The following is a 72,089-nucleotide window of genomic DNA, read 5'->3' on the forward strand; positions in this document are numbered from 1 at the left end:
CGATTGTAAGCCAACTCTTTATCCATTTCTTATTCAGTACATGGGATTGTGTGAAGATTACCCCTCTTGCGACAAACCTACCATGCGGCTATGCCTCTAAGTCGTGCCCCGACACGTGGGAGATATAGCCGCATTGTGGGTGTTACATGCCAGTTCCTTACCTCCCATCATAGTTGAGGGATAGATCTTGGTTTTGCTATCTTTCAAATTCTTCATAGTGATCAATAGATATAAATCCCAAGTGACTCAAAGAATAGAGCTATGCTCCCCGACAACGACGCCAGAAAAAGGTCTTCATAACCCACAAGTATAGGGGATCACAACAGTTTTTGAGGGTAGAGTATTCAACCCAAAATTATTGATTCGACACAAGGGGAGCCCAATAATATTCTCAAGTATTAGCAGCTGAGTTGTCAATTCAACCACACCTGAAAGACTTAATATTTGCAGCAAAGTATTTAGTAGCAAAGTAGTATGGAAGTAACGGCAACGGTGGCAAAAGTAACAGTAGCAGTTTTGTAGCAATTGTAACAGTGGCAACGACAAAGTAACATAGAAAAGATCAATATGTGAAAAGCTCGTAGGTAATGGATCAATGATGGATAATTATGTCGGATTCCATTCATCATGCAACAGTTATAACCTAGGGTGACACGGAACTAGCTCCAATTCATCAATATAATGTAGGCATGTATTCCGAATATAGTCATACGTGCTTATGGAAATGAACTTGCATGACATCTTTTGTTCTACCCTCCCGTGGCAGCGGGGTCCTAATGAAACTAAGGGATATTAAGGCCTCTTTTTAATAGAGTACCAGACCAAAGCATTAGCACTTAGTGAATACATGAACTCCTCAAACTACGGTAATCACCGGAAAGAATCCCAATTATTGTCACCTTGGGGTATGCGGATCATAACTCGTAATAGGCGTCTACAACTTGCAAGATAGGATCAAGAACACAAATATATTCATGAAAACATAATAGGTTCAGATCCAAAATCATGGCACTCGGGCCCTAGTGACAAGCACTAAGCATAGCAAAGTCATAGCAACATCAATCTTAGAACATAGTGGATACTGGGGATCAAACCCTAACAAAACTAACTCGATTACATGATAAATATCATCCAGTCCATCACCGTCCAGTAAGCCTATGATGGAATTACTCACGCACAGCGGTGAGCATCATGAAATTGGTGATGGAGGAAGGTTGATGATGATGATGGCGATGATTACCCCTCTCCGGAGCCCTGAACAGACTCCAGATCTGCCCTCCCAATGAAGAACAGGAGGTGGCGGCGGCTTTGTATCATAAAACTCAATGAATCCTTCTCTCTGATTTTTTCTCTCCCCAAACGTGAATATATGGAGTTGGAGTTGAGGTCAGTGGAGGTCCTGGGGACCCACAAGGCAGGGGGCGCGCCCTGGGGGGGCGCCCTCCACCCTTGTGGACAGCAGGTGGGTCCCTCTCTGTTGATTCTTTCGCCAATATTTTTTATTTATTCCAAAAATATTCTCCGTGGATTTTCAAGTCATTTCGAGAACTTTTATTTCTGCACAAAAATAACACCAAGGCAAATCTGCTGAAAACAACATGAGTCTAGGTTAGTTTCATTCAAATCATGCAAATTAGAGTCCAAAACAAGGGCAAAAGAGTTTGGAAAAGTATATGCGGTGGAGACGTATCAATACTTCCCTCCGCGAGGGGGAAATCAAAGCCATCGTCATCACCAACGCTCCTCTCATCGAGGGAGGACTCATCTCCATCAACATCTTCAACAGCACCATCTCATCTCCAAACCCTAGTTAATCTCTTGTCTTCAATCTTTGTATCAAACCTCAGATTGATACCTCGGGGTGCAACTAGTGTTGGTTACATCTTGTAGTTGATGCTAGTTGCTTTACTTGGTGGAAGATTATATGTTCAGATTTTTAATCACGTATTTATATCCTCTGATCATGAACACAATTTTGATTTGTAAGAAGTTCTATTTGATCTTGAGGACATGGAGAAGTCTTGTTATTAGTAATCATGGGAAGTTGGTTTCCGTTCAATGTTTTCGATGATATGTTATGTTGTTCTTCCTCTAGTGGTGTCATGTGAACTTTGAATACATGACACTTCAGCATGTTTGGGCCTAGGGGAAGGCATTGTGGAATTAGTTTGTAGATGATGAGTTGTGGGAGTGGTTGAATCTTAAACCCCAGTTTATGAGTTGTTCCGTAAGGGGCTATTTTGGATCGTTATGTTTAATACGATGATTAGATTTATCTTAATTCTTCTCTTGTAGTTGCGGATGCTTGCGTGGAGGGGATAATCATAAGTAGGTTGTTTGTGCAAGTAAAAACAACACCTTAGCTCCGGTCCACTCACATAAGAATTTATCAAAGCAATGAAAGCGAGACAAAGAATCATGGTGAAGGTAACTAGACGAATTCCCATGTGTCCTCAAGAGCATTTTAATCACTATAAGATGTTACCCCGGCTTGTACTTGGCATAAATAAGGATTGGGCCACCTTGCTGCACCTTGTTACTTTGGTTAATTGTTACTTGCTATCAAAACTATCTTACATCACATGCAGGGAATATCTTACTGAAAACCGCTCATCGATTCCTTCTGTTCCTCGTTGGGTTCAACACTCTTACTTATTCTTTTATGAGCTGGCACAGGCTTTCTATGAGGGTTCTGCTGTGTTGGAAAATATAAATGGCTCATACATCACTCTTGTGCCCAAAAAACTAGCACCTAGGGAGGTGGGAGATTTTAGACCTATTTCACTAACTGGAATGGGTCTGAAGTTTCTTTCAAAAATGGCTGCCAACAGGTTCCAAGATGTGATCATGCAGTGTATCCACAAGAATCAATATGGTTTTATCAAGAGTAGAACAATTCAGGATTGCATTGGTTGGACATTTGAATACCTGCACCGGTGTCACCAATCAAAGAGGCCAATTGTAATTCCTAAACTTGACTTTGAGAAGGCTTTTGACTCCTTGGAGCATGAGGCCATAATTCAAATCTTGAGGCATAAAGGTTTCAATGGAAAATGGATACTTTGAATGAAGAAGCTGTTGTCCACTAGCACCTCTTCAGTCCTTCTCAGTGGGGTTCCTGGGAGAAAATTCATCTACAAAAAGGGAGTTAGACTGGGGATCCTATCTCTCCTCTCTTATTTGTTTTAGTTGCCGATCTCTTGTAGACTGTTATTAATGACATGTTTGGAAGAGGCATTCTACATCTACCTATCCCTTGTCATGATCAGGATTACCCAGTGATCTAGTATGCAGATGATACTTTGACCATTTTACCTGCTGACAACGCCCAGCTTATTGCTCCGAAGGACATGCTCAAGGTTTTCTCACAGTCCACTGGTCTTGATGTGAATTATCACAAATCCTTCATTGTCCCAATCAATGTTGATACTGGCTACTGCATTTTGCTTTTGCATTTTGCTGTCAAATTGGGAAAATGCCCTTCACTTATCTTGGCTTGCCAGTAGGAACCACAAGGCTAAAAATGGTTGATTTTATACCCCTAGTGGACTGCATGGAGAGGAGAATGACTGCTATCTCATCATTCCTAAATCAATGAGAAAGGCTACAATTTTTAAATTCTGCTTTGTCTTCTATGCCTATCTTCTTCCTATGTAGTCTGGTTGTCCCTGCTGGGATTTTGAATCAGCTTGAGAGAATACAGAGACAATGCCTTTGGAGAAAGCATAGAGATGAGCCAACTCCTTCCCTTGCTGATTGGGAGCTTATTTGTAGACCCAAAACAGGGGAGGGCTTGGTATTCTTAATATGGGGGTGCGGAATGTGGCTTTGCTCCTCAAGCATGCAAACAATTTCCTAACTAGGAAAGATCATCCTGGGGTGTCTTTAATTTGGGACTCATATTACCATGGTAGGGTACCCTAGGGAACCTCTGACTGTGGCTCTTTTTGGTGGAGAGAAATTTGCAAAGTAATGCACAACATCAAAGATTGTTCATGGGTCCAGATAAATGAAGGTGACACTGCACTTTTCTGGTCTGACAACTGGCAACTTGATCATGAGGTTTCTACCCTCCAGTCCAGATTTTCTAGGCTTTTCTCATATGCTAAGGACCCATGGATTTCTGTTAAGGAGATTTTTGACACACAAGACATCCACCAGCATTTCCATCTTCCTCTGTCAGCTCAGGCATATGATGACTTGGTTCTGTTGCAGTCTTTGATGGGAAGCCACAACAGAATACCTGGGACCAAGGATGTTTGGTTCTGGCAAGCATCCTCCAAAGAGTACAAGCCCAAGATGTTATATTCCCACACTTTTGCTACTGAAACCTTTAATCCATTGACCTCCTAGATATGGAAATCCTCTTGTGCTATGAAAATCAAGGTGTTTGATTGGATGCTCATTATGGACAGATTGAACACAAAGGATATGATGGAACAAAGGCATTGGCACATGGAGGATGGAGTTCATTGTGTGCTCTGCCCTTTGCAAGCAAGGGAAACCAGGGATCATCTGTTTTTCAATTGCAACTTCAGTGTGAGGGTGTGGAACTATCTGCAGATTGATTGGTCATCTGGAGACTCAATGACTGATTTGGTTATTCGGGCTAGGAGAAGCTTTGACAAACATTTCTTCACTGATGTGGTTTTTATTGCTTGTTGGAATATTTGGATCATCAGAAATGCCAAAGTATTCAGGAGTGAGAGGGCCAGTTTTAATAAATGGAGATGTGCTTTTAGGAATGATAGCAATCTTATGCAATACAGGGTAAAATCTGCCTACAAGGATGATCTCCTAAGATGGGTTTCTTTTTCGCCCCCTTGAGGCATAGTTTTGTAATCTTTTTATTTCTTTCTTTTAGACTAGTCATGTTTTGATTACCACTTGTAATCCTTGTATTGCTCATGTTCCCTTTTATTTTAATAAAGCTTTTGATATGATGTGGGTGTGTTGCCCCATAGTTTTCAGTCAAAAAAACACTCTTACTTATTTAAAGGACTATGATTGATCCCCTATATGTGTGGTTCATCAGTTGCCTAGTCCTCCCACAAATGCCAAGATGATAAACATGCGCTCAATACACAAGGCACACATGCTACCTTCAATGCTTTGAGTCCAAAAGGATTCAACTGTGTGAGTAATGTGGAATATGTTCAAAGTTTTGGCCCATTCTCCAGTAGATTCATGAAAACACATCTGCTATCATGAAATCCAAAATTGATCTTTGAAGAGCAAACTTGACCATTTCAAGATGTTGGATGGAAAAGAGGTGACCTGGCATATGAGTATACCACATAAGAGCATTGATACGTCTCCAACGTATCTACAATTTTTTCTTGTTCCATGCTATTATAGTATCAATCTTGGATGTTTATTATCCAACTATATGCAATTATATCATTTTTTGGACTAACCAATTAACCTAGTGCCCAGTGCCAGTTGTTGTTTTTTGCATGTTTTTGGCTTTTCAGGAAATCAATATCAAAAAGAGTCCAAACGGAGAAAAAACATTGGATTAAATTTTTCTGGACCAGAGGAGGCCCTAGAAGCTTCGGGAGAAGACCTAATGAGCCACGAGGGAGCAACAACCTTGGGAGGCGCGCCCCCAGGCTTGTGGGCCCCTTATGGCACCTCTTGACCTAATCCAGCACTATAAATTCTCAAATATTCCTCTTACATTAGAGAGCCACAAAAAATACTTTCTCCGCCGTCGCAAGTTTTTGTTCTCGCAAGATACCATGTAGAGGCCTTCCCCGGTGCTTTGCCGAAGGGGGGGGGGTTCAATCATGAAGGGCCTAAACATCAACCTTGTTGCCCTTCCAATGATGTGTGCGTAGTTTACCATAGACCTATCGCTCCATAGCTAGTAGTTATATGGCTTCTTCTCTCTTGACCTAATCAATACAATGTTCTCCTTGATGTTCTTGGAGGTCTATTCGATGTAATCACTTTTTGTGATATGTTTGTTGGGATCGATGAATTGTGAGTTTATGATCAGACTATCTATGAATATTATTTTAGTCTTCTCTAAACTCTTTTATGCATGATTATTATATCTTTGTATTTATTTCTGATCTATTGATTTGGTATGGCCAACTAGATTGATTTTTATTGCAATGGGAGAGGTGCTATGTAATGGGTTTGATCTTGCGGTGCTCAATCTCAGTGACGGAAGGGGACATGACACGTATTTGTATAGTTGCTATTAAGGATAAAAAGATTGGGCTTATTCATATTGATTGAGTTTACTTTGTCTACATCATGTCATCTTGCTTAAGGCGTTACTCTGTTCTTTATGAAATTAATACTCTAGATGGATGCTTGATAGCGGTCGATATGTGGAGTAATAGTGGTAGATGTAGGACGGATTCGGTCTACTTATATTGGACCTGATGCCTATATACATGATCATTGCCTTAGATATCGTCATGATTATTCGATTTTCTGTCAATTGCCCAACAGTAATTTGTTTACCCATCATATATTATCTTCAAGAGAGAAGCCTCTAGTGAAAACTATCCCCCCGGGTCTATCTAAATCATATATTAAAATCCAAAAATATATTGCTGCACTTTTATTTACTTTAATTTATTTTGTGTTTATTTATCTATTTATCACTACGACATTTAATCCTTGTAATTAACCGCCAAGGGATTGACAACCCCTTGTTTACGTTGGGTGCAAGTATTTGTTATTTTGTGTGTAGGTATTGCTAATGAGTTGTTGTGTGCCACCTGGATTGATAACCTTGGTTTCTAACTTAGGAAAATACTTATCTCTATTGTGCTGCATCATCCTCTCCTCTTCGGGGAAATCCTAACGCAGCTCACAAGTAGCAGGAAGAATTTCTGGCGCCATTGCCGGGGAGACATCACCAACATCTATCGGGTACCTACGCATAGACTTTCATCTACTTGCATTTAAATTATTTTCCATTTGCCTCTAGCTTTCATCTCCCCCACTTCTAAAACATTTCCACACAAAAAACACACAAAATTTGTTTGCCTTTTTGCCCGTTCACTTGCTTGTCTTGATATTATGACTAGCATAACTATCCCTCCTTTGTCACCGGATTTTGAAGTTCTCCACTTCAAGTAGAAACAAGGAGAAAATCTGAAAAATGCTTGGTATAGGTTAATGGAATCTTATCGTGTTTGCACTATAAAAGGGGATGGAAAATTTTGTTTCGCAATTTTTATATAGGTTTAACGCCCATAGACAACTCTTGGATTTTCTGCAAAAGGGGATTTTATTGAGAGTGACGACAATACCACTTATGAAATAATAGAGGGTATATTGGGAGATCCACCTCCACACAAAAATTAATTGTACTCAAGAGGGGATCCAAATCCTAGACAAACTAGGTGACATGCAGAAAATTTTGATTGAACTGCAAAATTCTAATGAACCTCTCAAAAATATTAGTGGAAACCTCAACCACATCAATACTTTAATTACCCTTTGCAATAAGCGGTTAGATATTTTAGATATTAAAATTGCTTCATTTTTTGAGAATAATGTGAAGCATAAAGAACCTCCTGGGTTTGAGAAGAATCCCACCAAAATAATGAAAACCAAAGATGACAACATTTGAAACTTTCCATTACGCCTAGCTAAGGCGTAAAACAATAGCGCTAGTTGGGAGGCAACCCAATAGTTATCTTTATTTGTCTTGTTTCTGTTTCTATTTTTTTGTGTGCACACAATTATGCTACTATTATGGTTGCGTATTTGTGTTTAATTTAGTGTTTGTGCCACGTAAAGCCTTTGAGATGATTTGGATGATAGTTGATTTGATTCTGTGAAAAGAACACAAACTTTTGCGCCAGTAGCAGAAGTGTTTAAATTCACTGGAACGTGCTTTTGATTTGAATGTTTTACACATGATTGATATACAGATTGAACACATTGTCCTAATGTTTAGAATTTTAAGAGTTACAGAAGTTTGGTCAATATTCAGATTACTACAGATTATTCTGTGTTTTGACAGATTCTATTTTCGCTGCATTGTTTGCTTGTTTTGATGAAACTATGGATTGTATTGGGGGTATAAGCCATGGAGAACTTAGAATACAGTAAGTATAATGCAGTAATAAAATATGAATGTGTTTAAAACATTACTAAAGTTGATAATTTGGTTGTTATACTAATGGATCTCATCAAGGTTCTTGTTGAGTTTTGTGTGCTAAAGTTTTCAAGTTTTGAGTGAGATCATGATGGATGAAGGAATAAGGAGTGGAAAGAGCCTAAGATTAGGGATGCCCTAGGCACCCCAAGGTAATATTCAAGGACACCCAAGCAACTAAGCTTGGGATGCCCCAGAAGGCATCCCCTCTTTCTTCTACCAATCATCGGTAATATTACTTGGAGCTATATTTTCATTCATGACATGATATGAGTTTTGCTTGGAGCATCATGTATTATATGAGTTTTTTCTTTGTTTTCCTTTTAGTTGTCACAATCATCTTTGTTGGACACACTTATTTGAGAGGGACACACATTTTTCATGATTTGTTAGAATACTCCATGTGCTTCACTTAGATCTTTTGAGCTAGGCATTTGCTCTAGTAATTCACTTATTTTTTTAGCACGGCGGTGATTATATTTTGAAGAAATAGTTGCACTCTCATGCTTCACTTATATCATTTTGAGATTTGATAATAGTAATGGTAATATGCACAAGTTGTGAATTTGGTCATAATATGATGGATATTCAAGAAGGATATAATAAAAACTTTCATGTAGATCACGGAATATGATAAGTTTGATTCCTTGCAATAGTTTTGTGATATGAAGATGATAATATGTGGGTTATACTAGTGAGTAATTGTGGTTTAGTAAGAATAATGGGGTTGAGGTTTGTGATTCCATTTGCATGCACATAAAGTCCATAATTATGTAACGAAATTATATCCTACTTATGGTGCATTATTCAGTGTTAGTTATTCTCAATGCATGTTTATGACCGTTTCCGTTTTCTGGTTGGTCGCTTCTCAATCTATTTGCTAGCCTTCATTTGTACTAAGAGGGAATGCTATTGCGCATCCAATTCCTTAAACCTAAAGTTGTGCCATATGAGTCCACCATACCTACCTATATGCGGTATTTACATGTCATTCCAAGTAAATTTGCATGTGTCGACTCTAATCATTCAAATAATTATCCGTTTTGTGTGCCCGTACCGCTCATGAAGCGACAAGGGGTGGTCAACATCTTTCATGCTAGATGGGTCATTCTCACGATGAGTGTTTATTCACTTGTCATTGCACGAGAAAGTGGTTGGTAATAGGGATGCCCAGTCCCGTAACGAATCAAAATTAAAAATATGAAATAAACTCCCCCCTTGAAAGTTCAAAGTTTGGAAGGTATCCGTGGATACGGCTATCCATGGATTGTGAAAGAATGGTGGAGGGAGAATAAAGTTTATTTGCTATTTGGGGACTGCCTATAATGTGTCTAGCATGGAGGATATTTGAAACTTTCGGTCGTGACATTGATAGGAAAAAGCATGCCTCCCAAAATAATTTATCTCTATTTTAAATCTTTGAGTTCTGACACCTCTCCAAATCTTTGCTTCCTCTGCAAAGGGCCTATCTATTTTTATTTTTATTTTGAGTCATCGACTTCTCTTATAAGCACCAACTGGAGAGCATTATTGTCATACATGTGCATTGGGTGTAGTTAATGCTGAGTGTGTTTCATAAATGGATCAATGATTGAGCATGATGGGCTAGCGATAACGTTCTTTAGCATTGATATTTTGAAAGACATGATTATTTGTTAGTATGCCTAAGTATTTATGTCTTTATGTCAAATTATAGACTATTGCTTTGAATCACTCGAATCTCAATGTTCATGCCACAAAAGAAAGATTACATGCTAAATATGTTAGGTAGCATTCCACATCAAAATTCTATTTTTATCATTTACCTACTCGAGGACTAGCAGGAATTAAGCTTGGGGATGCTTGGTACGTCTCCAACATATCTATAATTTTTGATTGTTCCATGCTATTATAGTATCAATCTTGCATGTTTATTATGCAGTTATATATTATTTTTTGGGACCCTATTAACCTAGTGCCCAGTGACAGTTGTTGTTTTTTGCATGTTTTGGGCTTTTTAGGAAATCAATATAAAAAAGAGTCCAAACGGAGAAAAAACTTTGGATTAATTTCTTCTGGACCAATGGAGACACTAGAAGCTTCTGGAGAAGACATGGCGAGCCACGAGGGAGCGACAAGCTCAGGAGGCGTGCCCCCCAGGATTGTGGGCCCGTCGTGGCACCTCTTGACCAAATTCCAGCACTATTAATTCTCAAATATCCCCTGTACATCACAGAGCCGCCCGAAATACTTTTTCCGCCGTCGCAAGTTTCTGTTCTTGCGAGATCCCATTTGCATTCCGCGGTACTCTGCCGAAGGGGGGATCGATCATGGAGGGGCTCTACATCAACCTTGTTGCCCTTCCGATGATGTGTGAGTAGTTACCATAGACGTATTGGTCCATAGCTAGTAGCTAGATGTCTTATTATCTCTCTTTGATCTTCAATACAATGTTCTCCTTGATGTTCTTGGAGATCTATTCAATGTAATCACCTTTTTCGGTGTATTTGTTGGGATCCTATGAATTGTGAGTTTATGATCAGATTATCAATGAATTTTATTTGTGTCTTCTTTTAACTATTTTATGCATGATTATTATGCTTTGTATTTCTCTCCGATATATTGATTTGGTTGGGCCAACTAGATTGATTTTTCCTGCAATGGGAGAGGTGCTTTGCAATGGGTTCGACCTTGCGGTGCTCAACCCCAGTGATAGAAGGGGACATTACACGTATTTGTATCATTGGCATTAAGGATAAAAAGATGTGGTTTATTCGTATTGACTGAGTTTACTTTGTCTACATCATATCGTCTTGCTTAAGGCGTTACTCCGTTCTTTATGAACTTAATACTCTAGATGCATGCTGGATAGCGCTCGATGTGTGGAGTAATAGTGGTAGATGCAGGTAGGAGTCAGTCTACTTATCTTCGATGTGATGCCTATATACACGATCGTTGCCTTAGATATCGTCATGATTATTCGCTTTTCTATAAATTGCCCAACAGTAATTTGTTTACCCACCATATGTTATCCTCAAGAGAGAAGCCTCTAGTGAAAACTGATATGTCTCCAACGTATCTATAATTTTTGATTGTTCCATGCTATTATATTATCTGTTTTGGATGTTTCATATGCATTAATATGCTATTTTATATGAGTTTTGGGACTAACCTATTAACCTAGAGCCCAGTGTCAGTTTCTGTTTTTTTCCTTGTTTTAGAGTTTCGAAGAAAAGGAATACCAAACGGAGTCCAAACGGAATGAAACTTTCGCGATGATTTTTCTTGGAGTAGAAGACATCCAGAGGGCTTGGAGTGCATGTCAGGAAAGTCACGAGGCGGCCACAAGGTCGGGAGGCGCGCCCAGGGGGTAGGGTGCGCCCCCACCCTTGTGGGCCCCTCATGACTCCACCGACCTATTTCTTCCACCTATATATTCTCAAATATCCCAAAAACTTCTAGGGTAGCCACAAAACCACTTTATCACCACCGCAACCTTATGTACCTGTGAGATCCCATCTAGGGGCCTTTTCCGGCATCCTGTCGGAGGGGGATTCGATCATGGAGGGCTTCTACATCAACACCATTGCCTCTCCGATGAAGCGTGAGTAGTTTACCACAGACCTACGGGTCCATAGCTAGTAGCTAGATGGCTTCTTCTCTCTCTTTGATTCTCAATACCATGTTCTCCTCAATGTTCTTGGAGATATATTCAATGAATACTCTTTTGCGGTGTGTTTGCCGAGATCCGATGAATTGTGGATTTATCATCAGCTTATCTATGAATATTATTTGAATCTCCTTTGAATTCTTATATGCATGATTTGATATCTTTGCAAGTCTCTTCGAACTATGAATTTGGTTTGGCCAACTAGATTGGTTTTTCTTGCAATGGGAGAAGTGCTTAGCTTTGGGTTCAATCTTGCGGTGCTCGATCCTAGTGATAGAAGGGGAACCGACACGTATTGTATTGTTGCCATCGAGGATAACAAGATGGGGCTTTCATCATATTTCTTGAGTTTATCCCGCTACATCATGTCATCTTACTTGATGTGTTACTCTGTTCTTATGAACTTAATGCTCTAGATGCAAGCAGGAGTCGGTCGATGTGTGGAGTAATAGTAGTAGATGCGGGCAGGAGTCGGTCTACTTGATACGGACGTGATGCCTATATTCATGATCATTGCCTTAGACATCGTCATAACTTTGCGCTTTTCTATCAATTACTCGACAGTAATTTTTTCACCCACCGTAATATTTTCTATCTTGGGAGAAGCCTCTAGTGAAATCTATGGCCCTCGGGTCTATTTTCTGATCTACAATTTTAGTTTCCTATTTACTTTCTTTGCAATCTTTTACTTTTGTTCCATAAACTAAAAATACCAAAAATATTACTTTACCGTTTATCCATCTGTATCAAATCTCACATTGCAAATAATCGTGAAGGGATTGACAACACCTTTATCGCATTGGGTGCAAGTTGGTGTTCGTTTGTGCATGTATTCGGTGGCTTGTTGCGTTGTCTCCTACTGGATTGATACCTTGGTTCTCAAAAGCTGAGGGAAATACTTACTCTACTTTGTCGCATCACCCTTTCCTCCTCAAGGGAAAAACCAACGCAAGCTCAAGAGGTAGCAAAAACTATGGGCCCTGGGTCTATCTAAATCATATATTAAAATCCAAAAATATATTTTTGCACTTTTATTTACTTTACTTTATTTTATGTTTTATTTAGCTATTTATCACTATGAGATTCAATCCTTGCAATTAACCGACAAGGGATTGACAACCCCTTGTTTGCGTTGGGTGCAAGTATTTGTTATTTTGTGTGTAGGTATTGCTAATGAGTTGTTGTGTGGTTCTTCTACTGGATTGATAACCTTGGTTTCTAACTGAGGGAAATACTTATTTCTACTATACTGCATCATCCTCTCCTCCTTGGGGAAATACCAACGCAGCTCACAAGTAGCAAGCATCTATAGTTGGGCGCCTCAAACCCCTCTCCACTGGTACAACGAGGTGCTATACAAATGGTTTTTAACCCCTTTTCGTGATGGCGTTATGAATCGTCGCCTAGTGATTGACTGTGATAGGGGGGTCCTTCCCACACGACCCCGAAACCGTCGGGGATAGGGAGCCTTGGTGCATACGGTTGTCCCTATAAAACCGTTTCTGATATCTCGAATATCCCAAATGCTTCATCCTTGCTACTCCTTTGTGCTTGCATTGCCATCGCGGTCGGAGTTCTGTGGTTTTACCTAAAACCAGGCACATTCCAGGCACGACAATTTTCCAGGCATGTACCAAACTGGCTCTATGTTTACGATGCCTGGCACATCACAAATAGTTCATGAATGTAAACCGTGTACGATAGGTAGATAATCACACACATTTAGTTTTCCCGCATCGTTTGTGATAGTGTCTGACATCACACATGCTTTGCAAATGGCAAATGTGTGCATTGTTACACACATTTCCTCTCCGTGAACCGTGTCGGATTATGATGTATATCGCACACACTGTGCTTTATAGAGCGTGTGAGCCGTAATGACCTGCACACCGCAATTTCACCCTAATTTAATTGCTCCTATTTAAAATTGTACCTAATTTGAACTTGAAAGTAGGATGTAGCTTTATTCATATCCATCAGGTTCAAACAACCAATGCATTATTCGATTCACAAGTACATATGTTTAAGAATTACATAAGCACCAAATAAAGAATGATGAACCAGGGTTCTATACTTGTACTATTACAGATGGTAAGGAAAGAGGCGACAAACATTCTGGTTGCTAAACAAGGTGAAGCGGAATGGCCCTATTGCGCTCTCCTAGATGCAGAAGGCACGCATGACTCTAGTCCAACCCCTTGTGATGGCCGGCCGCCAATCATGTAGTTTGAGAGGTAATCTTGAGTAAACTGCTTCAGGATCCACTACAAAGGAAAAAAGATTCAGACATTGTCATCTAACACAACTCATTACGGGCAGTAAAAAGAAGGCTACAGGGTTCTTACTTACCATCCTGCAGTTCACTATTGTCTTGCACAAAGTGTAAACAAATAGTTCGATTGACATCTTTTGACCCATTTTAATAACAATCTTTATCAGTTTCCTCACTTGATGCTGGTTCATGAATATCTCATTGCCCCATACGCAAAAAGGATTGAAGTGCGGATCTTTGGCAATGACATATGTACCTAAAATCACCAAGTTAATATTAGAAGCTAAACAACAATTGCAAAATGATGTAGCACAACACTCCCTCCATCCCATTATATAAGATTTTATTACATGTATATCTAGACATCATCAGAACATTAAGGTAACACTCTTCCTTGTTGCTATGTAGCCTGGGATTGCATATTTAGTCATTTAGTACAATGCATATTGCTATGTAGCCTCAGATATATTAAATATGGCCTTAGTTAACCCACTGATAAATGGGTTACAGATATATTTAGTGAAATCTCTGATTCGACGATTAATCCCTTCTCAGCCCCCAGGCTATATGGTACTAGCTACCGATATCCTAAACAGTAAGTACATATAAGCAATGCGATGAAACTAACCTCGATGGAAAACAACACTGTTCTCAATATTGTCCTGTATGAGTACGTATAAAGGCATGTTAAGCACAACAGGCTAAACATCAACCAAATATATCCATGGTAGACAACATAATCTACAAATGATAGCTTCAGTGTGCAGTTTTAAGCATGCTAGTTAAGCAAAACAAGAAGTGGAAAGGTGTGTTAACTGCATCGGGCATAAAATTTAAAAACAAGCAAATAGTCATTCAACTGGTATTGTGCAGGTCTAAAGTACACTAGTTACTGTTAAAAATGAAAAGGCTTGTTAACTGCAACATCCTTAATAGCAACCAAATATCATAATTCATAGTGGTATTGTTGAAATTGTTATTGATGAAATTGAACTGCACAACAAATAGTTGCACCTATAGAGCATCACATTGTGAAGAACTGAAATCAACAAGGCATAAGGCCATCCCTAGCTGATCCTTTAAAAGTTAATGGACTAAATGTTGGGGAACGTAGTAATTTCAAAATTTTCCTACACACACGCAAGATCATGGTGATGCATAGCAACGAGGCGAGAGTGTGATCTACATACCCTTGTAGACCGATAGCGGAAGCGTTATATTAACGCGGTTGATGTAGTCGTACGTCTTCACGATCCAACCGATCCAAGCATCGAAACTACGGCACCTCCGAGTTTCAGCACACGTTCAGCTCGATGACGATCCCCGGACTCCGATCCAGCAAAGTGTTGGGGAAGAGTTCCGTCAGCACGACTGCGTGGTGACGATCTTGATGTTCAATTGTCGCAGGGCTTCGCCTAAGCACCACTACAATATTATCGAGGATTATGGTGGAAGGGGGCACCGCACACGGCTAAGAAAATGATCACGTGGATCAACTTGTGTGTCTAGGGGTGCCCCCTGCCTCCGTATATAAAGGAGCCAAGGGGGGGTGCGGTCGGCCCTAGTAGGAGGCGCGCAGGAGGAGTCCTACTCCTACCGGGAGTAGGACTCCTCTCCCTTTCCTTGTCCAAGTAGGAGAGGGGGAAGGAAGGGAGAGAGGAGAGGAAGGAAAGGGGGGGCGCCGCCCCTCCCTCCTTGTCCAATTCGGACTAGGGGAGAGGGGGCGCGCGGCCTGCCCTGGCAGCCCCTCCTCTTCTCCACTTTAGGCCCATGAGGCCCATTAACCCCCCGGGGGCTTCCGGTAACCCCCCGGTACTCCAGTTTTATCCGAAACTTCCCCGGAACACTTCCGGTGTCCGAATATAGCCGTCCAATATATCAATCTTTATGTCTCGACCATCTCGAGACTCCTCGTTATGTCCGTGATCACATCCAGGACTCCGAACCAACTTCGGTACATCAAAACTTATAAACTCATAATATAACTGTCATCGAAACCTTAAGCATGCGGACCCTACGGGTTCGAGAACAATGTAGACATGACCGAGACACGTCTCCGGTCAATAACCAATAGCGGAACCTGGATGCTCATATTGGCTCCCACATATTCTACGAAGATCTTTATCGGTCAGATCGCATAACAACATACGTTGTTCCCTTTGTCATCGGTATGTTACTTGCCCGAGATTCGATCGTTGGTATATCAATACCTAGTTCAATCTCGTTGCCGGCAAGTCTCTTTTACTCGTTCCATAATACATCATCTCGCAACTAACTCATTTAGTTGCATTGCTTGCAAAGCTTAGGTGATGTGCATTACCGAGAGGGCCCAGAGATACCTCTCCGACAATCGGAGTGACAAATCCTAATCTCGAAATACGCCAACCCAACATGTACCTTTGGAGACACCTGTAGAGCTCCTTTATAATCACCCAGTTACATTGTGACGTTTGGTAGCACACAAAGTGTTCCTCCGGTAAACAGGAGTTGCATAATCTCATAGTCATAGGAACATGTATAAGTCATGAAGAAGGCAAAAGCAACATACTAAACGATCGAGTGCTAAGCTAACGGAATGGGTCAAGTCAATCACATCATTCTCCTAATGATGTGATCCCGTTAATCAAATAACAACTCTTTGTCTATGGTTAGGAAACATAACCATCTTTGATTAACGAGCTAGTCAAGTAGAGGCATACTAGTGACACTCTGTTTGTCTATGTATTCACACATGTATTATGTTTCCGGTTAATACAATTCTAGCATGAATAATAAACATTTATCATGAAATAAGGAAATAAATAATAACTTTATTATTGCCTCTAGGGCATATTTCCTTCACTAAAACCCTTAGTGGATCCCCTAAGCTTAACATTTAATATATACTCTAGCAATTTTTGGCCGTTTCTAGTTGATCCCCTAAACTTAACATTGTAAACTTCAATTTGATCAAGTTCAAAGCAGGTTCAACCGAAAGTAGCATGCATTCAAACATAAACATAGACAGTTTTGCATAATCGAACAAAAAACATAAATTTAGACTAAGCTAAACTATTTTCGGCCGAAGTAGAGGTTGAGCCAATCCTTCCTCGTCCGGTACGGTGTGCCGCGAGCCAGGTCCGGACTGGTGTCGTCGTCGGGGTCGTCGGGGAAGACACGCCTCCAGTCGTCGATGTTGATCTCCTCGTCCTCGCCGCCCACCTCGATGCCCTCCATGCCGTCGTCCTCGCCACCTTCGACCTCGTCATCGGAGGAGAGCACATAACCTCGCCGCCCTCCGCACCGGTAAAGATCAACCGCTCCACCTCCACGAGCTTCAGGTGCCGCCGACGGAGCTCTTGCATGTAGGCCTCGGCGACGGCCTCTGCCTCGAGGCGCTCCCACACCTCGCGATGCTCCTGCACCATAGCCGAGCTCACCACCCCTGGCTTCGGCGGAACAAGGTCGACCAGACGTGTGCCGAAGGGGAAATTGAGCCTAGCCACTGTGCCGTGGTAGCGGACCTGCCATCGGTCGTACTCCATGGCCGGAGCTCGGCCATGTGGAAGCTAGCGAGCCACCGGAGGGTGTGGGTCTCCCGATCCGTAATCTCGGTGACCCACATCCCCCACCACCGTTGCCGGACCCCGAGGTAGGACCTGTCGGTGGCCAGGCCCGAGGGAGGACGGGGAAGTCCTCGAACCAGCGTAGGGGCGCGGCGGCAGGCGTATCGGGCGACCGGCGACGGCGGATCGATAAAGAGCCCACGGAGGACGACGGGGACACCTCGGCGGCCACCTCGCCGGCGTCGGGCGAAGAGGCCGCGAGAAACCTCTTTTTGGTCATTGGCTCCTCGAGCTACCTGGCACACAGGCAGAGGTTGAGGATGGAGGCGATGGCGGCAGTGGCGATGGCGGCGACCTACCAATGGTTTCGAGCGATGGAGAGGTGGTGTGTGTCTGTGTGAGCGGAGGTTTTGGGGAGTGTGTGGTGTGTGTGGAGGGGGAGGGGCAAGGTGGTGTTTGAGGAAATACCGCGGCAACTGAAAATTTTACTAGGTGGGAGTAAAATGCCGGGCTACTGAAAATTTGAATCAAGGGAGAGCAGATATTTTTGATATTGCGAGGGATGTAGATGCAGGAGTAACAAGGTCGGGCTACTAAAAATTTGAATCAAGGATGAGCAGATATTTTTGAGATTGCAAGGGATCTAGATGCGGGAGTAAGGCTACTGAAAATTTGAATCAAGGGATTGCAGTAGAGCGGGAGTAACAGACATTGCACATGGTTCGCACATACTAATCATGTGCTATCAAACATTAAAACCTTCCAGGCGGTACATATTTTCGAGATTATGAGGCAGTAGATATTTTCGAGACCGGGAGGCAAGCCTCATGGAGCCCAATCTACTGTGCCGTTGTGAGTGACTATAGGGCACGAGCGTAGCACACGGGTAGTCTGACCGAACCGTGTCTATTGCGTACCCAATCGCAGACGGTTTCTACATCCAACTCGTGTACTGTTTATAAATTTGGCAAAAAGAATAACGCGGGAGAGGGTCATAACACAAACACACTTGCATGTGGACCAAATATATGTATGAAAAGGGTGGTTTGATATTCGAATACCCAATGCACAACTTTGATGTGGCACCTGTCGCACAAAAGCACAGTATTGCTAGTCAGCCACCCCCTACGAACCCTACTTTGTGTTGACGGTAAGGGAATCCTAGCTACGAATGCATGCCCCCAAATAGCTAGGTCTGAAATATCACCCTACCATAACACAAAACCTATAGGAGTCCATCATATATATATATATATATATGGTCAAACTTACCCTTTCGCTCCCCAACAAAGGTGGACCATGTGCCAACCCAAAAATGTGTGCTTGTGGCGCGAGATGGGTGAGACCACATACGAACCAAATGCGGGTGGCCCTACTATATGTATGAAAAGGGTGTGGTGTGATATTTAACTACCATTCACAACTTTGATGTGGCACGTGTGCCTCGCAAATTAACCGGACTTCCTTGACCCCATGGAGGTTCAGGTAGTACGAAGTAGCCCCCCCCCACACACACACAGGTCAGGGGAGGGCATCTCACCAAGACGTACTGTAACATGGACCAAGCAGAATCCAACTTGGTCGTACAACCTCTCCTGCTCGTTGTTGGTCAAAGTGATGGGCGTCCACACGGCCCTGCTAAATGGGCTAGCTTGTCGCCGATAACCTCGCGAGGGAGTACTGTATGAAGACAAACCCACTCTGTGCATGTGGCCCAAGTATGTATATGGAAGCGGTGTGTGTGGTGTTTGAATACCCAATGCGCAAATTTGATGTGGCACCATGCTTTGGAACCGTGAAATCCCCACACTGAGCGAGGGTTCACGACGCGTAGCATGCGCTCAAACTTAATTAGACTTGGAATGGTTGACCTACTATACGATAACTCAAAGCAAAGAACAAGAATCCACCCTGGTAACCTTTCTCCTTGTTGTCGAAATGATGGACGTCCACGCAGGCCCACGAATATATATAGGCTTGCCGCCCATAAATAGCGAGTGAGAGTGTGTCCAAAGACAACCATTGCATGTGTGTGTCCCAAACATATTTATGCAGGTGTGTGATGCATGCATATGTGTTGAATACACGACCCAATGCACAACATTGATATGGTGCATGCGTTGAAAATGGCAGAGGTCCCCACACAGAGCAAGACGTCGTTCATGACGTGTTGTGTGCTCCCCCCCTTCGATCCAGCGGGATGGATTCATGTGCACACATGCGCTATTATATATATGTAATCTCACACCATGATATGTATCATGAGACAAACAAAAAATTAATCCCCTCCTAAGTCAAATTAGTTAACCTCTCTCGATGTCGGTGAAAGTGATGGACCAAGCGGGCCGACAAATGGAAGCATCACCGATAACCGCGTGAGTGAGTTCCATATATAGGACAACAACCATCGCGCTTGCACGTGTGCCAGAACATATATATGGATAGGTGTGTGGTTGTGATGTTTTGAATACCTAATGCACAGCTTTGATGTGGCATTTGCCTCAAAAACCGCAAAGTCCCCACACAAAGTGAGGCTCATGTGACACTATTCTAATCCCAGGATTAGAATAGTTATTTGGATCACGATTGCCCTATAAGGGCGCAGGCAGGACCTCCCGAACTCCCGAACCGGTACGAGAGAAAAAAAACCATCCAACCCCTCCCACGATCCCCTCACCTCACCTCACCTCCCTCGATCCCCTGAACTGCATCGCGGTGCCAACGCCGCCTCCCACCCTGGCACACGCCACCGCCGAGCCCCGGCCACCCAATGCGCCGCCGCCAGGCCCAAGATCACCAACCGCTGAAGCCCCCATCCCCGGTGTTCCTGGACCTCCCCTGGCCTCGACGCCTCCTACCACATCCGGCAACCAGGAATGCTCCTGGTCAGGCGCAGGGGTTGCGCGACCTCCAGCCACCGCCCGTTCACCCACCTCGCTGCGCCGGGAACCACCTACCCCGCCCAGATCCGCCGGAGCGCTCGCCGGATCCTGCCTCATCGTCGGTTCTCGTGACATAGGCAGCCACCGGATCGGCTAAGCCGTTGCAACCCCTGCAAGAAAGCTCGACGGCGGCTTCCCCTGCTTCTTCCTGTGTGTCGCTGGAAGGCCCGCGTCCCCGCGCGACGCCACCGTCGGAGAACAACTCATGCAACAGCAGGTCGCCGAAGAAAGCTCGGGTTGCAATTGCTGGATCCCACTGCCATGGCCACTCACCTCGCGCCATCGATGAACTGCCAAGGCCAAAGCAATGTCCTGTCCGAGGCCAAAGCTCGACCTTCATGCTTGTGTCTTCTCCAAGTTGCTGCTACCTGCAATGGAGAGGGGGAGGCTGTAGTCCCGCACTATCACGGGAGGAAGTGCTCTTACTTTTTTCTGAAATCTGGTAAGTTAGACGCTGGTTGGTCTGCTTGATCGATCTTGGTTGTGTGCGCTGTATCTATCCATTGCATCCACCTTGTTTGAATTCTACTCATGCTTGTGCATCTCTGACTCTCTATTTCTGTTTCTTTTTCAATTTTCAGGTGTGGGTGGGGCTTGATGCTTGGCCATGTCTCCGTTTCCACCTACAACTATAGGGTACGTGAGGGCGATCGATCGATCTCCTTTGCTTCGATCGCCGGAGCTTCAGACTCGATGGAACGGTCAAGCCGCTTGATCGACCGCCAAGGCAGGAGCAGCAGCATTATTCTTTTTCCGATTAGTAAAGCTCGGCCACTGAGGCCAGGTGCTGGTGGGACTGGGCTTGGACATGTCTTGTTTTGCATATTGGATGTTTGTATTCTTATCATTGTTGCGTTTTTCTGAATTTTTTCTCTGTCCATTCATGTGTTCCCACTGAATCTGTATATTTCTCTGAACTCAGTGATATATAAAGTGTGAAATTTATTCTTACTAGTTCCTGGCCTTCATGTTTGCCATTTATATGCATGGTGTCTGCAGGAAAGGATCTGATGTTTGTGTTGGGCCGTCAAAAGAGATTGGAGCTATAGAATTGGCCCTTAGGAATTATTCAGGCAGATCAACAAATACATATTTTTCGGATGACCATATCTACCTGATTTGACTCGCTTGAGGAGGCATACGAGTTCTATAACCTGTAATCATGGGAATTGCTTTCGGGCATTTTTGGTACATGACCAGTTAAATGAACGGCGATCAGTACTGGTCATCTCAGGATCTAGGGTGCCAGATGGAGGTATGGATCGAGATGAATTTTACTTTTGTTGTTCTAAATTCTCGATTGGTTTGCTGCACACGCATGATACCATATCATTTTTTTTCTTCAGGGTGTTGACTCGAGGTGCTAGAATGACTTTGTGATATTTGGTTTCAAAGGCAGTGATCCAGCTTCACAAGTCCGACGACCATGGTTGCTTTGTGGCGCCGTCGCGTTCCCCGACATCTCCATGCCGCTGCCCCCGTCTCCCTTCTCGCAACGGCGGGGCTCATCAGATACTACCGAGTATCTCAGCAAGTTCAAATAATTTGAACATGCAAAAATGTTGTGTTCGAGAAGGTCAAGTGTGTTATGTGCATCACCTCGCCCCCACTAAATCTTCTGCATTTTTTGTGTATTCTTCAAAAGTTCAGGTCATCATGAGTTGCTTCGATTGAGCTACTACTATGAAAAAGTTCACCTCAGAGGCAGGTCTATGCGTGCAAACCGGGAAGGACGACGAACCACGCCTGGTGTCGCTACCATCATGAACAGATGGAGGAAGAAGGTCACCATAGAAGCAATGAGAAGGTCACCATAGAGGTAGGGAGAAGGTCACATAAGGTGCATGAATATTGTCAGAGTGCAGGAACGGGTGTGTGATCTTTGTGCTGTTTTGGGGGTGCAAATTAACATGGGTATGTGATCTCACATCCTGTGTATTCTTGAGATGGCCTACCTTAGCCTCAAAACCATATGGCCTATAAGTATTATAGTCCCAATGCTACGGTCACGTGTAAAGAAAATTAGATATATACATGTACAGAACCTACAACAACTTTATGGGGAGTTGATGGATTATTCAATGGTTGTTGCTGCCACTACTGATTTTTTCTTGAGATGGTCTTCATCACCGTTCAAAATAATACAAATGCTTCTTGGTTGCATCTAGTTCCATCGCTCCACCTCAACACTGATTCCTTTAGCTAGATCTTGCTTGTAATTTTGTATTCTTTCTTTTCTTTTCTGGAAAGCATTAGCTCTTGAAATCCAGATCCGATGATGTAGCTTTGGCTATTCTTGAAAATGCGTAGAAAAATGTACATGCTCTGTAGGTTAAAATTTTGGCTCTAATTTATGTTTTTGCGAAGGTCAAAATGTTGTGTTCGAGAAGGTCGAGTGTGTTATCTCAGCAAGCTCAAATAAAAATTAAACATGCAAGGTAAAACATCTGAGAGTTGCGATTTTTTAGAACTTCAAGTGACAAACAAATTTCACAAGAGAACAAAACAAAATTTAAGTCTAGAAAAACCACTTCAAAAAGAACGCAAAAGAATGTTCTCTTTGTTATCGATTGCAAAATGAAAAATTAATGAAAGGGGGAATTCAGTTTACGCATTTTCTAAAAGAACTAAGAAGTTCAAATTTTAAAAATAGAGAAGTTCAAAAATCATAAAAAATGACTTTCATTGTTTCTAAAATTAAAAAAACTCTGGAAGTGGAAATTGAAATAATGGACAATTCAATATTTATTACAAAACTATGATATTGTCTTTACTGAAAGAAATAAATCAAGAAGTACAAATTACAAAAATAGAGAAGTTTCATATTTATGACAAAACTCAGATTTTCCTTGTTACTAAAAAATAAAATGAAGAAGTTCAAATTAAAAAAAGGAGAAGTTCGATGGATATAGAAAAACTCAAATTCTTTCCGTTTCTTGGAAAAATAAAAGTATGAAATATAATTTAAAAAAATGTTTGATGCTTATTTAAAAACATATTTTTTTAAGAATAAGACTAAGAAGTTCAAATTAAAATAAAAGAGAAGTCCAAAGATTATGAAAAACTCAGATTTTCACATTACTAAAGTATAAAACAAAGAAGTTCAAATTTAAAAAAAGGACCAACTAAAAAAAGTTTAAAAATAGATTTTCTCCATTTCTAAAAAAACTAGAAGTTCAAACAAAAATAACGAAGTGGTTCGATGTTTAATTAGAAACTAAGATTTTACCATTATTAAAATACTCAAATATCCCATGGTATTGAAGAATCAACCGTGAAGTTCAAATTTCATAAAAAAGATTAAGAAATAAAACCAGGAAGTCCATATTAAAATGATAGAGAAGTTCGATGATTATAGAAAACTCATATTTTCCTCATTATTAAATAATAGAAACAAGAAGTTCAAAAATAAAATAACAAGAAGTTCAACTTTTAAAAATAGAGCGCTTCAAAATTTCATAAAAAGATTAAGAAATAAAACCAGAAAGTCCATATTAAAAAGATGGAGAAGTACGATGATTATAGAAAACTCAGATTTTCCTCGTTATTAAACAATGAAAACAAGAAGTTCAAAAATAAATAACAAGAGTTCAACTATTAAAAATAGAGAGCTTCAAAATTTCATAAAAAAGGATTAAGAAAATCAGATTAAAAATTCATAAAAAAACTCATATATTTTCATGTATCCGAGAGAAGATCAGATTGATAACTGCCAGAAGTTCACGTACTACACGGTGTGCATTTTGTATTAAAAAGAATAAAAAAGCAAAGACTAAAAGTTTGTTGATATAAGTTCAAGTCCTCCGTCGGAGAAATTTTAAAAAATATTGTGAGAGAGGTTTATACAAAAGAAATACCATTTGTGTAAAACTTGACGAATGGATGAGAAAATTACAATGAAAAATACGTCACAGAAGTTCAACGTAAAAACAACAGGAAGTTCACCTACTACACTGAATGAATATCAGATGAAAAACTTTTAAAATCGCCGCGAGTATGAAAAAATGATCAACACGGGAAAGTTACGTGTTTACAGCAGCTTTCCACTGGTATATCACTTGCTCAATTCCGGTGAGTGGATGGAGAGCTACGAGCAGTGGATTGAGAGCTACGAGCAAAAAAACACGTGAAAAACAGAGTGAAGTTCAAGTAGACATGCCGAGAAGTTCAGGTTCTTCACGCGGTGCATTTTCGAAGAATCTGTTTCGCGATAAAGGCAGAACGAATGATCTCGCCATTTTCGAAATTACTTGAAAATGGTCAGGATTCAGAGAAAACCATCAACATGAAAATGTTTCGCATTTTCCGTAGCTTTTCAGCGGTATATCATTTGCCCCATTCCGATAAATTTTGTAGAAATTACGGCAAAAATACGTTTTAAACCATTTTCAAAACTGACATAAAACCGTAATGAATTAGGAGAAACAATATATACAAAAAAGTTTCACATTTTTCAAGCTTTCCAACGCCATATCATTTGCTGCATTTGGACGTACGGTTCAAAAATTAGCTCGAAAATACGAACTCGGTGGAACTTGTACCATTTTCTAAATTACTTTTAAACCATTCAAAATTAGAAAAAACTTTTAACATAAAAAAAGTAGCGCATTTTCATAAGCTTTCCAACGCCATATTATTTGCCTCAATTGGATTAGCCGTTTAGAAATGGCATCGAAAATACGAACTCGGGTGTTCGGTTTGTGAAATTTTACGATTTTCTGAATTACTCTTTAACCGTAGGGAATTAGAGAAAACTTTCAACATGTGGAAGGAGCGGTTTTGCAGCAGCTTTCCAACGCCATATTATTTGCCTCATTTCGATAAACGGTTTAAAAATGCGATCGAAAATACGATTCACATTTTTTATATAAAGAAAAAACGGTTTTTAAAACTGCTCTTAAACCGCTTACATTTTGCCAAAAATTTAACTTGGGTCATGAAACTGATGTCCATAGCTATCCAACGGTATATCGCAAGCCCCATTTGGACACCTTTTAGCTGAAGTTCAACCTAGTACTCGGGGAAGGTCAGGCGCGTTACTCGGGAAGTTCATGTTGTGATCAGAATATTATTCTGATCCCGTGATCAGAATATTATATGTTGGTCGCCCCTGCCCCCTTCAACACGTACTATACACCTAGTAACACATCCCGAAAAGAATTAGTCCTCCTTGTTCGTCAAACGTACCTCTCTCTCTCACTGGGTCAAAGTGATGGACGATGAACTCGCGGGCCCAACACAGAAGCGAAGTGTACGTCGCACGCAAGTGATCATTCTATATAGGACTACGTACCAGCGTCCGCATGTGGCCCAAAGAGGTGTTTGTGTGATGTTTGAATACGCAATGCATAACTTTAATGTGGCACCACATATATAGGAAACCAAAAGGTCCCCACAGAGAGCGCGAGGTTCATGATGTGTGGTATGTGCTATATGTACACCCCCATTTGATGTGTGGTATATATGTACTTCTACTGTATAGCACAAACCAAAAAAATAAGCATTCCTCGATGGTCAAATTAACCTCTCTCTCGTTGGGTCAAAGTGATGGAGGACAACCTCACATGCCCACGGATGGAAGCGCCACGCGCGAGTGAATTCCTATAGGGCAACCACCGCCTACATGGTATTGCGTGATGTTTGAATACCAATATAATGTACAACTTTGATGTGGCACATGCCTCGGGAACCGGAAAGTCCCCACATGGAGCGAGGTTATGACACGCATATATATAGAGTATTCATGTTGCCCCCTCTTTGACATGTACATCCTCCTACCGTGCATATACGTAACACAAATCAAAAAACAACCATCCTTGTTGGTCAAATTAACCTCTCTCTCTCTCCCTCTCGTTGTACATTCAACTGGTCAACGACGACCTCGTTGGCCCACACAGAGAGTCACACGCGAGTGAGTGTCATAGGACAAAACCACCGCGTGCATGTGCCCGTGTGTTGTGTGATGTTTGAATACCCAATGCACAACTTTGATGTGGCACATGCTTCGCAAACCGTAAACGCACTACACCACTATATGTAGCCCCCTCACTTCAAGCCGGTGGCAGGGTGTGTACGCACATGCTCAAACTTTGATATGGAATCTCACCATGATCCAAACCACACACATGCCAAGATGAATCCACCTTTTGGTCAAATGCCTCTCGTTGTTGGTGGAAACTAAAAACCTTTGCGGGCTAACGAATGGGCACGTCGCTGATAACCGCACGGGGAAGAGTGTTCGAGAGGACCACCAATGCATGCATGTGGCCCGAACATGTATGTATGAAAGACTTGTGTAATGCTTTAAATAACAAATTCATGACTTTGATGTGGCATATATGACTCACAAATTGATCAATAATCCCACACAGAGGTTCACGACTCGTAGTGTACTACCGAACCCAACCCCCCCCCCCCCCCCCACACACACAGACGCACACATCCCGCACCACCACAGCCACTCTGAGGCATGTCAAACTTTTTTTGCAATGAACATGTAACCAAAGGAGTGTCATGTTAAAATTTAAAAAAAAACAGACGTCATTTGACCGTTTTTATACATTGATTGATTTCCTAGGGATTTAATGTGCAAAAATCAAATTTGAGCTAAGTGTGCACCAAAATGGATTGCAAAATCATATGTGTCCCTAGGTGCATGTTTCCCCGTGCAAGAGATTTCAAAACATTGAGAATATAGATATTTAAAATTCAGTAAATCCAAAACTTAGTTGAAATTCATGAAACTTATCGTGGTGTCATATATGGACACCAATAGACTGTGATATTGTTTTTTTCATCAAATTTGAGACCCATTTTGATATAATCTTATTACAAATGGGAGATTATTAAAAACTGGCAACCAATATCTCATATGGATTATTTGTTCGGACCTTGTGCGTTAGACTGTGCCGTGCTTCCGTTAAGTAGTAAAGCGGTACATTAATAAACCAAAAAATATATGTGCTGCCACGCGCCCCGTGTGACGTGCGAGCAGGCGTGAGTTGATAGGACGCATGCGAGTAGTCCGTCGTGCAGGCAGACCGGGAGGTGTGCGTGCAGGTGTGCGTATTGATGAGAGGCGTTTTCGCTGCGCAGTGTCACCGGGAGGCGTGCGAGTAGCTGTGTGAAATGATGGTAGGAATGGCAGAAGTCCACCGTGCAGGCTCACCGGGAGGCGAGACAGCCTTTGACCGCCGCCCACCTCGCTCCCATTGGTCCGTAATAATTGTGTGCCCAAGCCACCGGCCATAATAGGAGGCTGCACTCCCGGTCCACAGTGGTCACCAACGTCTGGACTCTGGAGTGTATGAGGATTTTGCCAAAGTGCACCATAGGATGGAGTGCCGACGCCGGGGCTGGTGAAGCACCCGTGCAACGCGTGAAGCTGGGCACAAAGGTTGCCATCGCCGTCGACGAGGTCTTGCGCGGGCAGTAGCACGACCTTGACTTCGTTGGCGCCGTCGTGCCCCCCAGCCAGAGCCGGAGGTCAACAGCAACTCTGGCAACGACTGTGACTCTGACGGAAAACCGGTTAGTCATCTATATACCCATTTGTATGGCAAACATATAATGTGTTTTCTCTGGTTACTCCCCCCCCTCTCTAATTTTTTTGGAATACAAATCCTATGGTTATGTTCTCTCAGTCCATGAAATCAGAGTAATTAAGATCCGTTAGATGCACGTAGTGTATTGATGCGGCAAACAAAGCTTCAGCCTGATAAGCTCAAACCCAAATCAGAGAAGTGCGTCTTCATAGGATACTCAAAAGAAACTATTGGGTACACCTTCTACCATATATCCGAAGGCAAGATCTTTGTTGCTAAGAATGGATCCTTTCTGAAGAAGGAGTTTCTCTCAAAAGAAGTGAGTGGGAGGAAAGTAGAACTTGATGAGGTAATTGTACCTTCTCTCGAATGGGAAAGTAGCTCATCACAGAAAACCGTTCCCGTGATCCCTACACCGACTAGAGAGGAAGCTAATGATAATGATCATGAAACTTCAGATCAAGTTACTACCGAACCTCGTAGGTCCACCAGAGCATGTTCCACACCAGAGTGGTACGGTAATCCTGTTCTGGAAGTCATGTTACTAGACCATGACAAACCTACGAACTATGAAGAAGCGATGATGAGCCTAGATTCCGATAAATGGCTTGAGGCCATGAAATCTGAGATAGGATCCATCTATGAGAACGAAGTGTGGACTTTGGTTGACTTGCCCGATGATCGGCAAGCCATAGAGAATAAATGGATCTTCAAGAAGAAGACTGACGCTGATGGTAATATTACTGTCTACAAATCTCGACTTGTCACAAAAGGTTTTTGACAAGTTCAAGGAGTTGATTGATGCGGCTTGAAGCTACGTCGGTATTTCCCCAAAGAGGAAGGGATGATGCAGCACAGCGGCGGTAGGTATTTCCCTCAGTGATGAGACCAAGGTTATCAAACCAGTAGAAGAACCACAACGTAAACAGCCCCTATACACAAATAACAAATACTCGCAACCCGACGTGTAAAAGGGGTTGTCAATCCCTTTCGGGTAGCAGCGCCTCAAGTTAGGCAAGCGGACGTGAAATAAACTGTACTAGATTGCTAGATCGAACGCCAAATAAAATAAATAAGAATAAAATGTAGTAAGGTATTTTTTGTATTTTTCTTTTAATAGTTCTGAAAATAAAAGCAAAGGAAAAGTAGATCGCAAAGGCAAATAATATGAGAAAGACACCCGAGGGCCGTAGGTTTCACTAGTGGCTTCTCTCGAGAAAAATAGCAAACAGTGGGTAAAAAAGTTACTGTTGGGCAATTGATAGAACTTCAAATAATCATGACGATATCCAGGCAATGATAATTACATAGGCATCATGTCCAAGATTAGTAGATGGACTCCTGCCTGCATCTACTACTATTACTCCACACATCGACCGCTATCCAGCATGCATCTAGTGTATTAAGTTCATGGGGAAATGGAGTAATGCAATAAGAACGATGACATGATGTAGACAAGATATATCTATGTAGAGATAGACCCCATCGTTTTATCCTTAGTAGCAACGATACATACGTGTCAGTTCCCCTTCTGTCATTGGGATCAAGCACCGTAAGATCGAACCCACTACAAAGCACCTCTTCCCACTGCAAGATAAATAGAACAAGTTGGACAAACAAAACCCAAATATCAGAGAAGAAATACGAGGCTATAAGAAATCATTCATATAAGAGATCAAAGAAACTCAAATAACTTTCATGGATATAAAAAGATAGATCTGATCATAAACTCAAAGTTCATCTGATCCCAACAAACACACCACAAAAAGAGTTACATCATATGGATCTCCAAGAGACCATTGTATTGAGAATCAAACGAGAGAGAGGAAGTCATCTAGCTACTAAGTTCGGACCTGAAGGTCTACAAAGAACTACTCACGCATCATCGGAGAGGCACCAATGGAAGTGGTGAACCCCTCCGTGATGATGTCTAGATTGGATTTGGTGGTTCTAGACTCGACGGTGGCTGGAATTGATTTTCGTCGACTCCCCTAGGGTTTCTGAAATATTGGGGTATTTGTAGAGCAAAGAGGCTGTCTGGGGGCATCCGAGGTGGCACAACCCACTAGGGCGCGCCTGGGCCTCCTGGCACGCCCTGGTGGGTTGTGCTCCCCTCAGAGCACCCCCGAGGCGCTGCCTTGGCCCATTGGGTGTCTTATGGTCCATAAAAAATCTTCGTGAAGTTTCGTTGCATTTGGACTCCGTTTGGTACCAATTTCCTGCGATGTAAAAAACATGCAAAAAATAGCAACTGGCACTTGGCACTATGTCAATAGGTTAGTGCCAAAAAATGATATAAAATGACTATAAAATGATTATAAAACATCCAAGATTGATAATATAATAACATGGAACAATCAAAATTATACATACGTGGAGACGTATCAGCATCCCCAAGCTTAACTCCTGCTCGTCCTTGAGTAGGTAAGTGATAAAAATAGAATTTTTTGATGTGGAATGCTGCCTAACATGTCATATCATATTATTTTATTTATAGCATGGACATTTGGACTTTTATATTGTTCAAAGCAATAGTCTAGTTCTGACATGATAACTTAAATACTCAAGCATATCAACAAGCAACCATGTCTTTCAAAATATCAACGCCAAAATAAGCTATCCCTAGCCCATCATGCTCAATCATTGATCCATTCATGAAACACACTCGCATATTAACTACACCCAATACTCAAGTACGATCATAGTGCCTCCTAGTTGGTGCTTTATAAGAGAAGATGGAAACTCAAATTCAAAATAAAAATTGCATAAAGAAAATAAAGGCCCTTCGCAGAGGGAAGTAGGGATTTGTAGAGGTGCTAGAGCTCAAAGCGAAAATTGAGAGATAAAAACATTTTGAGGGGCATACTTTTCCCACCAACGAAAATGACTTAGAGTTCCCAACACTTTCCATGCTAGATATATCATAGGCGGTTCCCAAACAAAAATTAAAGTTTATTTCTTTTTCCACCATACTTTCACTTTCCATGGCTAACCGTATCTGTAACATCCCAAATTTTAAATTTGAAATGTTATACATAGATCATTCTTGCATATCATATTTTATTTGCATTTCGTCTCGCGATCCTCGAAATCCTAAGCAACTCAAGGACCCTCGGAGAGAGTTGGGGATTTTCCCGGTTTACAAATTTGATTTTTATCAAATTTTGAAATTAGGATTTTGGTTTTAATTATTTTTCTCCCCGGAAATATTTCATACTAAAATATATGAGAGGAGATAATATGACCTCTCCAAGATAATTTAAATATTGGAGGAAAAATATTAAAATCAAATATTTGTTTTATTTGGACTTTATTGCAATTTTGTTTGCATTAGAAAAATTGAATGTTTTTCAAAGCCAAGAAAATGTTCATCTCATTCTAAATATTTTATTTAGGCGGTGAAAATTTATTTTGGCATTTTTAGATTTTTATTTATTTTTCTAGGATTTGATTTCCGTCGGCGGAATTATTTAAAAAAAAGTTCCCGCGCCCGACTGGGCCTAAGGCCCAACCAAGCCAGGCCGCCGCTGCTGCCGACTCAGACTTGGAGTCCGAGCCGGACTCCTCTCCGCCGTCGCGCCTTGCCCCCTCCTGCAAGACGCCGCCCCCGCCCCTTTATATACCGCCACCCCCGCCGACCAAACCCCCACACCGCCGCCGCCCGCAGCCGCCGTCGCCGCTTGCCGCCGCCACCGCCAAGCCCGCCGCCCCGCGAGCCGCCGCCGCCACCGCCTCGCCGGAGCCCTCGCCGGAGGTACCGTGCCGGTTCTGAGCTGCCGTTTTTTTTAAAAAAATCGTTTGGTTTTTTTAGAAAACCCTAGATTCATTTTTTTCGGATCGTCGGTTTTTTCGGTTCTTCTATTTAGCGGACGTTCATCCGTATGTTCATTTTAACGAACGGTTCTTCGCCCGTTAGTTACAGCTAACGAACGCTCGTTCGTTAGTCTGTTCGTCAGTTTTCTTTTATCGGATTTATCTGCAATTATTCTCGATCGCGATTTCTGATCCGATCTTAGTTTCTGTTTATCTGTACGCTCGTTAGTCGGAATCAGGCGATTCAAGCGCCTAGATCTTCGTCTCGAGACCCTCTTTCTGTTTAATCAACTTGAACAAGTTTTTGCTACTGTAAAATTTGATGTAGGTCCAGATTAGTAAACGGATCTTGTTTCTTTCGCCGTTTGAGTTTGGTTGCTTCGTTTGATTTGATTCTTTTTTCTAACCAAAGTTCTTAAAATTGAACTTTCTGGTCGACCTCTTTTATTTGAGTTTTGCTTGCGCATTCCTTGCTTGTTGCTTATGTATGTTATTGTTTGTTTGCGATAGAACACCCGGAGTGCGAAGCGTGCTACTACGAGTCTCTAGGTTTTGCAGATCGTCAGCAAGGCAAGTAACACTTTGATCATATCCCTTTATCACCCAGTTTTTCTGCATTAGTACCAATCCTCAAACATTGCATGATTAGTTGTCATTAACTTGTGGGTTGGGAAGTAGTTGATGAGGTAGAACCTATTGCCATGTTACATTCAAACCCTTGGGAGTTACTTCTACGCGTTGCTTATATTGCTATGCTATGCTCGTAGACGTGGTTTGGGTGAGTGAAATCCATGATAGATGTGAGATTGATAATTAATGGTTCAACTTAAGGTGGCAACTTAAATACACATTTGGGTGGATTGAGGCACCTGGAGTACCTAGTGTTGCCTGTATTTTTGGAAATCCCGGAGTAACTGTGTGATCTTCCTATGGACTGCCACCCAGGCTCAAAGGGAACTGAGATTATTCATGCTAGAAACTTCCGTGTGTAGCTACAAGCTATTATGGGCTCTAGCATAGTTGAGTAAGTTACGTGAAGCTCTTGAAGAGGCAGATCAGCAGGTAGTGGGATGTAGGTTTGGTATGGTCTGTCCGGAGTAGAGAGTTAATGTTTCTGAAAGACTGTGTCTCGGTCATCCGTTTCTCAAACACCATGTAGTGCGAGAAATCCAACGGAGGAGATCGATTCTTGTGGGGAAAAGTGCGCAAACCTCTGCAGAGTGTATAAACTAATCATGGTTAGCCGTGTCCCCGGTTATGGACAAATCTTGAGTATCTAGTACTTGGGTTATCACATGTATCTCATCACTCTTAATTAATACTGTTGGGTTGTTAACCACTTTAATTGGGATTGAGTTGGAGGAACCTTCTCAATGTTTGTTCAACTACCATGATAGTTAAATTAAAATATATTCCTTTGTTGTAGGGAAAAATTGGCTTTTCGCAAAAACTATAACCATAGAGCTTTCCACCAGCCAAATATGCATGTAGTGATAGCATTATTCTGTTCTTGCTCTACTATGTTACTTTGCCAGCATATTCCATGTGCTGAACCATTTTCGGGCTGCAACGTATTATGTTGCAGACTTTTCAGACAAGGAGTAAGGTTCGTTAGGCCGTTGCCGTGCAGCTCAGCTATGCCGTTGGAGTTGATGGACTCACTTTATCTTCCAAGCCTTCCGCTGTTATCGCATTAGATGGCCTTAAGCCATATTATTGTAATAAGTTCTCTCTTGAGACATTCGATGTAATAAGTGTGTGATTGCCACTCTGTTATAAATCCTTTGAATACTGTGTGTGTCAGCATTACCGATCCAGGGATGACACTGAAGCATAGAGACTTGACCATCTGAGGTCGGGTCGCTACAAGATGGTATCAGAGCCCATGCTGAGTGTAGGACATGACCACTAAGCTAAACCATAGGCCACACTTCTCTACTCATTTCTGACTCCTCTCCATTTTCTACTACTTAGGATGGCGGAGATGAAGCACAAGTTTGCACAACCGGATGAAGACACACCATTTGGACGCCACCTGAAGGAAGTCACTAGGTATTTGAACATTGGAATACCAAGTTTCACCGGGACGTACAATGCCATTTTACCTGAAGAGGAGTGTTAGATGATTCAAGTACAAGTTCCAGGAAGGACGTTCTCGCCAACTTCTAAACCCATAGAATTCTCTTTCGAAGCACTGCTACGTCTTGAGCTTGCGTTGGTTTTCCCCGAAGAGGAAGGGATGATGCAACAGAGTAGCGTAAGTATTTCCCTCAGTTTTTGAGAACCAAGGTATCAATCCAGTAGGAGCCCACGCTCAAGTCCCTCGTACCTGCACAAAGCGATAGCTACTCGCAACCAATGCGATTAGGGGTTGTCAAGCCCTTCACGGTCACTTACGAGAGTGAGATCTGATAGATAGAATATTTTTGGTATTTTTGATATAAAGATGCAAAGTAAAAAAGTAAAAGCAAAGTAAATAGCAAAACAATATAAAAGTGATGGAGATTGATATGATGAGAATAGAACCGGGGGCCATAGGTTTCACTAGTGGCTTCTCTCAAGAGCATAAGTATTCTACGGTGGGTGAACAAATTACTATTGAGAAATTGATAGAATTGAGAATAATTATGAGAATATCTAGGCATGATCATGTATATAGGCATCACGTCTGTGACAAGTAGATCGAAACGATTCTGCATCTACTACTATTACTCCACTCATCGACCGCTATCCAGCATGCATCTAGAGTATTAAGTTAAAAACAGAGTAACGCCTTAAGCAAGATGACATGATGTAGAGAGATAAATTCATGCAATATGAAATAAACCCCATCTTGTTGTCCTCGATGGCAACGATACAATACGTGCCTTGCTGCCCCTTCTGTCACTGGGTAAGGACACCGCAAGATCGAACCCAAAGCTAAGCACTTCTCCCATGGCAAGAACTACCAATCTAGTTGGCCAAACCAAATGGATAATTCAAAGAGACTTGCAAAGATAACCAATCATGCATAAAAGAATTCAGAGAAGATTGAAATATTATTCATAGATAGACTTGATCATAAACCCACAATTCATCAGTCTCAACAAACACACCGCAAAAAGAAGATTACATCGAATAGATCTCCACAAGAGAGGGGGAGAACTTTGTATTGAGATTCAAAGAGAGAGAAGAAGCCATCTAGCTACTAACTATGGACCTGAAGGTCTGAGGTAAACTACTCACACTTCATCGGAGGGGCTAGGTTGATGTAGAAGCCCTCCGTGATGACGGCCCTCTTCCGGCGGAGCTCCGGGACAGGCCCCAAGATGGGATCTCGTGGATACAGAAAGTTGCGGTGGTGGAATTAGGTCTTTGGCTCCTGTTCTGATCGTTTGGGGGTACGTGTGTATATATAGGAGGAAGGAGTACGTCAGTGGAGCACCGAGGGGCCCACGAGGCAGGGGGCACGCCCTAGGGGGGGCGCCCCCACCCTCGTGACCACCTCTTTGATCCCTTGCAGTAGGCTCCAAGTTTCCTGGATCACGTTCGGTGAGAAAATCACGTTTCCGAAGATTTTATTCCATTTGGACTCCGTTTGATATTCCGTTTATCCGAAACACTGAAATAGGAAAAAAAACAGCAATTCTGGATTGGGCCTCCAGTTAATAGGTTAGTCCCAAAAATAATATAAAAGTGGAAAATAAAGCCCAATATAGTCCAAAACAGTAGATAATATAGCATGGAGCAATCAAAAATTATAGATACGTTGGAGACATATCAGGCATCCCCAAGCTTAATTCCTGCTCGTCCTCGAGTAGGTAAATGATAAAAAGAGAATTTCTGATGCGGAGTGCTACTTGGCGTAATTTCAATGCAAATCTTCTTAATTGTGGTATGAATATTCAGATTAGAAAGATTCAAGATAAAAGTTTCTATTGACATAGAAAATAATAATACTTGAAGCATACTAACAAAGCAATTATGTCTTATCAAAATAACATGGCCAAAGAAAGTTATCCCTACAAAATCATATAGTCTGGCTATGCTCCATCTTCCCCACACAAGTATTTAAATCATGCACAACCCCCATGACAAGCCAAGCAATTGTTTCATACTCTAACTTTTTCAAATCTTTTTCAATCTTCACGCAATACATGAGCGTGAGCCATGGATATAGCACTATAGGTGGAATAGAATGGTGGTTGTGGAGAAGACAAAAAGGAGAAGATAGTCTCACATCAACTAGCCGTATCAACGGGCTATGGAGATGCCCATCAATAGATATCAATGTGAGTGAGTAGGGATTGCCATGCAACGGATGCACTAGAGCTATAAGTATATGAAAGCTCAAAAAGAAACTAAGTTGGTGTGCATCCAACTTGCTTGCTCGTGAAGACCTAGGGCAATTTGAGGAAGCCCATCATTGGAATATACAAGCCAAGTTCTATAATGAAAAATTCCCACTAGTATATGAAAGTGATAACATGAGAGACTCTCTACTATGAAGATCATGGTGCTACTTTGAAGCACAAGTATGGTAAAAGGATAGTAACATTGTCCCTTCTCTCTTTTTATCTCATCATTTTTTTTGTTTGGGCCTTTTCTCCTCTCTTTTTTATGGCCTCTGTTTTTTCGTCCGGAGTCTCATCCCGACTTATGGGGGAATCATAGTCTCCATCATTATATCCTCACTGGGACAATGCTCTAATAATGATGATCATAACACTTTTATTTTTCTTATAACTCAACAATTACAACTCGATACTTAGAACAAAATATGACTATGCGAATGCATCCGACGGTGTGCCGGGATATGCAATATGACAATGATGAAGTGTGTCATGATGAACTAGATGGTGGAAAGTTGCATGGCAATATATCTCGGAATGGCTATGGAAATGCCATAATAGGTAGGTATGGTGGCTTTTTTGAGGAAGGTATATGGTAGGTGTATGATACCGGCGAAAGTTGTGCGGTATTAGAGAGGCTAGCAAAGGTGGAAGGGTGAGAGTGCGTATAATCCATGGACTCAACATTAGTCATAAAGAACTCATATAATTATTGCAAAAATCTAGAAGTTATCAAAGAAAAGTATTACGTGCATGCTCCTAGGGGGATAGATTGGTAGGAAAAGACCATCGCTCATCCCCGACCGCCACTCATAAGGAAGACAATCAATAAATAAATAAACCATGCTCCGACTTCATCACATAACGGTTCACCATACGTGCATGCTACGGGAATCACAAACTTCAACACAAGTATTCTTTAAATTCACAACTACTCAACTAGCATGACTTTAATATTATCACCTCCATAACTCAAAACAATTATCATGCTTCAATCTTTTCTTAGTATTCAACACACTCAAAAGAGAGTTTCACAAATCTTGAATACCAAGCATATTATTATTAGGCAAATTACCATGCTATTAAGAGACTCTCAAATTAATTTAAGTGAAGCATGAGAGATCAATAGTTTCTTTAAAACATATCCACCACCGTGCTCTAAAAGATCTAAGTGAAGCACATAGAGCAAAATTATAACGCTCAAAAGATATAAGTGAAGCACATAGAGCAAAATTATCTAGCTCAAAGGATATAAGTGAAGCACATAGAGCAAAATTATCTAGCTCGAAAGATATAAGTGAAGCACATAGAGTATTCTATCAAATTTTAATTCATGTATGGCTCTCTCAAAAGGTGTGTACAGCAAGGATTATTGTGGCATACTAGCAAACAAATACACAAATAATACAAGACGCTCCAAGCAAAACACATATCATGTTGGTGAATAAAAATATAGCTCCAAGTGAATTACCGATGGAAGTGGACGAAAGAGGGGATGCCTTCCGGGGGCATCCCCAAGCTTTGAATTTTTGGTGTCCTTGGATTATCTTGTGGGTGCCATGGGCATACCCAATCTTAGGCTCTTGCCACTCCTTATTCCATGATCCATCAAAAGAATTCACCCAAAACTTGAAAACTTCACAACACAAAACTCAAAATAGAAAACTCGTGAGCTCCGTTAGCGAAAGAAAACAAAAGACCACTTCATGGTACTGTAATTAACTCATTATTTATTTATATTGGTATTAAACCTACTGTATTCCAACTTCCCTATGGATTATAAACTATTTTACTAGCCATAGATTCATCAAAATAAGCAAACAACACACGAAAAACAGAATCTGTCAAAAACAGAACAGTCTGTAGTAATCTGTAGCTAGCGCAAGATATGGAACCCCAAAAATTCTAAAATAAATTGCTGGACGTGAGGAAATTATCTATTAATCATATGCAAAAAGAATTAACTAAATATCACTCTTAAAATAAAAATGACAGCAGTTCTAGTGAGCGCTAAAGTTTCTGTTTTTTACAGCAAGTTCAACAAGACTTTCCCCAAGTCTTCCCAACAGTTCTACTTGGCACAAACACTAATTAAATACAAAAAACACAACCAAAACAGAGGCTAAATAATTTATTTATTACTAAACAGGATTAAAAATCAAGGAATAAAAATAAAATTGGGTTGCCTCCCAACAAGCGCTATCGTTTAACGCCCCTAGCTAGGCATAACGAGCAAGAATAGATCTAGGTATTGCCATCTTTGGTAGGCAATCCATAAGTGGCTCTCATGATAGTTTCATATGGTAATTTTATTTTCTTTCTTGGAAAGTGTTCCGTGCCCTTTTTTAATGGAAATTGAAATCTAATATTCCCTTCCTTCATATCAATTATCGCACCAACCGTTCTAAGGAAAGGTCTACCAAGAATAATAGGGCAAGAAGGATTGCAATCTATATCAAGAACAATGAAATCTACGGGCACATAATTCCTATTTTCAACAATAAGAACATCATTAATCCTTCCCATAGGTTTCTTAATAGTGGAATCCGCAAGATGCAAGTTTAGAGAGCAATCATCAAAGTTACGGAAATCTAGTAAATCACACAAAGTCTTGGGAATAGTAGAGACACTAGCACCCAAATCACACAAAGCATAAAACTCATGATCTTTAATTTTAATTTTAATAGTTGGTTCCCACTCATCATAGAGTTTTCTAGGGATAGAAACTTTCAATTCAAGTTTTTCTTCATAAGATTGCATCAAGGCATCAACAATATGTTCGGTGAAGGCTTTATTTCGATTATAAGCATGTGGAGAATTTAGCACGGATTGCAACAAGGAAATACAATCAATCAAAGAGCAACTTTCATAATTAAATTCCTTGAAATCCAATATAGTGGGTTTAGTAACATCTAGATTTTTATTTCTTTCAATCCCACTTTCATCAATTTCATCATTAAAATCTAAATACTCCGAATTTTTAGAACGCCTTCTAGGTAAGGGAAAATCATATTCAGTTTCATCAAGATTCATATTGCAAAATAAAGATTTAATTGGAGACACATCAATAACTTTTAGATCTTCATCTTGATTTTCATAGGAATTGGAAGAACACGCTTTAATAAAGGCATCTTTGGAAGCACGCATCCTAGCGGTTCTTTCCTTACACTCATCAATTGAAATTCTCATGGCTTTTAGAGACTCATTAATATCATGCTTAGGTGGAATAGATCTAAGTTTCAAAGCATCAACATCAAGAGCAATTATATCAATGTTTCTAGCCAAATCATCAATCTTAAGCAATTTTTCTTCAATCATAGCATTAAAATTCTTTTGCGAAGAAATAAATTCTTTAATATTAGATTCAAAATCAGAGGGCATCTTATTATAATTTCCATAAGAGTTGTTGTAGGAATTCCCATAATTATTAGAAGGATTACTAGGATATGACCTAGGATTAAAATTCCCTCTATAAGCGTTGTTACCAAAATTATTCCTACCAACAAAATTCACATCCATAGATTCATTATTATTCTCAATCAAAGTAGACAAAGGCATATCATTAGGATCAGAAGAAACACTCTTAATAGCAAATAATTTCATAAGTTCACCCATCTTTCCACTCAACACATTAATTTCTTCTATCGCATGCACTTTTTTATTAGAAGTTCTTTCAGTATGCCATTGAGAATAATTAACCATAATATTATCTAGGAGTTTAGTAGCATCTCCTAAAGTGATTTCCATAAAAGTGCCTCCTGCGGCCGAATCTAAAAGATTTCTAGAAGCAAAATTCAATCCAGCATAAAAATTTGTATAATCATCCACAAGTTCAAACCATGAGTAGGACAATTACGTATCATTAATTTCATCCTCTCCCAAGCTTGTGCAACATGTTCATGATCAAGTTGTTTAAAGTTCATTATATCGTTTCTAAGAGAGATGATCTTAGCGGGAGGAAAATACTTAGAGATAAAAGCATCTTTGCACTTGTTCCATGAATCAATACTATTCTTAGGCAAAGACGAAAACCAAGCTTTAGCATGATCTCTAAGCGAAAAAGGAAATAGCTTCAATTTAACGACATCATTATTGACATCTTTTTTCTTTTGCATATCACATAAATCGACGAAGCTATTCAGATGAGTAGCGGCATCTTCACTAGGAAGGCCGGCGAATTGATCTTTCATAACAAGATTCAATAAAGCAGTATTAATTTCACAAGATTCAGCATCGGTAAGAGGAGCAATCGGAGTGCTAAGGAAATCATTATTATTGGTATTGGTGAAGTCACACAATTTAGTAGTATCTTGAGCCATCGCGGCAAACAAGCAATCTAACACACGAGCAAACAAAAAGCAAGTGGACAAAAGAGGCAAACAGAGAGGGAGGATAGAGAGAGAGGGCGAATAAAACGGCAAGGGTGAATTGGGGGGAGAGGAAAATGAGAGGCAAATGGCAAATAATGTAATGCGAGAGATAGGGATTGTGATGGGTACTTGGTATATAACTTTTTGCGTAGACTCCCCGGCAACGGCGCCAGAAATCCTTCTTGCTACGTCTTGAGCTTGCGTTGGTTTTCCCCGAAGAGGAAGGGATGATGCAGCAGAGTAGCGTAAGTATTTCCCTCAGTTTTTGAGAACCAAGGTATCAATCCAGTAGGAGCCCACGCTCAAGTCCCTCGTACCTGCACAAAGCGATAGCTACTCGCAACCAACTCGATTAGGGGTTGTCAAGCCCTTCACGGTCACTTACGAGAGTGAGATCTGATAGATAGAATATTTTTGGTATTTTTGATATAAAGATGCAAAGTTAAAAGTAAAAGTAAAGTAAATAGCAAAACAATATAAAAGTGGTGGAGATTGATATGATGAGAATAGACCCGGGGGCCATAGGTTTCACTAGTGGCTTCTCTCAACAGCATAAGTATTCTACGGTGGGTGAACAAATTACTGTTGAGCAATTGATAGAATTGAGCATAATTATGAGAATATCTAGGCATGATCATGTATATAGGCATCACGTCCGTGACAAGTAGATCGAAACGATTCTGCATCTACTACTATTACTCCACTCATCGACCGCTATCCAGCATGCATCTAGAGTATTAAGTTAAAAACAGAGTAACGCCTTAAGCAAGATGACATGATGTAGAGAGATAAATTCATGCAATATGAAATAAACCCCATCTTGTTATCCTCGATGGCAATGATACAATACGTGCCTTGCTGCCCCTTCTGTCATTGGGTAAGGACACCGCAAGATCGAACCCAAAGCTAAGCACTTCTCCCATGGCAAGAACTACCAATCTAGTTGGCCAAACCAAACGGATAATTCGAAGAGAATTGCAAAGATAACCAATCATGAATAAAAGAATTCAGAGAATATTCAAATATTATTCATAGATAGACTTGATCATAAACCCACAATTCATCGATCTCAACAAACACACCGCAAAAACAAGATTACATCGAATAGATCTCCACGAGAGAGGGGGAGAACTTTGTATTGAGATTCAAAGAGAGAGAAGAAGCCATCTATCTACTAACTATGGACCCGAAGGTCTGAGGTAAACTACTCACACTTCATCGGAGGGGCTAGGATGATGTAGAAGCCCTCCGTGATGACAGCCCTCTTCCGGCGGAGCTCCGGAACAGGCCCCAAGATGGGATCTCGTGGATACAGAAAGTTGCGGCGGTGGAATTAGGTTTTTGGCTCCTGTTCTGATCCTTTGGGGGTACGTGTGTGTATATAGGAGGAAGGAGTACGTCGGTGGAGCACCGAGGGGCCCACGAGGCAGGGGGCCGCGCCCTAGGGGGGGCGTGCCCCCCACCCTCGTGACCACCTCTTTGATCCCTTGCAGTAGGGTCCAAGTCTCCTGGATCACTTTCGGTGAGAAAATCACGTTTCCGAAGATTTTATTCCGTTTGGACTCCGTTTGATATTCCGTTTATCCGAAACACTGAAATAGGCAAAAAAACAGCAATTCTGGATTGGGCCTCCAGTTAATAGGTTAGTCCCAAAAATAATATAAAAGTGGAAAATAAAGCCCAATATAGTCCAAAATAGTAGATAATATAGCATGGAGCAATCAAACATTATAGATACATTAGAGATGTATCAAGCACCCACCTGGAGCCTAGGCAAGAGCATGGCAGCCCACATTACCATGGGACGCATTGGAGAAGTCTACAACAGGGAACTTAAGGACACTATCTACCAGATATGTGGATGCCGAGACGAGCAATGGGAAGTAATCAGCACCAAGAAGGATAGGTCCATTGCAGCTTTCATCCAGGAGTTAAATCAGCACATTCGATGCCAGGAGAACCAGATGTGCACGGACATGATGGACTTAAAGGAGGCAAAGACTAGGATCATCGAACTGGAGGGAGAACTCAAGTTTACACGCGATGGATATGAGGAGGAAATCAAGACACTATTGGAGAAGAATGACGACCTGATCAAGAAGATCGGGGTATTCATGGGAGGCCCTACACCAGTAGAAGAAGACGATGACCCCACTTGCCCGGACAACTACATCATCATCGACGACACCGATTCAGATCCTAGTGAGGATGACTTTGAAGATGAAGCTGGAGCAGACATCATGGAGTCTTCCACCGATCAAAATTTCTAGATGACCACCATATATTAGTAGTTTTCCCCCATGTAATTAGTAGTAGATGAGCACCTTGCGATAGTCCTTGACAGTTGTATGCCCTTGCTTGATTTATTGAGTGAAATGTTTGTGTTTGTCTCATGTGCATATGGGTAGTGTTTTCTCATTAGACCCCTTTTCTATTCTGATCTCTTCCATCTAAACCCATTAGATGCCTCTGAGACGTGACCCCGGTTTTGTTTTCCCACCGGAGCTCACCCAGTTGATCCAGCAGCAGAATACTTTGATGCAATTGCTAGTTCAGAACCAGGGCAACAACAATAACAACAACAACAACAACAACAACCCGCCGCCAGTGGACAACCTAGCCCGTTTTCTAAGGTTACAGCCGCCGGTGTTCTCCAGTAGCACCGAGCTTATAGTTGCAGACGATTGGCTACGCCGTATTGGAAGGGAGTTGACCACCGCAGGTTGCACAGATGCTGAAAGAGTGTGTTTTGCCGCACACCAATTGGATGGACCTGCAGCCTCATGGTGGGAGAATTACACAGCCACCTTTCCTATAGCCAATGTCACTTGGGACCAGTTTCAGCAAGCTTTCCGCACCGCCCATGTCTCAACTGGAGCTATGCAGATGAAGAAGCGGGAGTTCCGCAACCTACGTCAGGGGAACTGTACTGTAGCTCAGTACGTGGATGAGTTTAGCAAGTTATCTCGCTATACCCCTGATGATGTAGCCACAGATGCCGCGAAGCAGGAGAAGTTTATGGAAGGGCTGAATGATGAGATGAGCATGCAGTTGATGGTAGCGACCTTCAACAACTACCAGGAGTTGGTAGATAAGGCTCTTATGATCGAAGGGAAGCAGCAGCAGATTGAGAGTCGCAAGAGGAAGTATGGACAAGGGAAGTATAACTCAGGAGCTCAGCAGAAGCCTCGCCTAACCCCGAATTCAGGAGGACTTGTTCATAACCATGGAGGTCACAACCACACTGGAGGAGGATCGCATAAACACAATGGTTCTAAGAATGGGGATGGGAACGGAGCTAACAACAATCATAACCGCCCCAATCCATCCACACCCACCAAAAGGGACTTAAGTCACGTTACTTGCTTCAAGTGCGGGAAGACTAGACACTGCGCCATGGAGTGCCCTGAAGGAAAGAATGGAAACGGAAATGGAAGCGCTGGGAAGAGGCCTAATCCATTCAACAAAGGACAAGTGAACCATGTTAACGTGGAGGAGGTTGAAGAGCAGCCGGACACGGTAATAGGTAAGTTTTTGGTTAAGTCATTTACCGCTCTTGTTCTTTTCGATACTGGTGCATCGTATTCATACATATCAAGGGGATTCGTGGATAAGTTTAAACTACCAACCCAAACCCTTAGGACCCCTCTCCTAGTGAGTTCACCCGGAGCAGAGTACATGGCTAGCCGATGGTGCGACCAGATACCCCTAACCATTGGCACCCATGTCTTTCCGTCCGACCTAATTATCTTGGAGTCACAAGGATTCGATGTGATATTAGGTATGGACTGGATGTTAAAGTATGGAGGAAGCATTGGCTGTGCTAGTAAGTCGATTTATCTCACCACCCCGGAGGGAAAAAGGATTAAGTATGTATCTAGGCATGTGCCTAGGAGGAGCCAAGTGAATGCCCTTACGGGAGTTGTTCAGGAGGAAGTACCTGTAGTAAAGGATTACCCGGATGTTTTTCTAGAGGAGTTACCAGGCATGCCACCGGACAGAGACATAGAGTTTTTGATAGAGCTATTGCCAGGTACCGGGCCAATATCCAAGAGACCCTATCAGATGCCCGCGAATGATCTGGAGGAAATTAAGAAACAAATCAAGGAGTTATTGGAGAAAGGATACATTCGAAGAAGTTCATCACCTTGGGGAGCCCCTGTGCTTTTGGTTGAAAAGAAGGATAAATCCCTAAGGATGGTTGTTGATTATCGAGCCTTGAATGAGGTAACGATTAAGAACAAGTACCCATTGCCAATGATCAATGATCTGTTCGATCAGCTGCGATCAGGATACCATCAGTTGAAGATTCGAGAGAAGGATATACCCAAGACAACGTTCACAGCGCGGTATGGATTATATGAGTACACGGTCATGTCATTTGGACTGACTAATGCCCCTGCCTATTTCATGAGCATGATGAACAAGGTGTTCATAGAATATTTGGACAAGTTTGTTGTGGTGTTTATTGATGATATTATGGTATACTCGAAGAATGAAGAGGAGCACAAAGAGCATTTGCGCCTAGTTCTCGAGAAACTCAGGGAACACCAGTTGTATGCCAAGTTCAGCAAATGCGAATTTTGGTTGAAGGAAGTCGGATTCTTTGGACATGTTATATCAGGAGAAGGTATAGTAGTAGACCCCAACAAGGTTTAGTCAGTCACTGAATGGTTGGCACCCACTTCAGTTAGCGAGATCCTTAGTTTCCTTGGACTCGCAGGATACTATCGGAGATTCATTGAGAACTTTTCCAAGATTGCGAAGCCAATGACTGAACTATTGAAGAAGGATACTAAGTTTAAATGGACAGACGATTGCGAGGCAAGTTTCTAGGAATTGAAGAAACGTTTTAACTACAGCGCCAGTGCTAACACTGCCAGATATACATAAGGAATTCCAAGTGTATTGCGACGCCTCTCGCTTAGGACTTGGATGTGTGCTTATGCAGGACGGAAGAGTTGTTTCGTATGCCTCACGACAACTAAAACCTCACGAGTTGAATTATGCCACGCATGATTTGGAGTTAGCAGCCGTAGTGCATGCATTGAAGACCTGGAGACATTATCTCATAGGAAACCGTTGTGATGTGTACACGGATCATAAGAGTTTGAAGTACATTTTCACCCAGAAGGAACTAAACCTTAGACAGAGGAGATGGTTGGAGCTTATAAAGGATTATGACATGAAGCTACACTATCATCCAGGAAAGGCCAATGTCGTAGCAGACGCCTTGAGCCGAAAGAGTTATGCTAATATCCTTGAAAGTAAGGGATTGCCGAAGGAATTAGCAGAGGATATCATGGAACTTCGATTGGAGATAGTTCCTAGAGGATTTGTTGCAACAATGGAGGTCCAGCCGAGGTTGCTGGACAAGATTCGGGAAGCTCAGAAGGATGACAAGGAGATTGCCGAGATAAAAGAGAAGATGGGCAAAGGAAAGGCCAAAGGTTTTCGTGAGGATGATCACGATGCCTTATGGTTTGAGGACCGAGTTTATGTGCCCAATAACCCAGAGATCAGGAAGTTAATACTTCAAGAGGCTCATGACTCACCCTACTCGATACACCCCAGAAACACCAAGATGTATCTGGATTTGAAGGAACATTTCTGGTGGACTGGTATGAAGAAGGATATTGCTGAGTATGTAGCCGTATGTGATGTATGTCAGAGAGTGAAGGCAGAACATCAGAAGCCAGCAGGACTGTTACAGCCTATGCTGATACCCAAATAGAAGTGGGATAAACTGGGCATGGACTTTATTACCGGATTGCCCAGGACCAAAGCCGGATATGATTCCATATGGGTAGTAGTTGATCGCTTGACCAAAGTGGCTCACTTCATCCCAGTGAAAACCACTTATACCAGTGTAAAGTTGTCCAAGATATACATGTCGTGGATCGTATGTTTGCATGGAGTTTCGAGGACCATAGTATCAGATAGAGGAACACAGTTTACTTCAAAGTTTTGGCATCAGTTACACCAGACTTTGGGAATGAGATTGGAGTTCAGTACCGCATTTCACCCGCGGACAGATGGGCAGACCGAGAGAGTCAACCAAACTCTAGAGGACATGTTGAGAGCACCAATAGCTACACGGAGTTCTCATACAACAATAGCTACCAAGCCAGTTTGAAGATGGCACCGTTTGAAGCCCTGTATGGACGAAGGTGCAGAACACCGTTGATGTGGGATGAGGTAGGAGACCGACAATTGTTTGGACCAGACTTGATTAAGGAGTCTGAGGAAAAGGTTAAATTGATTCGCGATAGACTAAAGATTGCTCAGTCCAAGCAGAAGAGTTATCCAGACTCAAAACGCAAGGAGGTAACTTACGAAATTGGAGATAGAGCATATCTGCGAGTATCGCCCTTGCGAGGAGTGAAACGTTTTGGAGTTAAGGGAAAGTTAGCTCCGAGATTTGTAGGACCGTATCGTGTTTTGGAACGGATGGGAGAAGTTGCCTACAAGTTGGAATTACCCGAGGGATTGTCAGGAGTTCATGATGTGTTCCACGTTTCACAGCTGAAGAAGTGTCATGCTGAGATGGCCGATATACCGTTAAGGGATACAGTACCCTTGGAGGCGATTCAGTTGGACAGTGATTTGACCTACGAGGAGAAGCCAGTTAAGATTCTAGAGTTTGCCAGTAGAGTCACTCGCAGTAAGGTTATCAAGTTTTGCAAAGTTCAGTGGAGCCACCATACCGAGGAGGAAGCCACCTGGGAACGAGAGGATGATCTTCGCAAAGACCACCCGCACCTATTTCCTAGCCAACCCGAATCTCGAGGGCGAGATTCATCTTAAGGGGGGTAGGTTTGTAACATCCCAAATTTTCAATTTGGAATGTTATACATAGATCATTCTTGCATATCATATTTTATTTGCATTTCGTCTCGCGATCCTCGAAATCCTAAGCAACTCAAGGACCCTCAGAGAGAGTTGGGGATTTTCCCGGTTTTCAAATTTGATTTTTATCAAATTTTGAAACGAGGATTTTGGTTTTAATTATTTTTCTCCCCGGAAATATTTCATACTAAAATATATGAGAGGAGATAATATGACCTCTCCAAGATAATTGAAATATTGGAGGAAAAATATTAAAATAAAATATTTGTTTTATTTGGATTTTATTGCAATTTTGTTTGCATTAGAAAAATTGCATGTTTTTCAAAATTGCATTTTAGGGCCAAGAAAATGTTCATCTCGTTCTAAATATTTTATTTAGGCGGTGAAAATTTATTTTGGCATTTTTAGATTTTTATTTATTTTTCTAGGATTTTATTTCCATCGGCGGAATTATTTAAAAAAAAAGTTCCCGCGCCCGCCTGGGCCTAAGGCCCAGCCGAGCCAGGCCGCCGCCGCCGACTCGGACTTGGAGTCCGGGCCGGACTCCTCTCCGTCGCCGCGCCTTGCCCCCTCCTCCAAGACGCCGCCCCCGCCCCTTTATATACCGCCACCCCCGCCGCCCAAACCCCCACACCACCGCCGCCCGCGCCAGCCGCCACCCCCGCCTCGCCGGAGCCCTCGCCGGAGGTACCGCGCCAGTTCTAAGCCGCCGGTTTTTTTAAAACAGTTCGGTTTTTTAGAAAACCCTAGATTCATTTTTTTTCAGATCACCGGTTTTTTCGGTTCTTCTATTTAGCGGACGTTCGTCCGTACGTTCGTTTTAATGAACGGTTCTTCACCCGTTAGTTACAGCTAACGAACGCTCGTTCATTAGTCTGTTCGTCAGTTTTCTTTTATCGGATTTATCTGCGATTATTCTCGATCGTGATTTCTGATCCGATCTTAGTTTCTGTTTATCTTTTCGCTCGTTAGTCAGAATCAGGCGATTCAAGCGCCTAGATCTTCGTCTTGAGACCCTCTTTCTGTTTAATCAACTTGAACAAGCTTTTGCTACTGTAAAATTTGACCTAGGTCCAGATTAGTAAACGGATCTTGTTTCTTTCGCCGTTTGAGTTTCGTTGCTCCGTTTGATTTGATTCTTTTTGCTAACCGGAGTTCTTAAGTTAAACTTTCTGGTCAACCTCTTTTATTTCAGTTTTGCTTGCGCATTCCTTGCTTGTTGCTTATGTATGTTATTGTTTGTTTGCGATAGAACACCCGGAGTGCGAAGCGTGCTACTACGAGTCTCTAGGTTTTGTAGATCGTCAGCAAGGCAAGTAACACTTTGATCATATCCCTTTATCACCCAGTTTTTCTGCATTAGTACCAATCCTCAAACATTGCATGATTAGGATGTCATTAACTTGTGGGTTGGGAAGTAGTTGATGAGGTAGAACCTATTTCCATGTTACATTCAAACCCTTGGGAGTTACTTCTACGCGTTGCTTATATTGCTATGCTATCCTCGTTGACGTGGTTTGGGTGAGTGAAATCCATGACAGATGTGAGATTGATAATTAATGGTTCAACTTAAGGTGGCAACTTAAATACACATCTGGGTGGATTGAGGCACCTGGAGTACCCAGTGTTGCCTGTATTTTTGGAAATCCCGGAGTAACCGTGTGATCTCCCTATGGACCGCCACCCAGACTCAAAGGGAACTGAGATTATTCATGCTAGAAACTTTCGTGTGCAGCCACAAGCTATTATGGGCTCTAGCATAGTTGAGTAAGTTACGTGAAGCTCTTGAAGAGGCAGATCAGCAGGTAGTGGGATGTAGGTTTGCTATGGTCTGTCCGGAGTAGAGAGTTAATGTTTCTGAAAGACTGTGTCTCGGTCATCCATTTCTCAAACACCATGTAGTGCGAGAAATCCAACGGAGGAGATCGAGTCTTGTGGGGAAAAGTGCGCAAACCTCTGCAGAGTGTATAAACTAATCATGGTTAGCCGTGTCCCCGGTTATGGACAAATCTTGAGTATCTAGTACTTGGGTTATCACATGTATCTCATCGCTCTTAATTAATACTGTTGGGTTGTTAACAACTTTAATTGGGATTGAGTTGGAGGAACCTTCTCAATGTTTGTTCAACTACCATGATAGTTAAATTTAAAATCTATTCCTTTGTTGTAGGAAAAATTTTCTTTTCGCAAAAACTATAACCATAGAGCTTTCCACCAGCCAAATATGCATGTAGTGATATCATTATTCTGTTCTGCTCTACCGTGTTACTTTGCCAGCATATTCCATGTGCTGACCCATTTTCGGGCTGCAACATTTTATGTTGCAGACTTTTCAGACGAGGAGTAAGGTTCGTTAGGTCGTTGCCGTGCAGCTCAGCTATGCCGTTGGAGTTGATGGACTCACTTTATCTTCCAGGCCTTCCGCTGTTATCGCATTAGATGGCCTTAAGCCATATTATTGTAATAAGTTCTCTCTGGAGACATTCGATGTAATAAGTGTGTGATTGCCACTCTGTTATAAATCCTTCGAGTATTGTGTGTGTCAGCATTACCGATCCAGGGATGACACTGAAGCACAGAGACTTGACCATCTGAGGTCGGGTCGCTACAGTATCCACGGGTGCCTTCCATACCAACACTTTCTATGGAATTTACTATTTGACAACATAAAATAAATTCATTTCTCATTTCGGGACTGGGCATCCCTAATACCTTTGCCTTACTCTCGTGCAATGACAAGTGAATAAACACTCATCCTGAGAATAACACATCTAGCATGGAAAATATTAGCCACCCCTCACCGCCTTGTTAGCGGTACGAGCACACAAAAGAGAAATTTATTTTGAATATTAGAGATGGCACATACAAATTTGCTTAGAACGACAAAAGAATACCGCATATAGGTAGGTATAGTGGATCATGTGGCAAAACTGGTTTAAAGTTTTTGGATGCACAAGTAGTAATCATACTTAGTGCAAAATGAAGGCTAGCAAAAGATTGAGAAGCGACCAACCAAGAAGCCAATAATCTCATAAGCGAGCATTAAGCATAATTAACACCGAACAATGCACCACAAGTAGGATATAGTTTCATTGCATCATTATTGACTTTCGTGCTTGCATAGGCAATCACAAACCTTAACACCAATATTATTACTAAAGCACAATTACTCATCAAGATGACTCACATATCACATCATCATATCTCAAAACTATTACTAATAATCAAGTTTATTTTGTCCAATGATATTCATGAAAGTTTTTATTATATCCTTCTTGGATATCTATCACTTTGGGACTAATTTTCATGTGTTGCTTTTGATAAGCTCAAACAAATATAAGTGAAGATCATGAGCATAATATTTCTTTCTATCAAATTAATTTAAGTGAAGAAAGAGAGAATTTCTTAAAAAATTACTAACTCTCAAATAAATCTAAGTGAATCAAGAGAGAATTTCTTCAAAAATACTAAAGCACACCGTGCTCAAAAAGATATAAGTGAAGCACTAGAGCAAGTCCATAGCTCATAAAAATTTAAGTGAAGCCTAGAGAGCAATTCTAATAAGTCATGACATAATTTTGGCTCTCTCAAATAGGTGTGCCCAGCAAGGAATCAAGACTTAAAACACACAAAAAACAACCAAATACTCATATCATACAAGACGCTCCAAGCAAAACACATAGTATGTGACGAATAAAAATATAGCTTCGAGTAAAGTATCGATGGTCGTTAGAAGAAAGAGGGGATGCCACTCGGGGCATCCCCAAACTTAGTTGCTTGCTCTCTTTTGTATATTAGCTTGGGATGCCGGGTAATACCCAAGCTTAGTCTCTTCTTACTCCTTATTCCTTCATCCATCGTAAGATAACCCAAAACTGGAAAACTTCAATCACACAAAACTCAACAAACCTTTGTGAGATCCGTTAGTATAAGAAAAAAATCAGTACTATAAGTACCATAGAAAACCAATTCATATTTTTTTTCTTGCATTATATATACTGTATTCCAACTTTTCTATGGCAAAAAATCATCAAAGAAAACCATAGAATCATCAAAACAAACACACAACGCAAAGAAAACAGAATAGTCTGTAGCAATCTGGATATTTCGAATACTTCTATAAATCCAAAAACTCTGACAAATTAGGACGACCTGGGAAATTTGTATATTAGTCTACTGCAAAAGGAATTGGTATTTTATTGCTCTCTGGTTAAAAATGACAATTATTTTCGCGTGCGCAAAAGTTTCTGTTTTTCAGCAAGATCAAACAACTATCACCCAAGAAGATCCTAAAGGCTTTACTTGGCACAAACACTAATTAAAGCACACAAAAAACACAATCATAACAGTAGCATAATTGTGCAAACACTCAAGAACAGAAAGAAAAAAGCAAAAATAAATTGTATTCATTGGGTTGCCTCCCAACAAGCGCTATAGTTTTACACCCTTAGCTAGGCATAAAGCAAGGATCTAAGTTTTTTCATCCGTAGTTTTGGCAATTTTTGTAAGTGTTTTCTCAAACCTGGAGGCTCTTTACGCTTCCCTAAATTCTCTAGAAAAGAAACCATCTTTAGATCCAAAATATCCAATCGCTTGATGCAAAGAGTAATCAAGGTATTCATGCGATTGATACTACCATTGAGATGTTTGAGGGGTTCATTATATTTTTGTAATTCAACCATATGTTTATGCAAATCACCAAGTTTATCTAACATTTGAAGTCCCTCTAGGTGAAAGAAAACCCTTCTTTTGAGGCGAAACCCCCAAAATTCCTTCTAAAATTTCATAGGCGACATTAGCATCAAGCTCAATAAAATTCCCTTTGGCGGCGAAATCTAAGAGTTGTCTATGATGCAAAGCCAATCCTATGTAAAAATTACGAAGCAAGATCTTAGCATCCCCCTTTAAATTGTAAATACGATAGGATTCCATAAGCCTATACCAAGAATCTTTCAAATTTTCTCCTTGTCTTTGCTTGAAGTATAGGACTTCAAAGTCTGGTGACAAAGGAGGAGTAGACACGCTAGCCATCAGGACTAGTAAGCAAGAGAACGGCAAACGAAAAAGAGGGGCGAATAAAACGGCAATTTTTGTGAAGTGGGGGAGAGGAAAACTAGAGGCAAATCGCAAATAATGTAAATTGCGAGGAGATGAGATTTGTGATTAGGAACCTGGTATATGTTGAAGATCCTCCCCGGCAACGACGCTAGAAATTCCTTTTGATGCGGCTTGAAGCTACGTCGGTATTTCCCCAATGAGGAAAGGATGATGTAGCACAGCGGCGGTAGGTATTTCCCTCAGTGATGAGACCAAGGTTATCGAACCAGTTGGAGAACCAAGCAACACAACGTAAACAGCCCCTGCACACAAATAACAAATACTCGCAACCCGGCGTGTAAAAGGAGTTGTCAATCCCCTTCGGGTAGCGAGGCCCCAAGATAGGCAAACGGACGTGGAATAAATTGTAGTAGATTGATAGATAGAATGCCAAAGAAAATAAATAAGAACAAAACGCAGCAAGGTATTTTTCTATTTTTGGTTTAATATATCTGAAAATAAAAACAAAGAAAAAGTAGATCACAAAGGCAAATAATATGAGAAAGAGACCCGGGGGGCGTAGGTTTCACTAGTGGCTTCTCTCGAGAAAAATAGCAAACGGTGGGTAAACAAATTACTATTGGGCAATTGATAGAACTTCAAATAAACATGATGATATCCAGGCAATGATCATTACATAGGCATCACGTCCAAGATTAGTAGACCGACTCCTGCCTGGATCTACTACTATTACTCCACACATCGACCGCTATCCAGCATGCATATAGTGTATTAAGTTCAAGGGGAAATGGCGTAATGCAATAAGAACGATGACATGATGTAGACAAGATCTATCTATGTAGAGATAGACCCCATCGTTTTATCCCTTGTAGCAATGATACATACGTGTCGGTTCCCCTTCTGTCACTGGGATCAAGCACCGTAAGATCGAATCCACTACAAAGCACCTCTTCCCATTGCAAGATAAATAGATCAAGTTGGCCAAATAAAACCCAAATATCAGAGAATACATGCGAGGCTATAAGCAATCATGCATATAAGAGATCAAAGAAACTCAAATAACATTCATGGGTATAAAAAGATAGATCTGATCATAAAGTCAAAGTTCATCTGATCCCAACAAACACACCACAAAAAGAGTTACATCATATGGATCTCCAAGAGACCATTGTATTGAGAATCAAACGAGAGAGAGGAAGCCATATAGCTACTAACTACGGACCCGAAGGTCTACAAAGAACTACTCACGCATCATCGGAGAGCCACCAATGGAAGTGGTGAACCCCTCCATGATGGTATCAAGATTGGATCTAGTGGTTCTGGACACAGCAATGGCTGGAATTGCTTTTCGTCGACTCCCCTGGGGTTTCTAGAATATTGGGGTATTTATAGAGCAAAGAGGCAGTCCCGGGGGCACCCGAGGTGGGCACAACCCACCAAGGCGCGCCTGGGCCTCCTGGCGCGCCCTGGTGGGTTGTGCTCCCCTCGGAGCACCCCGAGGCGCTGCCTTGGCCATTGGGTGTCTTCTGGTCCATAAAAAATATCTGTGAAGTTTCGTTGCATTTGGACTCCGTTTGGTATTGATTTCCTGTGATGTAAAATGATATAAAATGATTTTAAAACATCCAAGATTGATAATATAATAGCATGGAACAATAAAAAATTATAGATACGTTGGAGACATATCATTGACTACGATGAGACTTTCTCACCCGTAGCGATGCTTAAGTCTGTCTGAATCATGTTAGCAATTGCCGTATTTTTTTATTATGAAATCTGGCAAATGGACGTCAAAAATGTATTCCTTAATGGAGTTCTTAAAGAAGAGTTGTATATGATGCAACCATAAGGTTTTGTCGATCCTAAAGGTGCTAACAAAGTGTGCAAGCTCCAGCGATCCATTTATGGACTGGTGCAAGCATCTCGGAGTTGGAATTTATGCTTTGATGAGGTGATCAAAGCATATGGTTTTATACAGACTTTCAAACAAACCTGTATTTACAAGAAATTGAGTGGGAGCTCTGTACATTTCTAATATTATATGTGGATGACATATTGTTGATTGGAAATGATATAGAATTTCTGGATAGCATAAAAGGAAACTTGAATAAGAGTTTTTCAATGAAAGACCTCGGTGAAGCTGCTTATATATTGGGCATCGATATCTATAGAGATAGATCAAGACGCTTAATTGGACTTTCACAAAGCACATACCTTGATAAAGTTTTGAGGAAGTTCAAAATGGATCAGTCAAAGAAAGGGTTCTTGCCTGTGTTACAAGGTGTGAAGTTGAGTCAGACTCAATGCCCGACCACTGTAGAAAATAGAGAGAAAATGAAAGTCATTACCTATGCCTCGGCCATAGGTTCTATCATGTATGTTATGTTGTGTACCAGACCTGATGTGTGCCTTGCTATAAGTCTACCAGGGAGGTACCAAAGTAATCCAGGAGTGTATCACTAGACAACGGTCAAGAACGTCCTGAAGTACCTGAAAAGTACTAAGGATATGTTTCTCTTTTATGGAGGTGACAAAGAGCTCATCGTAAATGGTTACGTCGATGCTAGCTTTGACATTGATCCGGATGACTCTAAGTCACAAACCGGATACGTATTTATATTGAATGGTGGAGCTGTCAGTTGGTGCAGTTCCAAGCAAAGCGTCGTGGCGGGACCAATGTGTGAAGCAGAGTACATAGCTGCTTCGGAAGCAGGAAATGAAGGAGTTCATATCCGATCTAGGTGTAATACCTAGTGCATCAGGTCCAATGAAAATCTTTTGTGACATACTGGAGCAATTGCCTTGGCGAAGGAATCCAGATTTCACAAAAGAACCAAACACATCAAGAGACGCTTCAACTCCATCCGTGATCAAGTCAAGGAGGGAGACATAGATATTTTCAAAATACATACGGATCTGAATGTAGCAGACCCGCGGACTAAGCTTCTTCCATGAACAAAACATGATCAGCACCAAGACTCCATGGGTGTTAGAATCATTACAATGTAATCTAGATTATTGACTCTAGTGCAAGTGGGAGACTGAAGGAAATATGCCCTAGAGGCAATAATAAAGTTGTTATTTTATATCTCCTTATATCATGATAAATGTTTATTATTCATGCTAGAATTGTATTAATCGGAAACTTGATACATGTGTGGATACATAGACAAAACACCATGTCCCTAGTAAGCCTCTACTAAACTAGCTCGTTAATCAAAGATGGTTAAGTTTCCTAACCATAGACATGTGTTGTCATTTGATGAACGGGATCACATCATTATGATAATCATGTGATGGACAAGACCCATCCGTTAGCTTAGCATATTGATCGTTCAGTTTTATTGCTACTGCTTTCTTCATGTCAAATACATATTCGTTTGACTATGAGATTATGCAACTCCCGGATACTGGAGGAATATCAAACATCACAACGTAATTGGGTGATTATAAAGATGGCTACAGATATCTCCGAAGGTGTTTGTTGGGTTGGCATAGATCGAGATTAGGATTTGTCACTCCAGTGTTTGAGAGGTATCTCTGGGCCCTCTCAGTAATACACATCATAAGAATTCTTGCAAGAAAAGTGACTAATGAGTTAGTTGTGGGATGATGTATTACGGAACGAGTAAAGAGACTTGCCGGTAATGATATTGAACTAGGTATGAAGATACCGACAATCGAATCTCGGGCAAGTAACATAGCGATGACAAAGGGAATAACGTATGTTGTCATTACGGTTTGACCGATAATGATCTTCGTAGAATATGTAGGAACCAACATGAGCATCCAGGTTTCGCTATTGGTTATTGACCGGAGAGGTGTCTCGGTCATGTCTACATAGTTCTCGAACCCGTAGGGTCTGCACGCTTAACGTTCAATAACGATTTTGTATTATATGAGTTACGTGACTTGGTGACCGAATGTTGTTAGGAGTCTCGGATGAGATCACGGACATGACGAGGAGTCTCGAAGTGGTCAAGAGGTAAAGATTGATATATAGGACGATAGTATTCGGACACCAACAGTGTTCTGGAGGGTACCTGGTCCATATCGGGTCACCGGAAGGGGTTCCGGGCACCCCCTGGCAAAGATATGGGCCAAGAGGGGAAACACAGCAGCCAGCAGGGGGCTGCTATGCCCCCCATATGGGCCGCACCAGAGGACAATGGAAAGAGGGGAAGAGAGAAGGAAGGTGAGGGATTCGGCCTCCCCCTTCCTTCTCTCCTCCCTCCTCTTTCCTTCCCCCTCCAGTGAAAAAGGAAAGAGGGATCGAATTGGGGAGGAACCCCAAGTAGGATTCGGCCTACTTGGGGCTCCCTCTTTGGCTGCTCCCTCTCCCTCCCACCTATATATATGAAGGGGGAGGCACCTAGAACAGAACAACAACATCTGTTAGCCGTGTGCGGCGCCTCCCTCCACAGATTACACCCTCGGTTATATTCTTGTAGTGCTTAGGCGAAGCCCTGCGGATCCCTTCACCATCACCGTCACCACGTCGTCGTGCTGACAGAACTCATCTACTTCCTTGACAGTTTGCTGGATCAAGAGTTTGAGGGACGTCATCGAGCTGAACGTGTGTTGAACTCGGAGGTGCCGTACGTTCGGTGCTTGATCGGTCGAAACGAGAAGAAGTTCGGCTACATCAACCGCGTTGTCAAACGCTTCCGCTTTCGGTCTATGAGGGTACGTGGTCACACTCTCCCCCTCTCGTTGCTATGCATCTCCTAGATAGATCTTGCGTGAGCGTAGGAAATTTTTGAAATTGCATGCTACGTTTCCCAACATCTATTGCATTCCCTAATAGCAAACAGTTCACCGGAGCGAACTGTATGTCGTATATTGCACACACATTGATATGGCTGCCCGTTTCTGTTGTTCTATCTAATCACAAACAGTTCGTATGGATCAACCGTATGCCCTGCGTCACACACGTAACTAAAATCTGAACCGTGTTTGATGTCTCCGCCATCGCAAGCGTTTTGCATCTTTTTTGACAGGGTTTTTGCATCCCCGTTTGTGATTAATGCATCGCACGCAGTTTTGTCAAAGGGTCTCTGATCCTAGTGCCACGTTAGCAGCATCCTGTAGTAGTGATCATACGCCTGGGAAGACGGCCTGGTCACTGACCGATGAAAACAATCGGACCCAAAAAGGCGCCTCAAATCGACCTCAAACGCCCAGGCTGACCGACACTCCTCATATTCACCCCAAATATGGGGTCGATACGAGGTGACCCGGGCATGACCAGGCGCATCCACCACATCGAATCCAGTCCACGCTGGCCCACTGGACCCCTGATGACCCACGAGTATAGGGAATCACAACAATCTTCTAGGGTAATATTTCACCCAAATTTATTGATTCGACACAAGGGAAGCCAAAGAATATTTATAAGCCTTAGCAGTTGAGTTGTCAATTCAATCACACCTGAGAAGTTGTTTCTCTGCAGGAAAATATTAGTAGCACAGTAATATTATAGTTTTGATAGCAATAGTAACAGTAGTAGTAATGGTAACAGTTTCCTAGCAATTGGAACAACGACAACGATAGTGATTCAAGCAATACAATATTGTGAGAAAGCGTAGGCGTGGAGTGGTGATGGATATTTGGATGAAATTCATCATGTAATAGTTAGAGCGATGCACAATATCTCCAATTCATCAATCATATGTAGGCATGTATTCCGTATATAGTCATACGTATTAAGGTGCTCCTTTTAATAGAGAACCGGAAGAAAGCATTAACACATAGTGAATACATGAACTCCTCAAATTACAGTCGTCCCCGAAGAGTATTGCAATTATTGTCACCTTGGGGTCTACGGTTCAGAACAATAACAGGTGCATATAACTTGCAGATAGGATCAATAACTCAAATATATTCATGAAAACATAATAGGTTCAGATCTGAAATAATGGCACTCGGTCTTTAGTGACAAGAATTAAGCATAGCAAAGTCATAACAACATTAATCTCATAGCATGGTGGATACTAGGAATCAAGCCCTAACAAATTGACTCGATTACATGACAAGTCTCATCCATCTCCATCTACCACCAGTATGTCTATGATGAAATTACTCACTCCTGGTGGTGAGCATCATGAGGTTGTTGATGACGACGCCGAATCCCCCTCTCCGTAGCCCCAAACGGATTTCGGATCAGCCCTTCCAATAAAGAACAGTAGGTGGCGGCTTCATATTGTAAAACACAATAATTCTTTCTCTCTGGATTTGTTCTTGGGAAGACGATACTTATAGGCTTGGATGTAGGGCAAAGGAGCCACATGGGCCCGACAAGCTCAGCCGGCACGCCCCGGGGGGACACCCCCTGAGCTGGTGGCTCTTTGGTGGCCCCTCTCTGATAATTGTTTGCGCAAATATATTTTTATATATTCTAAAATAATTCTTTGTAAATTTTGTCCGATCCTGAATTTTTTTATTTCTGCATAAAAAATAACACCAAGGTAGTTCTGCTGAAAACAACGTCGGTCCGAGTTAATTTCATTCAGATCATGCAAATTAGTGTCCAAAACAAAAGCATAAGTCTTGGAAGAAGTCGATACGTTGGAGACGTATCAATTCCACATATATTTGTCCCCATCCGCTCCCTAGACCAAACCCTAGCCACTCCACTCCGCCAACCAAGCTCCCGCCCGGCGATCTCCGGCCTTCTTCGGCATGGAGAGCAGCGGATCTGAGTCCTACACCTCCAGACTTGTCGACCTCGAGCTCATCCCACGCGTCCCCTAGGAGGAGATGATCGTCCGCTTGCGCTCCGCCGCTCCCGAGAGGAGGCCGCCCGACGACAGCGCTCGGAGCCCTTTTGTCAGGAACCCATTGTGTTCGCCGAAATGGCGCATTGATCCGCCGCGAGGTGTGTCGCCGCTGCCTCACCGGAGGCAGTGCGGTCTGTCTAGCGTCCGAATGCGGTGGCGGACGCGCAACCCCTTCGTTGGCGCGCCAGGTAGGAGGTGAACGCATGGGCGTCGTCCAACGCAAACATAGTGCGGTGTGCCCTCGTGCGAGGTAGCGGGCACGGGAGATGGTTGTAGCCCTCACAACGGTGGATGTTGGCGAGGTGGAATCGTATTCTCCGACGCCCCGTACGGTGGACCAGTCCGGGCACCGCAACCGCGTCGGGTGGATATCGTCGGCTCATCCCAGGATGGATCCATCATCGATCTCACGTCCACCAGCACCGCATGGGAAACGGTGACGCCTTGAGTCCCGTTAGCCGGTCCATGTCCCATGTCCTATTCTATCTCGCCGGTGACCGAACTAACACTCTGAGAGGCGCGGCAGAGTCGGGCGAGTTTCGCTTAAAATTGGATTTACGCTGCATGCAATAATATGGATTTGAGGTTTCTAATTTGAGATATCCGGTTGTATATCGATTATTTGAGGCGTGAACGGCCAGTGTCCACGGACACGCCCGTGTTTAAGGGGTCGGATTTGTTCTATCCGGGTGTAGATGCTCTAATTGAATGAGCTCAAGGTACTCGCTTCATCCTGATCCTCCCGGTGGATCATCTGCTTTACTCAAAGTTTTCTTTAACATAGTACAATAGTAGACACTCAAAGTTTTCTTGTTGGGAGCCCAATGATAATTAATTATATGTGTGTAAAATATAGCCATTGTAATTCGAATGTCGTGAGGTTTGAAGATAACTTGAATCACGTCACCTCATGGGATTCAAACTACCCGCCAAAAAAAAACAAGTTATCTTCAAACAGTATTTTTTTTTCACAAAGCTCGCAGCCAGGTCTACGTTCTCTGCCACAAGTAGGGAACAAAATACTACGAGCTTGTAGTTTGGCCGTATGTCCATACGCAAGTTGCAATCAAACGCGAGTAAAGTAGTCCAGCGAGTAGGTGAGGAAAGGTTAGTATTAACGAACGTGATGCTTACCGGAAGGAGATGTAATCTGGCCTTTTCTGGGAAACATATTTAATACTACTTGAGAAGGATGACTTCCATGCTTGCTATTAAAATAAAATGCGTTTTAGGTGTGAAGTTGCTTTCGCACGTACTCATGCGAGCTTGTTGTTAACCTAAAAATAACAATCTTCTATAGAAGGAAATCACATAATATATTTCTTAAGGTCTTGAGTATCAGCGGCTGCTGCAGATCAGTTTATAACAACCTCCATATCTTATGAATACTTACATCAATGCCATCAATATAAAAAGAAGATCATATTTCCGAAACTTGATTTTAAGAAAGCATTTGATATGCTCAGCCATGACACAATTATTGAGATCTTAAAGGCCAAAAGCTTGATTCTAATTGGATATCATGGATTAAGCAAATTTACAGCACTAGCTTTTCTTCAGTCCTCCTAACTGGGGTCCCTGGCAAACAATTCCTCTACAAACAAGGTGTTAGACAAGGAGACCCACTCTCCCATTTGATATTTGTACTCGATGTTGACCTGTTACAAACCATGATGAATGAGGCAATGTGAAACTCACTTATTAAAGCTCCTCTTACAAATTCTCAGAGCCCAAATTTCCTAATTATGCAATATGTTGATGACACTATTCTGGTTCTCCCACCTGAGGCTACCAACTCATGCACGTCAAGAACCTCTTACTGCATTTTTCTGCTTTCACTGGACAGAAAGTTAATTATGGGAAATCTACTATGATTGCAATTAACACCCCTGATCACAAAATGTCATCGCTCTCTGGCATACTTGGGTGTAAGATTGGATCATTGCCATAACACTACCTGGGGCTTCCCCTTAGTCTGATGAGACCCAAACTGGTGGACTATTTTCCTCTTCTGAGAAGAATTGAAACACGACTCCAATGTTGTTCCACTTTACTCTCCTATGGAGATAAGCTCACTCTCATTAAATCAGTTTTATCAAGCATGTCGATTTTCTTCATGAGCACACTGAGATTACCTAAATATGTGATCCATCAAATCAACAAGTACTTAAAACATTGCTTTTGGAGAAAATATGGATATGAAGAGACAATTGTTGCCCTGATCTCATTGGATAAAGACAGCCAACCCAAATCTCATGGTGGACTAGGGGTACCGAATATTGAGACTCATAACCAGACCCTTCTTATGAAATTCCTCCATAAGTTCCTCAACAAAAGTGATAGACCTTGGGTGCAGATTATTCGGGAAGCCGATTACTCCACTCAGAACCCTGGTACTAATATGGTTGACTCTTTTTGGTGGAGGGACATACTGAAAGTCCTACCCACTTTCAAGCACTTTGCTGTCTGCAAACCTGGCGGTGGAGAAACACTTCCGTTCTGGCAGGACACTTGGGGCCAGAGACTCCTACACCTCCAATATCCTGAGTTGCTTTCTTTCACCAACAACCCGGATGTCACACTCCAGCAAAGCTCTGCAACCGGAGAATCTTGAGGATCTCTTCCACAGGCCATTGTCACAGACTGCTCATCAACAATTCATTGAGATTCAGAACATAACCACCAATCTGCCAGTCAGCACTCACAGAGACTCATGAATTATACACAGGCACTTCATATTCCTCTATGAAAATGTATAAAAGCATTGTTAACCCCTCTAATAACCACCATCTCTTCAAGCTCCTATGGAAAGAATCCTCTATGCTCAGACCCAAAATCTTCTTCTGGCTTTTGCTCTATGACAGAGTCAACACAGGAAACATGCTCTAGTGAAAGTCTACTTACCTTCCATCATACAATTGTGTCCTATGCAGTGATCAGACAGCTCAGACTTCCATGCATCTTTTCTGGGATTGCAACTTTGCACTCAACAGCTAGAGTTCTATCATACCCAATAAAAAAGAGGCCTCTCAAGCTATGATGAAATCACTTTGGCCATCTCAATGTTGCCAAAGGAGTTAGCGCTGGATATCATTATCATGGGATGCTGGAGTATTTGGATGGTGAGGAATGATAAGATTTTCAGACATATCCCGGCACATCCACTTTGCTAGAATTTCTATATGAAGGAGGGACTCTCTTATTCTATCTTGAGATCCAAACCAGTCAAGGCCAATAAGCTAATGTCCTGCATTAGTAACAACTTGTAATTTATTATGACCTCCTTTGAGAGAGCTGGCGTTGGGTAATTGATGTAATTTTTGGACTTTATTTATATATATATTAATGAAAATTAGCGTACGGTCAGAGTGCTAAAAAAAGTGTCGCTGATTTAGTACAAATTATATTAAATCAGCGACACTTATTTTGGGACGAAGGTAGTCGGCTGGAGATGAGAGTTGAAATACAAAATTTTGTGAGATATATTCAGTAAACAATTGGATCCATGTGCCCTACATCACAATAAGAGTCATAATCCAGATCAGAGCTATAAAGAATTTTGGAAAGAGTACATGGAAATTCAAATCGGAGTTTGGGCTCACATGCTCCCGAGTGAATAGTAAAAAAATGATAAACATAAGTAGAGAAACTTAACTTTTAAGACAACGAATAGGTTTGCCACTTCTAACCAAGTGTAAATTTTCATGAAGTAAGTTCATATGTAGTTTGAGCAAAAACAAAGTGCTAAAAAAGGTCATTTAGAGCACTGAATTTTGGATTTTACTAGACAACACATGTATATTTTTTCTTCAAAAAAGATGCATGTACTACATTTGTATTCACATAACAATTTTTATACTCCCTCCGTAATTTAATATAAGACATTTTTTGCACTATGGCGGTGTCAAAAAATCTTTTTATATTAAGTTACAGAGGGAGTTGTATTTTGATTTTGTTTAATATTTTAAATTTTAGTATTCAAAAGTGCGAGCATATGAGACCGAGCTCCAAATGGCCTCCACCCAAATCACTCAGCCTTTTTCCTTTTCTTTCGATGTACAATTGCTCATGTTTTGAATAAATGGAATACAAGTCCACATGACGATCAACTCTCTATCGAGTAAATAGCATAAAGCTATCACAATGGCAGTTAGGGTTCCGAAAAAACACCTAGTTATTTTCTTTTGCGCATACCTACCGTTTAGAGTCTAATTTCCACAGGAAATAGTGGTGGCCGTATGGGTTTAAATTGATCCTGATTACAACAGGGGTGGCCCACCCGTCAGGTCCACGTGGGCAAAGGAGAGACGAAAGGGGGTTAATGACCGTTCGGCACTCTCGGTTCCGTCGGAGCATTATGAACGTTTTTCTTCACGGAAATTTACAGTATGTAAACATTCAACCATGTTTGTTGCAATTTTTAAAATTTTGTTTACTATCTTTTTTTTATTTTACTATCCAGGAGGGTGCATTTGAACCCGGAAGCTGAAACTGCACATGCTCGTTGCAGCCTATTCTGCAGTCAAAGTAGCAATCATCCGAATGCGGCAACTTCCTCTCACCGTAGTACGTATTATTGGCGTCACTCAGCGCAGTCCATTCAAGGCTATCGTTGTCCCTGGTTTGCCGTCTCTGCCCATAGCAGCGTGCTTCACGCCCTGCGTGTCACCCGACCCGATCTCGTCTCCGGAGCGTGGAGACTGCAGGTGGCAAACGCATGATGACTCGACGACCTTCACCCTTTTTTTATCATCAGTCTGCGCTCTGGGTTAGGTGGAGAGGGCTTGCGAGGAAATGGCCGGAGACACACGAGTTGCATGTGCGTCGGCTGCAGCTTGATTTATCTCTTGGTCATGTCAGCGCAGCCGTGGATCCAGCTGCTGCACATGGATGGACTGCGTCCTTCGTCCCCTTATCATTTCAGCATTTTTTAGTACCTCGCGGAAGAAAGAGGGTTGACCGACCAATCAGTTTCGTTTAACGGGTGGTGGTTTACATATGTGTCATATAATAAACGTTTTATTGTTTACCTGTCTCCCATCAGTGTCGGCGCGGGTCTGCCGGCCATGGAGGCAAAATGGACCTGCCATTGCCCGTTAGAAGATTTCTGCTCTGCTTTTAGGTGATTTTTAGGGTCGGTTAAAGTTCGTGTCTTTTTTAGGAAGGCGAGACGATGGCGGCTTTCTAAAGATGAAATAAGATCCTCTCATCTTGTCTGATGCGTCTAGCATTGTCGCGAAGTGTGTGGAGGTGCATCTCCGACGGATCTTGTGGATTCGGTCGGTGTTAGTCCTTCATTCGGCGTGTGTCTATAGGTTGGATCCTTTCAATCTACGCTTATCTTCATCGTCAACAGTTGATGTTTTGGTGTGATGGTCTTTTGGGGTCTTATCACGATAACTTCTCAATTGTGCACTACAATAAGGTTTGTCCGGCTTCGATGATGGAGGGGCGATGACGATGACGCGTCTTGGGCTTGCTATAGTGATTGTAGTCATCGCGACGGTCTACAGACATAAAAGTAAGTTTTGTTGCTTGTGATGTTCTTTGTACCACTGCGATAGTTGATGAATGGATCGAAATTTTCCAGAAAAACACATTATGTTATTTATTTCCAAAAATATATAAAATGCCGTAAAAGTGTGCCACACATGTATGAAATATGGGAGTGCATAGCATAAAACTGCCGTTTTCAAGGTTAGAGTCCGAAATTCCACCTTGTTTTGACAAAACACCACCACTTCAAAGTTAATGCGCTTAAAAAACACGGATGACCGATTTGCTGAAAACTAACCATGATTATGACAAATGTGGCCCATGTGTAAGTGCTAACATGGCACAAAAGCTAACTATGTTTATCTGACCGTTATATTGGATGTTATGACAGGTAGGACCTACATGTCCCCCTTTCTTCTCTCGTCCACAACATCAACCAAGGGAGCTCCCGACCCCCCCCCCCCATCGGAGGTCGACAAAATGCAAGGAAGACGTTGGGCTCAAATGCAAGGTTTGTAGCAAGCCACAATTTTTCTCAAATGACCTCAAGGATTATTGAACCAACAGGGGCTTAGGAATCACAACCAATTATCAGCACTTGCATACACAAATGTGAAACTTCCTCGTCCCCTACATGCAGCAGTACAATGATGGTGCCTCTCTCTTTACGTCTATGTCGGCCCGACTGTCGACACCACCACACCCACAAGCTCCCATGACTACACCGGCCTCTACTTCGACTCCGAGCTGGGACCAAGCTGTTTTTCTACAAGCCATAAACAACTTTGCTGCACAAGGAAACTCAGGTACGGATTGGATTTTCGATTCTGGTGCTTCTCGTCATATGTCTGCATCGAGTAATTTGTTTTATTCTTGCACACCTTCATCTTTTCCCTCTATTAGTCTCGGTGATGGATCTTTCTTTCCTATTTACTGTGTCGGTCAGGCTCAAATCCAATCCCCAACTAAGGCTTTGCTTCTTCGTGATGTTCTTTTAGCTCCTGCCTTTATTAAAAATCTTATTTCTGTTCGCCAAATCACCACTGATAATCTTCTTTCTGTTGAGTTTGACCCCTTTGGTTTGTCTGTGAAAGACTACCGGACCAAGGTCGAGATCGCACGATTCAATAGCTCCGGTGATTTATATTCTTTCCATGGTGTTCCAGCCACTGCTCCTCCAACATCTATGGTGGCCTCTGTTGATATGTGACACCAACGTCTCGGCCATCCCAATAAAAATGTGTTATCCACACTTCTTAGTGAATTTTCAATACCTCATAATAAAGACTTTCATAATTCTTCTATGTGTCAGTCATGTCAATTGGGCAAACATGTTTCCCTTCCCTTTAGTTCCTCTCAATCCTCTAGTACTTTTCCTTTTGAATTATTTCATTGTGATCTCTGGACATCACCAATAGAAAGTATCTGGTTTTAAGTATTATCTCGTGATTCTTGATGCTTTTACTCATTATGTTTGGACTTTTCCTTTACGCAACAAATCCGATGTTCATAATATATTCCTTAACTTTCAGCGATATGTCTCGATCCACTTTTTTCTTCCTATAAGATTCATACAATGTGATAATGATAGTGAATTTGACAACTTTAAAAATCAAAATTTCTTTCTACAATATGGAATTCTCTTGCGTTTCTCATGTACTTATACCTTCCCTCAAAACGGCAAAGCCGAGCGTTCTCTTCGTACTCTTAATGACATCATTCGCACTCTGCTTGTTCAATCTTCTATGCCTTCGATGTTCTGGGCAGAGGCACTCCACACGGCCACATATTTACTCAATATTCGTCCATCTAAAGTTAACCCACAAACTACTCCTTACTTTTCTTTATTTCTCTCTCATCTAAATTACTCCGACGTTCGCGTCTTCGATTGTCTTTGTTTCCCAAACTCCTACTCCACTTCTCCTAAAAAACTTTCCACGCGCTCTATCTCATGTGTCCGTCTAGGTTTTTGTGACGAGCACAAGGGTTATCATTGTCTAGATCTTGTTAGTGGTCGTGTTCATGTGTCTCGTCATATAACATTTGCTGAAAACATTTTTACCTTTTCCGAGCATCAACAATTAGATCCCAACTCATCCACGCCGTCCACTAGTCCCTCTCATCGCAATCATCTTCCCTTCTTTCACCCGCCGACCTATCCAGCGAAACCAGCCACAGTAGCGGATCCTGCCCCCACCACTTCTGTCACCACCTCTGTCCCGGCAGAGGAAAACACATTACACTCTGACGCGGCAGACCTCCTGCCACCGCAGTCTTCACCGCCATCTCCTGCGTCCGCTTCCTCCGCTGCGTCGGACGCGTTCACCACATCTTCCCCCACCCCTCCTGCTCATGCTATTCCCGTTTCAGCTCCTACTAACGATCATACCATGTGCACACGTGCCAAGTCCGGGTTTCGTTTACCTGCAAAAGATCGTCTTAATCTTCATGCATCTTTATCTCCTTCCTCTCTACCCAAATCTTACAAATCAGCTCTCCTAGATCCTGATTGGGCCGTAGCTATGAAAGATGGATATGATGCCCTCCTGCAGAATAACACGTGGCAGTTAGTTCCTCATCCTTCCAATACAAATATCGTTTCGGGCAAATGGGTTTTTCGCCATAAATTTAATTCTGATGGGAGTCTTGCACGTTATAAGGCTCTATGGGTGTGCCGTGATCACTCTCAGCAACACGGTATCGATTATGATGTGACTTTCTCTCCAGTTGTCAAGCCCAGCACTATTCGCAGTCCTTAGCATCATCATCTCTTCTTCCTGGCCAATTCATCAACTAGATGTCAAAATTGCTTTTCTTCATGGCTCTTTCCAAGAAACAGTCTATTGTCAACAACCTCTTGGCTTCGAACATTCCTCATATCCTAATCATGTTTGTCTTCTTTAAAAATCTCTTTATGGTCTTAAACAAGCACCACGTGTCTGGTTCCAACGCTTTTCTACTTATGTTCAAACCATTGGTTTTACCCCCTTCCCGTTCTGACACTTCTCTATTTACCTTTCATCACAACACCAACACTGCTTACCTTCTTTTATATGTTGATGATATTATCCTCACAACTTCCTCACAATAATTTTTAAATCATATTATCTCTCTTCTTCGCCACAAATTTTCTATGACAGATTTAGGTCTTGTTCATCACTTTTTAGGTATTGTTGTTATCCGTGACTCTTCTGGTCTTTTCTTGTCTCAACGGCAGTACACTCTGGATCTTCTTTCTCGTGCTGGTATGCTTGATTGTCAAACTTCTCGTACCCCTGTTGATACAGGTTCCAAACTCTCTGCCGACGATGATCCTTTCTTTGATCCTTCTCTTTATCATAATCTTACCGGTGCACTTCAGTATCTCACTCTCACTCGCCCTAAAATTTCTTTTGTTGTTCAACAAGCTTGTTTATAGATGCATGATCCTCGTGTTTCACACTACAATCATGTCAAATGTATTCTTCGATATCTCAAAGGCACACTAAACTTAGGTCTTCATATCAACAAATCCTCTCCCACCTCCTTGACAGCTTACTCTGATGCAGACTAGGCTGATTGTCCAGATACTCATAGGTCCACATCCGGATTTTGTGTTTTTCTTGATAACAATTTGGTTTCTTGGTCTTCAAAAAGGCAGGTTACGGTCTCCCGCTCGTCTGCTGAAGTTGAGTACCGCGATGTGGCTCATGAAGTTGCTGATACGGTTTGGTTGCGCCAGTTGTTGTCGAAGCTGCACCGTCCTATTCAGCAAGCTACCATTGTTTACTGTGATAATATTTCAGCTATCTACATGTCAGGGAATCCGGTTCAACACCGTCGCACCAAGCATATTGAGATCGACATTCATTTTGTTCGAGAGAAGGGGCTCTCGGTCAAGTTCGCGTTCTCCACGTGGCTACTTCTACTCAGCTCACTGATATCTTTACTAAAGCCCTCGCGACTACTCCGTTTCAAGATATTCGTTTCAGTCTCAACGTCGTAGAGCCTACCGTTGACACTGCGGGGGATGTTAGAATACAACTTGTAATAGGATTAGGACTCCTACTCAGTTTGTAATAGGGCTAGGTCAGATTCGGCTTGGCTTTTATATATACCTCTTGTACCTACACAATATTGCATCAACAATTATTCAATACAATTCTACATAAATAAATAAAAGGAACATACATTTCAGACCTTCAACCAACCACTAATTATCTCAAAAATAATCAACACGATCATCGCTAGTAAAATCGTGACGTTCGTGTTGAGCGTTTGCTTGGCCGGGGGGCTGGCATCAGTCGATCTTTTGTCATGATGTCAAGGACATGTTTCTTTGGGGACCTATAGCGACATCTTAATTCGGCATATCCCCTCCCATGTGCCAAAAAAACTTATGTACTGTAGAAGAGATGCATGAATAGGAGAATCTAGAGAATCGGATGCCATGCCGTTTTAAATGCTAGAGAAATTTAAGACATAGACAACACAAGTTTCCTTTCTTTCGAGATTCCATGCAACTCATACTCTATAAATTTTCAATCGTCTCAGTCTCTTGATCAGGAACTAACCCAAAGGGCCACTGCACATGGAGATAATCTGTGAAACCAAGATCGAAGAGACCTTACCAGATTTTATGCGTGGATGGTCCACATCCCTCCAACGTTATTCGAGCAATATAATCGGCCTACCACTGTGAAGCGTCAACTCATCAAGATTCCAAAGGGCAAAGCAAAGCAAATCAAATGACTAGACAATGACGAATTGGAGAACACATAGGTAGCTAGGGTGGGGAATAACGAGCACAAGCGCGACAGTTGTTGGCTTTTGCCGCGTCACCAGCAACGGTGAAGGTTTGACGCACCTGGATCGCGACAGCCCGGCCGTCGCCTTTCTCTCCGGCCCGTTGCCGTTGCCGTCCGGCGCGCGCGTCGGACTCCATGGACGTGGCATAGCATATATACTTGTCCTTCTTTATGTGTTTTCCCTGGACGGAGATCGAATCGATCCAATCATGTGCTTGTTTGCTGTTTCATGAATCATGATAACTAATCTGAGGTGCTAAATGCCGCCGTATGCATGCATGCATGCATGTGATAATGTATGGTGGGAGATGATAGAGGAGACTTTTGGGTCCAGCATCTACGTTTTATCCTAATAATCGTAGTGGGGTTCCAAAGCTCAAATGCAATAGAACCAGCCAGTTGTTACACCTTGTGTGATAGTGGCCCTCCAGTGCTTGGGATTTTCCTGGGCTCACTTTTCTGTAGATCACATATATATGGTTCGAAAATGTTTTCGCTACTTTAGAGGTCATTGTATTTGCAAGGGGTCCATTACTAAGGTTCTTCGGGCTAGCATTAGGTTCTGAGCTCGAATCAGATTGGACTCTGGACCTCCAAAATACGACTAACTCGATGGTGCTCCGTACAATTGATGCAGGAATTTTTCATCTTTATTTTGAGTTCAATTGATGCGGGAATTGGTTGCAATATAATTCAAATGAGATCTTGATTGTATATGGAACATGAATATTTGAATTCATAATATGGTAACTAAAACTAAAAATACATATGATTTATTGTATTTAATTACTTATTGTTGTAAAACATTTATTCAATATAAGTAGAACAGTAGAGTGGAAAGTCTTTTTTCATGCATAGTTGCAAGTAGAGGTGTGGCTTCTTTATGCATAGTTGTACGTTGAGGTGACATGTTTACATGTTGAGGGAAGTATATGTTGATCGATGTCACCTATTAATTATAGAATTAGGTCTCGTTTAAAACGACGAAAAGGTGGAGGAATTTTCAATGGTTCCAATTGGTTGGTTCTATGGGATTTGAGCCTAGATTGCAGTTTGCTGCAAAATTGTTCATACATGTCACTATTTAACTAATTGAGTGATCCAATTAATAAGCTGAGACAAACTTTACTGGAAAAAGGGTGACTAGAACCATTATATGGGACATCTGTGCGGGTGAGAGATGATAGAGGAGACTTTTGGGTCAAGCATCTACGTTTTATCCTAAATCGTAGTGGAGTTCCAAAGCTCAAATGCGATAGAACCAACCAGTTGTTACACCTTGTGTGATAGTGGTGTCCAGTGTTTGGGATTTTTTTCAGTTTTTTTGTAAATCACATATGTATGGTTCAAAAAGGTTTTGCTACTTTATAGGTCATTGTATTTGCAAGGGGTCCATTGCTGAGGTTCTTCAGGCTAGCATTAGGTTGTGAGCTCAACTCAGCTTGGACTCTGGACCTCCCAAATATGACTAACTAGATGATACTTCGCAGCGGCGGAGCTAGACAGAATCAGCTGTTTGGGGGGGGGGGGGGGCAACAGCTAAAAAAATTCTCATCTAAGCCCTCAGAATTTTTGTTTCTTCACAAGTTGGTTCCATGTTGGGGGAACCTACATAGCTTCGCCTTTGATACTCCGTACAGTTGATGCAGGAATTTTCATTTGGGTGTGTCTAGAGCACATCTAGATGTACTTTAATTATTGCACATCTAAATGAGTGAATCAAGCATAAAGAGAAAAAGAAAAAAAAGAAAGAAAATATTCACATGAATCTCAATGTAAGATCAGTGACATAGGACTTAGATGTGCAATACTTATGGCACATCTAGATGTGCTTTAGCAAAACTGTTTTTATTTTTATTTTGAGTTCAATTGATGCAGGAATTGGTTGCAATATATGTTGGAAATATGAGCAATTTACCAAATGATTTTATTAACAGAAATACTAGATAAAGCATGACTAATATAGTAGAGATAAAACAAGTCATGTGTTCTGATAGAGAGAAGGTAAATAGCTTCTGCATATATGAACCGTAGTCTATCATATCTAAAGCAGACAGTATAGCAAGTAGCATATATGAAGTAGAACCTATCATGTGTAGGACAAGGACTAGAACAAGGAACTGTGGCAGAACCTTTAACAGGAAAGACAAGAACACGTACGGGATAGCAGCAGCAGAAGCGCTGGACTTGGGGTCGGTGTCCTCGCCTGCCATGTCGTCGAGGAGGTCGTGGACGTCGGGAAAGAAGTCGTCGTCGGGGAAGTAGTCGTCGGCGACCGGATCGTCCGTGATGAAGCAGCCAGTAGTCGCGCTGAGCGCTCCCCAAAAACCTTATCACCCTTCTCCCGTACAGGACTCAAAAGGTGCGGTTTCGGAGGCCTAATGTCCCGACCTGCGGTGCACGCCGCAAGACGGGATGGGGAAGAACGTAGCAGCAGCGCAGTGGTCGGAACTTTGTGGCGAGAGGAAGAGGAGTGTAACGCCCTCGATGCGGCTATATCTCCCACGTGTCGAAGCACGACTTAGA

The sequence above is a fragment of the Triticum urartu genome, chromosome 5 (assembly GCF_003073215.2).
Source record: "Triticum urartu cultivar G1812 chromosome 5, Tu2.1, whole genome shotgun sequence".
In the NCBI taxonomy this organism is placed as follows: Eukaryota; Viridiplantae; Streptophyta; class Magnoliopsida; order Poales; family Poaceae; genus Triticum; species Triticum urartu.